Source organism: Castanea sativa, chromosome 3 (genome assembly GCF_040712315.1).
Source record: "Castanea sativa cultivar Marrone di Chiusa Pesio chromosome 3, ASM4071231v1".
Classification (NCBI taxonomy): domain Eukaryota; kingdom Viridiplantae; phylum Streptophyta; class Magnoliopsida; order Fagales; family Fagaceae; genus Castanea; species Castanea sativa.
In genome coordinates, this window is record NC_134015.1 from 20,875,130 (window position 1) to 20,947,218 (window position 72,089).

The following is a 72,089-nucleotide window of genomic DNA, read 5'->3' on the forward strand; positions in this document are numbered from 1 at the left end:
TACCTAGGTTCCTAAGCAATCACACTTAGGTAGGAGAAGGCAATCACACCCTCAAACAATAAAATAAGCTGCTGAGATTTTATTAGAATAATCTTACTATCAATAACCTATTCATAGATTGAACAGGTTTACTAATAACTTTCAAAAAGGACTTAAGAATTTCTAAACCGAATTGGAAAATGACTCAAAGCATAAAGTAAGAGTCATGGGCCTTGGGTACAGCCAAGGACAGACAGCCCATTGCAGTTTTTTGGAAATTACCAAATTTCCCTAATTCTAGTGAAACTGAGTTAAAATTGATCCAACATCTTTCTATCCTAAGAAACTCAATAACAACTAAAGTAACCTATGAAAGGTGCCAAAAGTCCCACATCGAGACTAGACCACAAATCTTGAATCTTTTTGTATTTAATATTTTTTTTCCTTGAAATCTTTCTTGTCTGCATCAACATGTTCCAATAAAACAAAAACCAAACATTCCAAACACCTTTTATGTAACCAAGCACTTAACTACTTAATTTCATGCAGCCAAGGAGATCTTCTCCTCTTTTTTTTTTCTTTTTTTTTTTCAATGCCCAAGGCGTTTGTTAAATTCGCCACATAAATCTAAGTAAAAAATCTCAAAAAAACAAGATTGGGTGAACTATCATCGAAAATGCTTTAACATTCAAATTAAAAAAAATTTTAAAATTGATTGGAATTGGATGATCAAGGACAAATCCTTTGCTCCAGTATGTTAAGAATCAGTAGAAGACGATCACAGCTATATTGTCGTTTCATCATCATCATTGGAAAATTACAGCTATATTTTTTATTAGAAGATTTCAAAGTTTAAATTAAAGCAAATTACAAACTTGGTCTATAGCTTGAGAATTGTTCAATCTATTCAGGGTAAAAATAAAACACTAGTGGTGAATTAATCATTTAAAGATTTCCTTCAAAAGGATGAAACAAGATAAAGAAATATAAAGAATTTCATAAAATTAAAGACAAAACTCAGCTGACCTAGGAACCAAACATTCCTAGAACAACAACAACCAATTACATCATCAAGCATACAAAATCTTCAAACCCCCAAATGAACCACAACCTGCTGCCGCCAAATTTTGTTGCCATTTACCATTAGATATCTAACATTTTCGTTAGTTGTCACTGTGCAAAAGAGTGTAGGAAACTAGCATCTCGAGTTTTATAAACTCGAGATCCAAGAAAAAATTGAGCTTTTAAAACTCGATTTGAGTGTTTCGCAATACCATTACGTGGACAAATTTTCCACGTGTAGCCATGTAGAAATCGAGTTTATAAGACTCGAAATCTACACACGCCCATTTCAAACCCCTCGCTGAAACAATCACACTCTCTCAACCTCACTCAAACACTCACACTCTCTCAATCTCTCAAACGCTCTCTCCGAAACACTCTCACTCAAAATTCAAACACTTTCACCCTCAACCCCTCGGCGTTCAACGGAAAAATCCCTCACCCTCAAACGGTCTCCTCTTTCCTCACAACCGGCTTCAGGCGATCCTTCAAGAGTATGTTTTTGAGCTTTTTAAATAATTATTCCATTTGGGTTTTGCCAAGTGTTTGTGTTTGATAATGTCTGTTGTTAGTGCTTTAGTTTTTCTTGTTAGTGTAAGATTTAAGTTAGACGAATTTGGTTTGTTACTTGTTGTATGATTTGGGTTGCTGGCATATTCATCAAAAGAGATGCTGAGTCAGATGAAGAATGCGGATTAAGAATATGGAATGGAGTAGAAAGGTTGTCTTTGTGGGATTATAGTATAGATGATTTGACCAATATTTTAGAACCCAACACAGTTGGTTTTCTGCGGACGATCTATAAACTGCTATAATAGGACTTGCAGTCATTCTCCAGAAAATAAACGGGCCGAGAAAATCATTGGCATGAAGCACCAAAGACTAATGCTTTCAAGTGTAGAACTAATTCCATACTGTATAAAAAAATTCCCTACTTTCAAGTGATATGGATGCAAATTTTTTCACAAAAATTTCAGAAATGCTGAAATTTTTTTTGTCTTTAGCATTGTTGTTACTTTTATGGTACACCCATCACAACTTGCCATCTTAGAAGCTGTGAAATTTGTTTTGTCATTAGACTTGCTCATTCTGTATCATCTCAACCAATTTCAAGAGCTCACAAATGCCAAACCTTTGCCTCAAAGATTCCTTTTTTTCAATAGATTTAGAATTTGTGCATTTCCCATCTCCATCCCACTCAATTTTGTGAAATGATCTTGTATATGTGTGGGGTACAATGGGTCATGCCTAGATGGGGTGGCAGATATGTTCAATTGCTGGAAGGGACGTTTTGGCAGGCATTGTCATGCAGGCATATGGAATGTCATCCCTTTATGCATTATGCGGTGTATTTGGAGAGTACGGCACATAGTTTCATCTTTGTGAGGAAACAGTTGTAGAGTAGAAGATATTGCCATTGAAGAACTTATTAGACTGCTTAGCAGCTCGTCACTGTCTTTCTTTTTCTAACCTGTTTGAATTTCTTGATATTTTTATTAACTTGATTTTGGCATATCTTTTGTATGGTTCTGACTACATGGGTTGTGCCCCTTTATGCTTTTAAAGAATTTCGTTTACTTATTAAACAAAAAAAAAAAAAGCAGCATCAAGCTCAAACTGTCAACAGTGAGGCAAGAATCACTTAGTTCACGAGATTAACTATCCCATCAAGAAAGTTTAGGAGAAGGATTGATATGTATCATTATTAAAAACAAACTTTCTATTCTAGTTACATCTTTATGGACAATGTCATAGAAAATATACAGATATTACATAGACTTGGAAAAGCCTCATGCTTAAGGCAGAAAGAAAAAAGTACCTCACTCAATGCTTCACTTGGGTGTGGAGCATATGCTTCCCTGTCAGAAACGGCTTTTCGCTGGCGCTTCCCTCTACCAAGAGCTGCTTCCTCCTCCATTTGATATTTTTCCCACCTACAAAACACATTAAAATATATCAGACTTTTCAAGATAACAGTCTATTACTTCTAGTCACTATTTGAAAATCCAATGTCTTCCATGAGTAGAAGCTAAATTGTAGACAGATTAGGGTTAATGGCACATTCAGGCACAACTACATGACTTCAAATTACAGCTGCAAACTAACCACCCCAATCATGAATAACACTTCAAAACAGAACTCCCACTACTAAGCTAATGCCAAACCTTATTTTGTTCTACGGAAAATTTAAAGAAAAAAAATTGTGAATTATTTTGTGCTTTTGAGTTTTGATACCTTATGAGGACATCGCTTTGTTTTGCATCAATATCAGAGTGACTACCCTGCAAGCAAATAAGAGATGCTATAAGCCATATAGAACATGTTTTTGGAAGCACCAATTTATATGAAACTTATGGGGAAAAAATCATAGAAAATGCACATATGGTAGCTTGATTTTCAAGTCTAGCACTTTGCTCTGAAAACATTTCATTTCAGAAATGTGACTGTAATGATCTTAAGCTAATTTCATCTTGGGCATCTAGAAACAAATGGTAAGACGACCATTCTTGGTCAACTTATTTCCAAGATATGATAGTGATACTATAAGCATTGTCTATAATTTTATAACACATTTAGCATCTTCAACCTACCCAAATTGACATTAAAAATATTAAAATGACATTAAAACTCAACTTCCCCCTATCCACAAAATCAAATTGGTGTATTTGTATCAATTATATACTAGGCAAGATAATTCTAACTACTCTTTAAGTTTAACAGACAACATCTGTTAGACTGTCACACTGCTGTCTTCAGAAGATTAAACAAATCTTTTTGGATTTAAACTTTACCTTAACAATTTGACAATCACCTTAATCTATTTAGTTCATCATGTTGAGCTTGGTTTTCCGGTATACAGATGGGTGCATTGGTGTCATAAAACAGAGTTTGAGTTTCAAGGGCATCATAACATCAAAACATATTTCAATTATAAGTATCCAAAAACTCTTGTTTTAGCATTCCCATTTAAATCATTCCTCCCTTTGTCCCAACTAGTTTTTTCTGTATTCCATTTTGAGATGTTGCAATATATAGTCTTATTTTGAATGGGGATCTATCTCATGTTTAGTCACATTTTGAGTATCTAAATGTTTGCAGTATGGAGCCTCGGATTGATGACGAGCCACAGATCTTGCACCCTGGTCCACTTGACGAGTCATTGTTGACGCGACAACGATATCATCGATCAGAGGACATTTGGAATGGCGAGGTAAAATATCTAGTTCTAACAATCGCTTTAATTTTTACGTTGTCTTTGACTTTTAGTTAGCAAGTTCTTTCAAAACACAATTTGTAGTTGTAACAACCGCTATAATTTTTATGGATTTTGCAGGACCCGGGCCCACTTACGTGCCGTGGTCGCACTAAGGAGATGGCAAGCATTCAGATGGGAGATAATCGGGTGATTGACATTATCAAGTTGCTAAGGCTGGAAGGATTGTTTAGGGCCCCTTCCAGAGAGATAGATCATTGCCTAATTTCGGCCCTAGTTGAGCGATGGCGGTCGGAGACGCATGCGTTCCATCTTCCACATGGTGAGATGTCAATCACCCTACAAGATGTGGAGGTCATTTTCGAACTTCCTATAGACGGTGAGGTCTTGGTTGGGCCGACTGCTGTGGTGGATGGGGATTGGCGAGATCTGTGCATGGAGTTGCTTGGTTTTACTCCGGCGAATGACAACAAAACTTTGGTGGGGCAAAGAATTCTCATCAGCCGCCTTGTTCACGCCATTGCAGTGCCACTGCCTCATGACGCAACGGAGATGCAGATACACCAGTATGCTCGGTGCTATATTTTAGCGCTGCTAGGGGATAAGCTTTTCATGGACAAGTCGAGAGATAGGGTGCATTTGATGTTCTTGGCGTTCCTGCGTGACCTTCGTGATCCGCCACAGTATAGTTGGGGTAGTGGTTGCTTGGCCTGGTTGTACAGAGAGTTGTGTCGGGCAAGTGAGAAAGGGGCATCGCAGATTGGTGGGGCATGCACATTGGTCCAGTATTGGGCATGGGCGAGGTTGCCATTCTTGTGCTCGAGGATAGAGCCCCCACCTAGATGTGATTATGGCCCATGGCCATATGCTCCACTTGCATTTAAGTAAGTATTTTTCTAATATTGTGTGTGCAATGTACTCTTCTTAGTAACTATAACATGGGTATTATCTTATCTTATGTCATTCGCTTCTAACTGTAGGTGGGTGCGGGTGCCAAGCTCGAAGAGTAGGCCATCCGGCATGGCCTTGATCCACTATCGCGAGCAATTAGTTAGAATTCAGCCGGACCAAGTATGGCAAACAAAAATTCTGTTTGGTTATGTTAATTTTCCTTAAGAATATGATTGTTTCATCCTTTAACACATCTTCTGTTTTAATTTTTGTTTTTCCCTTTATCTATGTATTCTCCCTTGTTTTAATAAACTTGATGTTATGATAATTGTTTTTTGTTTCTATTATAGATTGTGTGGTAGCCATACGAGGCAGACTTCGGCCACCTTCCTGACTTTTGCGTTGTAGGGAGAGATACGTGGACGGCAAGGGTGCTACTTGTGTGTTTTTGCATAGTAGAGATACACCACCCAGATCGTGTCCTTCGTCAGTTTGAGTTGGCGCAAGAGCGGCCCGACCATGTTGTGTACGATGAAAGACTGCATAGAATAGACTTGCGTGGGAAGGTGGAGAAGAATTGGAGGGAGGAGCATGGACCGTATATCCTTACATGGGATGAGAGACGACAACAACTTTGCCATGCACCTCCTCAGACTGGTGAGATGCTTCGCGATCATGACTATTACCGCTGGTACCGTCCAGTCACTCGAAAGTATGTAGACCACAACAGCGCAAAATTAGATATATCGGTAATGTGTTCTAATTAGATATATCTTAGTTGAGTATTTGGGTAGATTAATAAGTACTATATTATCCATTCTACAATTGATACGTAAATGTCTCAAATCTAATTGTACTGGTTCTTTCTCGGTTTCAGATTGAAAGCCATTTAGCGCTGTTGGAGATGCTTCTTGTAGGCAGCCGAGCCCACAACCATGTCCGACGCGTCTTAAATGATCTGGCTGGGCTTGGTGGTGGTCCTGCACGAAATGGAGAGGCAAACAATGGGCATGAGACTGAATCAGCAGATATTGCAACCCCAAGCACAAGCGCAGCACCTGTACGTACACCGACCTGTGCTACTGCAGCTAGGGGCCATGGTAGGCCTGCTACAGCAAGCCCAAGCACAAGCGCAACTAGGGGCCATGGTCGGCCTGCTACAACAAGCCGAAGGACAAGTGCAGCTAGGGGCCGTGGTCGGTGTGCAATAACCGCTCGGGTTGTAAGTAGTCCTGAGATACCTGCACCCATCCCGCACGCATCTCTCCAGCCTGAGGTCCCTCCACCCATGGTAGATGCATCTCCTCAGCCCGAGGTCCCTTCACCCACCCCACCTTCATAGCCCAGTTTCGATCTCGGTATTCATTCTCAGTTGACCCCTCCTATGCACCCCGAGACACCCTCAAACCCATCCACCAGCTCCAGTGCACCCACTTTGCCCATAGACCCACCCCGTACTGAACCCATGACAATGATCCCCACTCCTGGCCTATACACAGAGCATCATTACCCACCTACCTCATCCTCATCTGACCCTCTAGGACCTCCAGTTGGGATTGATACTCTTCAGCCAGATACTGATGTATTGGACGAGCATCTCCTTCATCAGCCCTCACCCCCACGAGGTCGACCGCAACGTGCTAGAAGAGCTCCCACTTGTGGGACAGGTGGACACAAAATAGGACACAAAGGCAGCTCTATGGTACGATACCATTAATTACGATGTATAGGCCTATTTTGCAGTTCACACACCTTATCATTTCACCAAATATTGATTGTATGCATCTAATGTCTTTGCAGCACGATGATGAGCCTAAGGATGATGCCCCGTAGCCTCCTCCCCCGCCCAAACATTACACGAGGTTTAAAAAATGCAAAATTGGTGAACCTTGAAAAAGAGGTTTGTTACAGAAGTAATGTCTAAGTCTCGGGATGTAAAGCCCCTTTCATTGGTAATATTTTGAGCCCCTTTCATTGGTTTAAATTTATTATAAAATAATAATGTCTCTTTATGGTATAGGAAATCATGATCATGATGTGTGTTTAGTGGTCATTGGCTGGTTTCTCAGTAAATATATGGTTGCAGTTGATTTCTAAACCAGTGTTTATGATGAGTAATGTGCCCATTTTGATTTTGTGGGGTGTGTGTGTGTGTGACAGCCAAGATTGATGTAAATGTTGACCTCACTCACAAGCTATGTGCTTCTTTGATGCTTACTCCTTTCAGGTTCTTGCTCAATTCATGCTTTGTTTATCTTTTTCTTCCTTACCCAGTAATTGATTTCTCTCTCTCTCTCTCTCTCTCTCTCTCTCTCTCACTCTAATTCCTTCTAACAGGAGCACTGGCAGTCCTCTTTCTCTGGTAATTGGAAGGTAAGGTTCTGATTTTTGTTATTTTGGGTCAACATTCTCTAGATGGTGCTTTCTTGTTTTTTGGATTTATATGGGTTCATTAAATTTTAAAAGAGATGATAAATGAAGGGAAAGAGAAGATATATAAAAGTTGAAACTTTTTTTTTCCTCACTTGTTTGGCGTAAGGGAATAAAAAGCTTCACTCAACTTTGTTGAAATCAAAATTTGGCTTTGTTTTTAGCTGGTTTTCTTTTTATGTTTTTCTGGTAATCAAAAAAATGTGAAATTTGAAATTAGGAATTTAACTTCTTTTACTTAGCTCTCTAACCATATTGAGAACTATGGCATTGTCGAAATAAAGGGTTCAGTTTGTTTATTGCAGTCTTTACATCAAACATCCGAACTTATTTGGTGGAAGTGAGAAGCTTGATGTATCATTAGACAAGGGGCTCTATGATTCAAATGTCTTAATAGCTTATAGGAGGCCGAGACCAAAATGGCTTGCTCAGCAGTCCTTTGTTATTCAGGTTTATTTCTTCTTCATTACTATTATTTGTTGGTGAGAAAGATGGAAAAACATATTGCAAATTGGAATTGATCTTTATGGGGACTTTCCGAACCACTTTGACCTACATTTAGAAAAACCAATCAATAAATTTAAAACAAAGATATTAGTTTGAGTGGAAATTTGCAGCATACATTTTGAGATTTCTAATTTCTTTTACTTATCAGCATTCCATTGCACCTGAGATCGGGGTCCATGGTGTCCCCATGGACAACTTCTCCCGTTCAGGGAGCGGAGGTGTGAATTTGTCTCGATTAGCAAATGGATTAGATCTGAATGAGCCAGCAAGTACCAAATGGAGCAGCACAACCAGCATAAAATTTGAGGTCTGCTGTTCTCTAATTAACTAATCAGTATCCTTTAGGCATCTATTTTCATGTATTACATTCATTTGCAGTTTTCTGTCTGAAGTTCATGGATGGTAACTAATTACTACAAACCATGCAACATATTCGTCCTTTAAGTGATGATGGCCGCTCGATAAGCAGAGATTTTGATGGTACTAAACCCAACTTTCCTATTCACTAGATGGAAGGTTCCTGGATAAACTAAGCATATAGGGGCAGCTAGGGGAATGCCCTAGTCTTAAATTTATAAACCAACTAGTACTCGTCTATTACAGGTCCTATTGGGATAAGGCGCCAAATTCACTAAATCAAACTTAATGCTACCTGTCATATTGGATATGTTCTTGTTTTAACTGAGGGAGTAGTATTATAAACAACTCTAAAGAGAACATATTCAATTGGATTTGTGTCAAGTTACATTAAACCGTCCCAAAAGTTCTCCTACTACATCTCAGAAGCACTTGGGTTTGCCTGAGAAATGTGATAAAGAAAACACCAATCTTAAAAAAAAATTTAAAAATAGAGAACATATTCCGGGCCTCAGGTTCATGTACTTGTATTAGTATAGTGAGTAGATCCCCACATAAGAGATTGTCAACTATCAGCTCTATAAATGCAGCTAGTTGTTTTTTTTTACTCCAGATGGACATTAACAATGTACTTGCGTCAGAGGCTGATTGGTCCGCATTAAGATTCACATGCTTAAATATGGAACTCTACCACACTGGCTTTTCTTCTTCTCCTTCTCCCTTCTTTTCAGTGATCTTTAATAGAATTATCATTATTCTTTTTTAATGATTCAATTGTTACAAGGAGTGGGGGAGGTGGGACTTGAACCCTGGTTTTACTCATAAAGGAGACCAAGCAATGCTTTTGAGCTACAAGGCTCTTGGTATCTTTATTCTTTGGTCTTGTGAAAAGTTCTCTGCTTTTAATTTTCATTCTGAACCAACTATTACTTTTTTTTTAAAAATAAAATCTTATTCTTTCTGTAGGTGGAAGTTCGAAAACTTTGATGATTGTTAACATAAGTCCCAATGTAAAGAATTTGTCTGAGACATTATCATCTCTGAATTTCTCTAGCAGAGCCCGAAATGCTGTGCTAAGCCTTGGCAATCGAGATACGATTAAGAAATGGAGAGATGTTGTAAGTTCCTATTCTTAAAGAGTAGGTGATAATGCTTATGCCTTGCTTTCATAAACTTGTTCATTCTGTAGAGAGAAACTTTGTGGCACTAGTTTTGATTTGATAATTTTAACCTGCCTTTGGGTGATAACAACGAGGTATGAACAGTAGGGTGCCATGAACTCCCATATGACCACTGAATGAAAACTTAAGAATGCTGCTGGGTGGCAAGGACCCCATGCCTAGAGAAAAATGTTCCAAAGAGATTTTTGTTTATAAAAAAATAAAAAAATAAAAGGAGAAGCTACTCCCTTACGGTTGTAAGTGAGGAGTTGATTGGAGGACCTGATTTCTCCCAAAATAAATGTTGAGTCTAACAAAGTTAATTTACTACTTTATGGTTTTTGGGGGGAAGGACCCTATATCTTAGAGAAAAAAGTGCCACAGAAAAAATTTATGTAAAGATAGTTATGTAGAAGAAGCTCTTGTACAGTTAAAGCTAGGGGTTGATTAGAGGATTCATTTTCTCTCCCAAATAAAGATTCCAAGTCCACAAAATATAATCAATGCATTTTGGTGCACTGTACTTCCCAAAGAAATCACAGTTTTGACAGATTTTCTTCCTAACATTTAGTTTGTAATGAATCTTGTAGGCAAATGGTGCACGTAAAGAGTTGTATGAAAAGGGGAAAGAAATCCAAGATCTGACACAAGAGGTTTTGGGACTAAAACAGGCTCTTAAAGATGCAAATGATCAGTCTGTCCTACTCTTCAATGAAGTTCAAAAGGCGTGGAAAGTTTCTCTCACACTGCAATCGGATTTAAAGGTTTTGTAACTACATGATTTTGGTATAGTTTTCCATTTCCATAATGAGTTATATGTTCACATGAAGTTTTTACATTGTCCCCCATGTTAGCTTATTGAATCTTATTTGGTGATTAGCCTCATATATCCCCTTCACTCTATTTTGATGAAAAGTGTTAGTAATTTGTGGAAGGTCTGCGTACCAGTTGGATCAGGTTTTCAGGAGTGGAAATACTCTTTTTTGATTTAGCCATGTATGTTTGCTTAAATGGATCCCAAGTTGGATATGGCTTACTGATTAGTGCGCACACAACACACGTTTATGAATAGGTAAGCAATTTTACTAAAATGCACTGAAGCAGATGCGACCAATGTACGTGGGGAGTGTACAAATGGCACAAAAACCTAAGTAGCTAGCACTTACAGAAAAGAAAATAGGAAAAATTTGATTAAGTAATGGAAGTGGAATAGGGAATGACAAATCCCAAAAGCAAATAAAAAACTCTCTTCAGGAAAGTGAGCTTGGTAAGGTGAGTGAACCATGCTATACTTTTGTAGGTTTATCTTATTCCAGCATAATACTCCACATAAACACATTCCAGGCTAACCTCTTTCATCAAACTTTGCATGCTAAATCTCAGAAACCTCAGGCTAACCTCATGTAGTAAGACATGATCTACATACTCCTCATTCCTTTTACACTAGGTATCATTAATCCCAATTTCTTTTAATAATCCCCCTTGAGGATTTTCTGGAGGGCTTCTATACAAACAATGAAAAGCTCCTCAGTGGAAGTGTGAGTTCACCAAATTTCATTCCAAGCAACATGTCTGCGGCAGCCAACAAAGGCCTTATTTTAAAAAGCTAACTGCAAATAATTAGTACTACTGTGCTGCCAACCTCATGTATCTTCTCAAACCCCCCGCACCTTAGCTCCCTGCAAGAGCTCAAAATAAATTAACATGGTGTGCACCTCTCAATCTTGTAGAGGCATTTCAAAAATTAGGACACCTATGCAAAACCCCTGCAGACAAGCTATCTTGTTTACCACTGTAGTGTCCTTGTCTGCCAAGGAGAAGGATTGGTAAACTAAACTCTTCAGTATGTCTCTGTGCACCACATCTCATGGCAGAAATGAACCCTACTGCCATCCTTCCCACTGTACAAAAAAAGGTGCAACTAAAAAACCCTCCCACCCTGTTCACTGATTAGCATCAAGACTCTTACTGGGAACTATATTACTATGGGGCAATCTTTTTCATGTTTTCTGCTGGTACAGGATGGTTAAGATGCTGTATACTCTTGCTTTTTATTTCTTAATGTATGTCATGTAGATATGAGTGAACTTCTTACGTTTGAGTGGTACTTATATGGTATTTGAATGGTAATTTTACACTTTTTACTAGCTCTGAAGCGACGTTTACTATATTTATTTGCCCAATAGTTTGCAGTTAAATTTATCTCTAGCTTGTCACAACGTTTGAAATTATATTTTATTTGTTAATTATGTTGTTTCACTGGGGTTATGTAATTGGTGTTTTAATTAGCTCAACAGAAAAGTCTGTGTTCTAAATTGGTCTTTTACTGTCCTTATAAAAAAAAAAAAAGGTCTTTTACTGTCAGGATAGATCATATTGCTTGTTCAGTTAAGCATGTCAGTGAACCGTTTCATTATCTTATTTGATGCAGTCAGAGAATATTATGCTGGTGGATAAACTTAAAATTGAGAAGGAGCAAAATGCTCAGCTCAGAAATCAAGTTGCTCAACTATTACAGTTGGAGCAAGATCAAAAAATGCAGATACAGCAGCAAGATTTGACAATTCAGACTTTGCAGGTTGGTCTCCCCCCCCTCCCCCCTTTTTTGATTTTTTAAAGTACACAGCTGACATGCTTGAATAGGACCGAACCTATGATCTTATCCTCAATCCGTTACTTGTGGGGGAAGGAGATTGACACAGGACAGAAGCTTTAGTAGGCTCTAATATTGGTTTTGATGTAGGATCTTTTAAATACAGCACTAAATTGGGATTGTTGAATGGGGTTTGATGCTTGATGGATTATGTAGGATCAGGTAATAAAAAGAATGGATTTGAGTGAATCTTGAGGGAATTTGTTGGCTGTTTCGAGTTAAAACAGTAAATTGAACAAGAAGAAAAGAAAGATAAACCCTAGGCAATCACACCTAGGTTTCCTAAGCAATCAACACTTAGGAAAAAGAAGGTATTTACACTATTGTAATATTGTTAATTCCAATCTCTCTATATGTGTTACTAATTACATGAAGCCTTTATATAGGCTATTACCAATCCCTTTCCTAGAAAGACCAGGGCTTCTAATTTTTTAAATGACCTTTTTTTGTAGAAAGATTAGGATTCCTAATAACAAAGAAAAGTAATTAAGGACTTATAAACGGAATAGAAAAAGGACCCAAAACATAAAATAAGATTCATGGGCCTTTGGTATGCACATTACAGCCTATTCTAGAAAATCCGGAAATTACTGAACTTACCCCTATTTTAGGAAAGCTTAATCAAAACTGAACTAACAACTTCCAAAAGTAAAGAAGCTAAATACAAAGATTCAATAATAACTAAATTTGGTCCAGGGACCATTGGCATATTGTTAATCTTAGGTTGATATATGGGTTACTAAATATAAGGCTTTTCTCATGTATGATAGATTAAACAGGTTCTCTTGGAAGTTTTCATGCACTGCATTGGAGTATATTTTCAAAATGTTAATCTAATATTGATTTATACATCACAATTATATCGTTATTTATCTACTTATCAAAAAAAAAAAAAATTATATGGTTATTCATCTAGTGAATGATGGTAATGACTTATGATTGATGTCACTTGACAATTCCTTTAACAATTTTTTTTATTGGTCAATTACATATGCACCTAGTGGGTCTTGAACCATTGACCTCACCTTCCATCCATTATTATGAGAGAAGGAAGTGCCAGTTGAGCCATAGCTCATTGGCACAATTCCTTGAACAGTGTTGCTACATCTTCCTTATGATGGAACTATATTAGGAAACCAGAGATCTTAACTTACAACCCATTGAAAACATTAATGAATTGCAAGAAATGCTAACTGGAAAAACTCAATTCACTTATTTTTTTATTTCAAGTTAACTCAAAGTGTGATGAATTGTTATTGCTGGACAATAGTTTTTGTCAGAGAATAGGAGTTTGAAATCTGTCTATAAAGATCTTCAAGTGAAAGGGAATTTAATAAGACCTCTAACATCAGTAATGGACCAATCCATCAGAGGCCTTTGCTCTCATCCTTCACAGGTGAAGGAGCAGTCAAATGACGTGATTTTTTTTTTTTTTCTGTGACCAGTTTTTTGATGGTCCTTGTTTGCATAGAGAACCATGTTTCTTTTTGGTTGTTTTTGGCTTAAGAACTCAGGGGCCTTGGTTTTTCTTGTATGACTGTTGATCTTTATATTTTCTATTCTCATAAGGTAAGCATTTTCTTTTTGGCTGTGTTCAGCCTAATTTGGTTTAAAGAATAAAGAGAAAAAAAAAAAAAAGAGCAGAGAGATGACAATTTCCCTAGCTACAGGAAAACAAATTTAGAAATTTCTTTTCCTGAGGTAATGAGGGGTACTGTCATTGTAGACTGGATCTGTCACCAAATGTCTTGGTTGAATTAGTTAATCATGATATCTGCTGTAAGATTGATGCATGGGGTAAAAATCTGTCTATTTGATAGATTTGTATACTTTTTTTCTTGTTTTCTTGTGCATCCATTTTTCATTTATGTTATTGCTGGTCCAGAGTCTGCAATGATGGTTAGAAAACTTAGGAAGGTCATATGCTAACTTCACATCTTTTAATAGAAAAGCTATTTCTAAATACTTTCAGTTGAATCACCTACAATTAATTTTAAAACTTCTTCATATTTTTACCAGGTGAGTTACCATTCTTTCACTCTGTTTCAAAATGTGAGTTGCAGATTTGCATTCCCTTAGGGATTTAAGTTTAAACACACTTCCTTAATGTTAAAAATGTGCCATGAATTGTAATACTGGGAACACTGTTCCTGGGTTGGTGTTCGGCTTGGGCCAGTACAATATATGGATCTATAGAGCTAGCTGGTTGAGATAAGAAGCTTTCACAGGGAAGGAAGCCCCATTAGCACAAAGTCAACTCAAAAATATAAGCCATGGATTAAAAGATCAAGTATCTAGTGTGAGCACAACCTTATTATATCATTGAAAAGATAGATGGAAACGAAGGCCAGATATAAACTTGTCATTTATTGATTTCTCTTCACTCTTGTTCCAATTTTTCCATAATCCCCAGCATTTCATGAAGGAATTATATTATGTTTTTAGTCTATTTTGCTGGATCAAGAACTCAAATCAGCTGCAGGTTTCTAAAAATAAGAGCAACCCAGTCCTGATGAGCTCCGTTGTGAAACAGTGTTTAGATTTCATGAAAACTATTTTGCCAATTGGAGCAATGAAATTGCTGATTCCTCACCACACATCTGCTCTAATGTGATCAGGGCCTCATGAGGCAGCTAAAGATGTGGGTTCTGTGCATGCACCACTTGGTGAAACATGTGTGCTACCTTATTTAATAAAATCACTTTTTACTTATATATAAAATAATATATATATACACGGTGTGCTACCTTTTGAAAGACCAAAGGACTAGAATTCTTTTGAGTACAAATAAAGCTTGTTCTCCTATATCTTCTTCTTCTTCCTCTCCTTTTTTTTAAAGAAAAAAAAAATCAATCATCCATTTTGATCTAGGGTTTCGTGGTTTTCAAGCCAAGGTATTATGTCTTTATATTGTCAGCCCAACGAAGTCTCGACATTTTCACTTTGTCTTCCTGACTCATATCTCTTTATCAGCCTAGCTTGCTTTTTAACATGATTGGCAATCTACTTGTCTCATCTATTATGGTGTATTTCTTTAGACTCATTCTCATGTGATTATCTCATCAATAACTCAATTTTGTATGAGAGTTTCAGGAAATCCAGCACTGAGGCAGGGCAAACCAGGATGTGGGTTGGGGCTTGGATATGGTCTTCGGTTTAAATCTCAGTTTGGTCATTTTCAGGTTGATTATGCAATCAATGCATTTCAACAGAAGACTGTCTACTTTGGCATCAGCAACCTTGCTTCCTCAATAGATGCCTCATTGCAAATTTTATCCTTTCTTCAATCACTGAGATTTTTATTGCAGTGCCAGTACATTACTGTTCTCTATCATTGATAAAGTTGCATATTCCATGAATTGTTCAAGCTGCAGATATCCAAGTTTCACTCCCCATTTGACCATTAACTTGAGAAACTGAAGAGCATCGGAATTATTTGCTTCTGCTTTTTATTCTAATTTTTCGCGTGATGTTAAAAGTCCAATGATTTTTACAAGAGATGATCTAAAATTTTCTTTGACTACATATTTGTTCAGGGGGAGAGGAAAAATGTACAGATATTTCTTCCTATAATAAAGAAAATCTAATGCATTCCTTTTCTGCTTGCGGATTTTAAATTTGTGAACATAGATGGTATAATCTAAAACTTGCTTTTGTATTTCTTGATGTACTAGGTAATATTTTGTTCATCCCAAAAGAGTTCAAATGTGAGTCTCATTCCATCATAACATTATTCTCCACTGCATTAGTGGGAATGATTTCAAACCTAATTAACTAAAATCTTGTTCAGAATATCCTCAAATGTTGGGTCCTTTTCTTTTTGTGTTTCTAAAATTTATTTTATTTTGTGGAATAAATGTTAGTCATGAAAAATCGACAGTCTTATCATGAAGCAAATAAATTTTGTGGGGAGCAGCATTTTCCTAGGTCTATAACTCTTTCTTATCTAGTTCTTTATTCTATTGTATATGTCTGTATTCCACTTTCACCTTCACTTATCTGACTATAGGTCTTTTCGGAAGTTCCATATCTTTTTTTCGAATATTTGGAATCCTACTTTGAGCTTTGAATTTTATTAGCAATTGACTTTGAGCCAGGAGTAAAAACTTGCTAAATCAGCTTCAGTTTTTAACACTACTATTGCTACATAATGATTAGTGAGATTTTCACACTTCAAGATACAGTGAACTCTCTTATTTGTATGCTTAATAGGGACATTTCCCAGACAGAGGTCAGATAGTGAAGATGTCAGTGGATTGGTCGAACAATGGCCTTCTAAGAAAGACATAGGCCATATGTTTGAGTTTATAGCATGTTATGTTGCATGTGAAAGAGCTAATGTCTCAAAAAGTGTCCTGAGTCAGATTTTAGAATACTTGACATCACAAAATAATTTTCCAACTAGTGTTTCCTCTCATCACATAACTTCAACAAGAAGGGAGAAGCAGGTGCTTGCCCTTCTAGAAGTAGTGCCTGAGATTGACTGGAATGCTTCTTATGTATTAGGCCTATGTGAGAAAGCACAATTTTACCAAGTACATTTAAATATATTTCTTATGATGTTTACCTAGGAATCATATTGTTGCAATCTAGAAATCCTCTATTTTTCTTAGCTGTAATAATAATTATATGAATGAGATATTTCCTAAAATAAATCATAAGCTTTATTCTAATATTACAACTCACAACCAAATTAATGAATAAATTTAATTATTTCATTATAAAACATTTATTCACAGTAATTAAAGTTCAGTCCGGTTAATGTGTATTCTTAGGACACAGGTTAACCCATTTATTTTTGAAAATTTTTTCTCGATAATTGAAAAAGCTGTTAAAACTTTTTCAATTTGTCAAAATTTTTTTTTTCTAAAATTGATAAATTATTGTATGTTTAAGGCATACATCAACAAAATCTATAATATATTCAGTGTACCAGCTTAGATTGCATTGTCTCTTGAAAGTCGAGTACAATACGTCGGTAGATAAAATTAATTAATTACAAGAAAAAGAAAAAGAAAAAAAAAGAAACAAAAGCAGAGAGTTAAGGTGTGACGTGTAGGAAATTATTTGATTTGAGAAAAAAAGCTCGGTGGTTTAGTTGTTTCAAATGTTAGATCTGTTCAGTGGGGCTCATGGAACCTTTGGAAGTGGAATGCCAAAGGATGATTAGAGTCTTTGATGACAATGGAGATGGACGAATTGATTTCAAAGAATTTGTCAAACTTGTGGAGCACAGCTTCTGCTAAATGACCATAATTTTCACCAAGCACTTATGATTCTTGCAAACACTAATACAACTACACCTTTTCATAACATACCAACAACTCACAACGGGGAAAATATGAGCAAGTGATTTCCTATAAACTTAGCCAAAAGTAATGAACAATTCATCTTTAGATTTGCAAAAGGTGCACGTACAATAGGATCATTTGCCCTCACGATCAACAACATTTTGTATTGCACAAAACGTGTAGACATCAACAACAACGTTGAATGTTCGTAGGTAGAAATTTTTGGAAGTCATCATTGCTTGAATCTGAGAAGTCTGAAATGTCACTTTCATCATCTAACGCAGTAATTTCATTAATAGACTTCATGGCTCGCTCTTGCGCCTTCCCCTTTAGATGCTTCCTAGCTTTTTGGACTGCATGAAAACGGTCTAGCCGCCTTTGCATTTGATTGTTCTCTTGTTCAAGGCGAGCAAGTATGTTGGCAGGCTCATCTCTAGGTAACTCGGCTAAGCGTGCCTTAGGAACTCGTAACCCGTGCCATCGACAATACACCTCCAACTCACACCTCTTCTCGTATAGGGTTGACCATGGTGGTTCTGCTACGATGAACTCTATTGCGGTGGTATCTGTACTTAGTTTTGTAGGTTTGCCGACCATGATGTGGCCAACGCTTCCACGACTCTCGTACGTGTTTATTGGCATATTAACGAAATCTCTCTTCTTTCCAACCCATTTCCCTCCATAGTGGTCTGTGTATGTTTGTAGTTGTTGATCTGCTGGAACTTGTGATAATTCATTTGTTGAAGTAGATTGAAACTTGTTTCTACGTGTACGAGATGATGTTGAGGCGTTGCGACTCATAGCTTACTCAACCTACAAAGTTAGTGGTGTAGGAATAAGAAAAGAATTGTGGTACATTTATAACCTCATTCCACTGTGTATTCAATAATAAAATTTAACATATTCAGGCTTGTCATGTCAATGCAGGCTGGAAAACCACGATACGAATTTTTTGTTCAAATGTTCCCAATGTCATACTGAGATTCTCTTATTCTGGGCAGTAGTTGCAGTGTACTGCCATGACTATTCAGCTGAACAGTATTCATTTGAAGAGTATTTAGCATGCTTGTGTTTCATCTGACATGAACTTGACAAGACAATACCGAGTTGTGTTAAATGCATCATAAACTTTAGCAGGGGTCTTCTGCATCCTTGAAAACAGTGCATTGCAAAAGGATGTAGATCTGTGTATTGACGTGAGTGTGAATGATATGACTAGATAGGGTTCAACAGTGCCGAGCTATTGAGCAGCACATGTAGCACTGCGAATATCAGTGTAGCAATGGTGGACAGCTGACCCCCAAAACTCGATTATTTGTTTTAATAAATTTAGATTTAGAATAAGGGCTCTCAACCTAAACTTGTTGTCTCCAATTATATATGTAAGTACACAAAGATGGATCGAAACTGACCAAAATGGAACAAAGTGGACTGAATGGACCAAATTAGACCAAATCAGACCAAATGGACCGATTTTATTTTCCACTACAACTCGAGTATTAAAGAATCGAGATTCCCAAGGAACTCGAGTCTCTAAAACTCGATTTTAACTGGGCAAATTTTTTTTTCCCAGCAGGAGCATGCTCTGTTTTAGGCAGAGAGCAATGCTCTGTTTCAAAAAAATTTGCCCAGTGGAACTCGAGTCTCTAAAACTCGATTTCCACTAGGCAAATTTTTTTTTCCCCAGTAGGAGCATGCTCTGTTTCAGGCAGAGAGGCATGCCCTGTTTCAAAAAAATTTGTCCAGTGGAACTCGAGTCTCTAAAACTCGATTTCCACTGGGCAAATTTTTTTTTCCCCATTAGGAGCATGCTCTGTTTCAGGCAGAGAGGCATGCCCTGTTTCAAAAAAATTTGCCCAGTGGAACTCGAGTCTCTAAAACTCGATTTCCACTGGGCAAATTTTTTTTCCCCAGTAGGAGCATGCTCTGTTTCAGGCAAAGAGGCATGCCCTGTTTCAAAAAAATTTGCCCAGTGGAACTCGAGTCTCTAAAACTCGATTTTCACTAGGCAAATTTTTTTTTCCCAGCAGGAGCATGCTCTGTTTCTGGCAGAGAGCAATGCTCTGTTTCAAAAAAATTTGCCCAGTGGAACTCGAGTCTCTAAAACTCGATTTCCACTGGGCAATTTTTTTTCCCCCAGCAGGAGCATGCTCTGTTTCAGGCAGAGAGGCATGCCCTATTTCAAAAAAATTTGCCCAGTGGAACTCGAGTCTCTAAAACTCGATTTTCACTAGGCAAATTTTTTTTTTCTCAGCAGAAAATGCTCTGTTTCAGGCATAGTTTTACAATGTAAATGCACTCAAATCACAACAAAAGTCATTCTCAATATATCACCATTCTAAACATGTCCAACCACGCTTAATTTGCAATTCTAACCATACTACTCAAATCACAATCTTCATAGAGGTACATTGGATAGAGAATTACAAGTACATTCAACAACAATCAAAAAGTTCACATAGAGCCAATACAATGTAGTCACTTTTCCTAAGATCAGCGGTCCGCATGACAAAAATGTCGTCCATGGAAGGATGCCTGAAAAACGTAGAGTATTTACGTTAGGAGACAAGATAGTAAACATTAGGTAAACATCGAATGAACAATAATTATTTAACCGATGCATAACTTTTTGCCAACCTACCTAGTGTGGAACATGGCCGCTTGTGGAAGCACCACGGGACTGCGGACATTTTCTGCGGTTATGCCCGGAAGCATGACACAGTCCACATGTCTGCTTGGGTTGACTCTCTATCAAATCTGCGTCCTCCCTCCGCCATCCCGGTTCTTGATCCTTATTCCTCACTCCATCCATCTCATTCCTTATTCGTGACTTCACCGGTCGACCTTTGGCCCGCAACAATGCCGGATTAGGCAACCACTTTGGCCCCATGGGATCCCTCCATAATGACTGTGACTTAGGAACCATAAATGCATGCTCATAAGTGTTAAGGGCATGGTTCAAACCATAACATGGGTGAATATACATGGTCGAATCAATATGTAAATAGTCACATACTCTAATTGCATGTGAACACGGGATCCCTATATTTTGTCATTTCCCACAACTGCATGTTTTTTCCCGTAACCGAACTTCGTAACTGTGGTTTCCCCCTCCTGCGCTACACATGTTGAGTTGGGTAACTACTTGAAATATCAGCTCTTCATTGCTAAATGGCTTGAGATAGTGTTTCTCAGATTTACGCTTATTTCCATCCCACGTGGATAAGGCATATTCACTCCATTTCTTACCCTCTGACAACTCATAATGGTATTCTTTGTGCCGGTCGTGGAAATATTGAACAAGTTTGTTCCAAGTGAACTCAACCAACGTGGCAATAAGAAGGCCCCGTGCACCTTTCAGCACACCATTGAAACACTCTGATATATTGGTTGTCATTGCTCCAAAACGTCTCCCACCATCGTATGACTGGGTCCACATGTCCACATCCTCGCTCATTAGGTATGTGTATGGAAGATAATCTTGATTCTTTTCCTTACCATCCCTCCCCGTCACCTTCTTCTTCTTCCTAATGGCCTCAATTTCCACCTGCTTAATGGAGTCCATTATGGTAGCAAATTTAACTACCTGACTAGCATATCCCGCTTTCAACGCCGCTGACTTTAGAGTTGAGTTCTGAAAATGGGTGTTGAAGTTGCTAGCAACATGTCGAAGACAATATCTATGAAATACCCCTGCTTTTCCATCATCCCTTCTAGGCCAGTTTGCAATGGCGTTTTTGATACCGAGATGTCGGTAAGAAATTATGCAAATGCCGTCGTCGAGTATCGTGTGGCAAATCGTTTCTCTGAGGCATCGTAAAAACCACCTCCAACTGGACCCTGACTCACAATCCACAACAGCAAAGGCGAGAGGGAATACCTTGTTGTTAGCATCGGTTGCCATTGCGACCAACAACTTTCCCTGATATTTACCATACAGATGGGTCCTATCAATACTGATAACCGGCTTGCAGTATTTGAATCCTGATATGCATGGACCGAAAGACCAAAACACATAATGCAACAATACGGTGTGATCTTCATCGGTGGGTGTGACACGATAGCAAAACTGGGTAGTCGGGTCCTGATCAATATACGCCATTAGCAACTTTTGCAGCCTTTGGTAAGATTCTTCCCAATCTCCAAACATAAGCGCAATCGTCTTTTGTTTCGCATCCCATACCTTGTAGTAAGAAGGCTTATGGCCATTATATTTCACCTCTATCAGAGATCTGAGATGCTTAATTTGAGTGGTGTGATCCTCATGTAACTTGTTATGGATTTCTGCTGCAATAAAATTACAATTCATCATTCTACCATCATTTCGCACCCCAGTCGGTATACACGTGTGAGGACCCACATACACGGTGACCATCCATAGATTTTGGAGCTCGGGCTTCATAACTGCGTAGACATACCACTTGCATGACTCATGCACGCATTTCGCACAAAAATTTTTCCTCGTCGACCTAGTGATCTTAAAGTGTTTGTTTTCCTTGAGGGTACAAATTGTTAATACGCGCTTCACCTCCACTTTACTGGCAAAAGTCAACCCTTTGCACAAATTCATCCCCTCTCTCCAAGTAGACACAAATGGCATCTCAATATGCGAAGGATCAACCATATTTTCCCAAGTATTTGCAGAGAATGACAACGCAGGAGGTGCGTAGGCAGGGATTGTGTTTGTAATGTTTTGGACACTAATAACATTGTCTGCATCAGGTTTACCATCGTCCAATGTCTCATCGTCATCAATGTCCCTCTCAAAGTCCCCAAAGTCCTGAAAGTCCCCTCTCTCAATCATGTCTTCATAGTCATCTTTATCGGCAAAATCTTCACCGTTAATGGCAAGATTCTCATAAACATAGTCGTCATCGTCATCATCATCGTCATCATCATTGTTAACGACAGTAGTCTCATCAACATAGTCGTCGTCATCATCATCATCATCATCTCCATCGGCATGAACATCATCATCCTCTACAGGTGTAGAATACTCATATTGAGCATCTGGAATCACAACTTGTAAGCTTGTGGTTGTTTGTTGGATATCCTCTTGCCATACTGCACGCGGCTCCAACTGTATGTATAACTCAATGTTACTTACTTCAGCTATACTCTCCAACTTGTCAAACATGATCTTCACATGTTTGTCTTTTTCTATTAGCATATACTTGTAATTAATCCGGTGCTTCATGATTTCATTTGGCATACGATAAGTAATTTGCATGTTGTACGCATCAGGATTCTTACACAACTCTTCCATGACAAATATCTTCAATTCATCAAGGGTTTTCAACCTACGATCAACTTCGGCATAATAGGTTTTCATACCCGGCCCCTCAAATGGCAATCCCTTGTTCGCATTGGGATTCTTAAGCGGATCACCATGGTATATGATTATAACAATATCAGGCATTGTGAACCTGTTCAAGTCAAGTCCTATGTTAGTTAAATCACATAGTCATAAAGTGAGGGAAAAAAGTAATGCAATCTTACCAATGAACATATTCAAGCCAGGTTATAGAGTGCCCATTAATATCTAAAGGCCAAGACGTAAAACTTCTAATCCTAGTGGATGGAGAGACAGAATTATCTCTTACTCCATTGTGTGGTGACTTATAATGCCTAAAAGGGTTCTGAAAGAACTAGGTGGGTAGAGGAGCATGATTACATACCCATTCACTATATTCATTCACTACCCATTTCATACCCAAACCAATGATAAATAAAGTAAAAAAAACTTGAAAGATCATGATAAAAATAAAAGCCTAGAAATGATGAATAAAATTTTGATAATTACATACCCATTCCCATTCATTACATTCATTCACTACCCATTTCATACCCAAACTAATGATAAATAAAGTCAAAGAAATTTGTAAGATCATGATAAAAATAAAAACCTAGAAATGATGAATAAAATTTTGATAATTACATACCCATTCTCATTCATTACATTCATTCACTACCCATTTCATACCCAAACAATGATAAATAAAGTCAAAGAAATTTGTAAGATCATGATAAAAATAAAATGATGCATAAAATTTTGATAACAAAAACTATACAAATAAATACTCAAAAAATTAACACTAACAAAACAAAGTTCTATAATTCACAATATTGATAAATTAACTAAGTTATGTTAACTATCTACAAAATAAATGGTAAAACTCTTTAACCCACACCCATAGACAACATACCCAACTACAATGACAATCAAATTATGCAAACCCTTACCTTAGATATGAATTTGCTGAGAGGGAAGAGCAGTGAGAGTGGATAATATGGTTTTGTGAGAGTGAGTGGTGTGAGAGAGTTATGGTGTGAGAGAGTTATGGGTGAGTGAGAGTTAGTGAGGGTGAGTGAGAGTTAGTGAGGCTGAGAGCTCTGTTTTAGGTTTTCTCTGTGTGTTACTGAGGGTGAGTGAGTCTCTATGAGAGTTAATGCCACGGGCTGAGTTTTAAATAAACAGTCCAGAGGAAATCGAGTCTATAAGACTCGAGTTACTTTCATAAAACTCGAGTCTCTAAGACTCGAGTTCCATGCGTATAAAAAACATAATTTAAAATAAGATATAGTAAAACTCGAGTTTTATAAACTCGAGTTTTATCTAAAGTAAAACGAGTTTTAGAAACTCGAGATCCAGGTGGCATTTTGTCCACCTCAGCAAGCCCAAAGCGAGCATAAAGCGAGTTTTTGAGACTCGATTTATTATGTAAATCTCGAGTTTCAAAAACTCGAGTTGTTATTTTCCTTTATAGTTTCAAACAATGCCTAACTTACTATATTCATGCCATCCACACCGCTAATCTACACATTCCCCCTGCTGCCGCCGCTAATAACCCAAGCCAAATCCCCAACTTTTAATTTGTCAAACCTCCACATGTGGTTGTTGATGAAAACCTAGCCACCACTGTCGCCGTAAGTCTCTGTTGCAACCCACAATAGCGGCCCCACAACCCTATTGAGCCCACTCCCACAACTGTTGGCTCTCTTGAAGGTTTATTCATTCTATTCATTTTAATTTTTTTGCTTTGTTTGGTTGTTGAGAAAGAAGAGAAGAAAAGTAAATAAATGGTGGAATGTTTAATTAAAAATGATGTTTCTGATTTTTTTTTTTTTGATAGGTAGGTAGTGGGGGAGGGAGAGATTGGCTTTGAACACATATATGGGGCACCACAAAAAATGCCATTACCTTTGGGCTATTACTTGAACCCCAAGATGATGTTTGGGATTTTGAATTTAGTTTAATTGGGAATAAACTTTAACCCTCTGTTTAAGTTCGAAGGAGTTTCAATCATTTTTAGAATTTGGGGGAACAGTATGGCATTTAAAGTCTTTTTTCACTATACCTCAGGAATGTCAGTGTAATTTACTTTTGTTTTGTTTTGTTTTTAACTAATCTTCATGAACTACTAAATATGGTGGTTAGAATAACACTGGAAGTATCAGCTGATGTTTTAATTCTGTAGTAAACTATTCCAGCTTGCTCAAAATTGGCATAGTTGTTTGCTTATAAACTTTGGCTTACATGGCACTTCCTCCTCCCACAAGAGTGGCTGGAGACTGAGGTTGTGGGTTAAAACTCATTTAATGTGTGTGTTACAATAACTTAACAATTAGATAACAAAATTGACCTAGTTTTTTTTAGTTACAGATTTTGCAACAGACTGATTACATTTGTTTCTATTATTTAGGCTACTTGTGGCATACCTGAAATTGCCTTTGCAACGTTTGAGAACATGAATATGGAGAAGGTTCGCAACAACTTTTTCCTTTTTTTTGTGCTTTTACATGAAGATATTATGCGCTACGAATTTGTTTTTTTGTTTTTGTTTTTAAATATTTATAAGTACTGAGTTGTATTGGAAAAACAAGAATTCAACAATTACAAACAATGTATTATAGATGTTCATCACAACTAAGCTCTAAGAGTACGATATTCTATAAACTCTAATAAGTTTGAGAAAGAGAAGCTTTCTGATGCTGACAAGTATTCTAATATAGTTTTCAAAGAAATGCAATTTCTAGATGTGTCCTCGGCTCCTCACACACCCTTCAAAGTTTCTTACATTTCTTTCCCTATAGATGCATTGCATCAGGCAATGAGGAGTGGCCTTCCATATCTCACTGTTCCGATGTTGCCCAAAACAGCCTTTGCTAATAAGCTAGTAAATCTACATCATCCTTTGAACCTCAAAAAGAGCAAATACCATATCCCACAACTCTCTACAAGTGATTTAATGTTTCCCACCCCCCTTGCACATACAAAACCAGCTCACTAAAATAATATTATGCTTTCTCAAATTATCTGTTGCTAGGATTTTTTCCAAAGAAGCAACCTAGAGAAAGAAAAAGCTGCCTTTGTTGGGACTTTAGGCTTCCAAATGCATTTCCAAGGGAACTTTTCAACTTTTGTAGGGGCTAAGGCTATTATAGGATCTAATCTTGAACCCTCCTGAATAGATGACCATCAGCACAACGTATCCTCTCCTCTGACTTCAATTTCCAGTCATGGACTGCTTGTGTAAAATTCTGGGAAGCATGGACACGGCAAATTGGGTGCTATATCCATGTCGTACGTGACACGGGATACTCCTGGGACACGGCTGTACGCGTGTCTCAGCTAGGAGTGGCAAAATCTGACATGACCCACGAACCCGACATGACTAACCCGTTTATAAACAGCTCATGGGTTGAGGCTAAACGGAGTCGGGTCATATTTGGGTTGACATGGCTAACCCATTTAATAAATGGGTCGTGTTTATGTTCAATATGTGAACCCGTCTGACTTATTTGACCCATTTAGCTTACAAAATTATTAGTTATTTTAATATTATTGCTTAATCAATAGTTGTTTTTATATGTTTATTATTATATTTATAGTTGTAATTGTATTTTAATTTTAGATATATGGGAATTAATAAAAATTATATAGGTTTGGTATGACCTATTATTCAAATAGATTATGAAATCAGTCATTTGTATTGATCTTAATATGACTTGATTATTAAACAAGTTAAACGTGTTAGGTCGGGTCGACCTGTTTAATAAACATGTTGTGTTTGGGTTGAGGATTTCTGACATGTTTACTGAACTGGTTGGCTTCTGGTCAACCCATATAGCCGAATACACGTGGCTTGACATGACATGAACCCGACCTGTGAACATGAATTGCCACCCTAGGTCGCAGTTGCTTTTTTTTTTTTAATTAAAAATTTTTATTTTAAATAATTGGGTACGGCCTGGACACAGCTCAGACACTTTTGAGACACGGTCGGGACATGCTTTGTAAAAAAAAATTGACTAACTAACCCAACCCATCGCAGATCTTCTTCTTCTTCTTTGCAGATGTTCTTGTTCTTCTTCATCATAGATCTCTTCTTCTTTGTCTTTGTCTTCTTCTTCTTCTCACACAGGAGGGACTGAAGGACAGACCCAAATTCATATTCCCCATTTTGCCTTTTTTTGTGACTTTTGTTCGTGCGTGCTTAGGTTACTGATTTCCCCCTTTTGCCCTTTTGTTTTGTTTGTGTGTCCTAAGCCAACTTCTTTTTAAAATTTTCTTTTATAAGTTAACTTTTTATTATTCTTTTATTATTATTTAGGTAGACAATAGATACAAGTATATATATATAGGCTAGGCTTTAATATACTTACAAAAGAATTATTAACAATTATTTAAAAACAAATAAAATTTTTGTTATAAAACAAATTTTGTAAAATTTGAAAAAAAAAAAATAATATACGTATCCCAGCTGACTAGTGTCCTAATTTTTCAAAAATTGCCGTGTCATTGTACTGTATCTGTACTTGTACCTGTGTCCGTATCCATGCATGTGCTTCCCTGGTAAATTTTTGACTCCTAGTGAATGGATTGTGTGATTGCATACGACCACTAGTAGTTCTCTTATTCTGTGCAATACGATGCAACTCAAGGAAAGACTCCTTAATCACCGCCCTTGAAGTTGATGAAGGTAGAGATTCCACCTTCCCTGTATATTTTTCCAAAGGCTAACCCCATACAGCCCATTCGCGGCATTGGCGGACCAACCTCCTCCCATAGAGCCATACTTCAGTTCATTTATTCAGAATTAGTTACAGGGCAATTGCTTTGTTTCATAAATGTTTGGGAAGCTTATGCCTTTTTCGGTAGTGCACTATCATTAATGGTAAGATGATTGCCCAGTTGCTAACTGACTTTGATAAGATTTTTTCCATGGGAACTGGTGTGATCATTTTAGTGTATGTGTTGCACTAAAGATGTACTTTGGTTATTTTACAATATATATGAATTAGTAGTTTTTAGTTGTTTTTATTCTACTTTACCCCCTTTTTGAATGGATCCACTACAGAAAACCACGTTTTTGATAAGGAACATGAGTTTTGACGTAAAGGAAACAAGAGAAGAGAAGAGATAGAGGATAAATCCTTGGGGTTGTTCTCTTTTGTTACTTTTCCTGAGATGTTTGATTGATTTACTTTTAGTGTTTAATATTGGTATTCCTGTTGTATATATCCTGTATACATCCTGTATACATGGGTGGCACCTCTTTTATGTATTATTAAATGAAATATTTACTTATAGAGAAAAGGGTAGAGATAGAAGAAATTCCTCAACAAATACAATTGAAGAGGAAATAAAGTGGAAAGGGAAACAAAAACTATGTCAAGACAAATCAATGTCACTAGTTAAAATAGTTCTGGCCAATGCCTTCTTCTGCCAGGAGGTTTCTCCTTTGCATTGGCCTAGTGCGGGTTTAGTGAATGTTCTTGTTTTTTGAGAGTTGCAATGCTTTCTTGTATTAGTCCAATTTTTATCAAATTAATTGGACTTATTGTACATGCAAAAATTGGTCAACAGGCACCTTGATTTAAACTGTTTGCTACATATTTGATACTTGTTAATTGAAAAATAAAACTAAATTGTACTCTTATTTTTTGGTTTGCCAAAGGTTTTTAAGCTCTCTTGGTTGACTTTTGCTTCTTTTCACACTGTTTTTCTTTCCTTTGGTGCTTCATAGTATCCGATTTCTATCTATGTTATTTCCGTTGGAAGTTGGAAATGTTTATGACTTTGAAACTTTACAATATCCATAATTTGAAACCAATTAGTTTAACAGAATAATATGTAATCCTCTATTTAACCTCCGCAATATTAACTTTATTGATTCAATTGTCAAAATAGACTCCTGATTACATTATGTAGGTTTAATTTAGTTAAATGAACTCTCCAGCCTGTTTTCAACTGTTCAAGGTTTGTACTTAATTATCTTTTTTTCCCCCTGGGTGTTAAATACTTGTAATTATTTTTGCATAACAGATTATATGAAACCTGATACTGAGACTTATAATTGGCTGATCCAAGCGTATACAAGAGCTGAATCTTATGACAGGTACTTCAGTAGCATATCAGCAAGACCAGATTTGGTTTATTTATGAGCAACAATGTTTTGATTCTTCAAAGTATTTAGGGTCAAATCCCTAGCCGAGTGCTTTGACAGCCCTAATTTTTTGATAAAACCAAGAAATGAAAACTTAATAATATGTTGCCCTTAAATTTTACTAGCTTTAGTCGAGTAAAAAGGGTCATGTTTAGAAAGGTTCCTACGTTATCATTTGTCAAAGAAGAAAATGAGATAAAATAAAATAATTGATCCCTATTTTTGGGGTTAAGTTCCCAAGAACATGGAACTCCTACCAATGTGCCAAGTTTCAGTTAATTACTTATTGTCACGATCAAGTTTTTTAGATTCCTTCTTTTTTTTGGATCAATAAGTGTATTGGAGTTCCCTCTAGACTTACTGTTATATACTGATTGTTTTACAATGCCAATTTACTCCATCTTGACTGTGCTCAGGGGTGGACCCACTTAGAAGAGAGCCCCCCAAACTTTTCTAATATTATAAAATTACACCTAAAATTTCCTAAATTCTTCAAAAAATATATGGTTGGCACCTCCCCCTCCAAACTTCTCAAATATTAGATTTTTACCCCTGAATTTTCCTAAAATTTCAAAAGAAATATGGTTAGCCCCTCAAGCTCTTCATATTTCATGTATGACACCATTAAATTGGTTCAATTTTATATTGTTATTATTATTTTGGCCCCCCATTCACAAAATTCTAGTTCCGCTCCTGACCTTGCTCATTCCTCAGGGTTCATTCTATTCATTTTATCAATTGCTTATTCCTCTCTAGGATTTTAAAATTTGAATATTCTTAGAGAAAGGTAAATCAGTTGAAGGTCATATAATTTACCACGTTAAACAAATTTCTTCTCTTTTTCCCGTTATCAATGGCACAAATACTCAGTGGTTTGCCTACTACCCTTCCCTTGTTGCAGAATCCTCCTACCTTCCATTTTCTCCCTAAATCCCTTCCAATTTAAAGGGTAGAAGTATCACTTGGTTAGAAATGTTTTTTCTTTCTTACGTCATATTTGAATTTAGAGGGGGAGAGTTGCTGAATTTATTACATGTACGAATTTACTGGTAAGCAATAAGTGCTATTGGTTTTGAGCAACGTGGGGCTATCTAACACATAGTTCATGATTTAAAATTGGATTGGACAAAAGTTCATAGATAGGCACGGCATTGGGCACTGCACAATCCCTTACTGCATAATAGTTTACCCCACCAATTTTGCAGGTCATAGACTGTTACAACAGTCTTGTCTACCAAGAAGAATGCTTGGTTTTCGTGAATGGATATGAATACAGGTAAATTATTATTGTCAAAAAGTGAACACTAAGACGAATCAAATTATCAGGTGGGTCCCATCTCGTTTTTATGTTGAGTCAAAACTCAGAACTAGTTTTATTTTGTTTTACATATGTAATGGTAATTAAAAGTTGCCATCATAGCAAGTAATTAAGATAAGCCATCGTACAAAATAATTATGTGACCACTATGAATGTTCTAAATTGTAATTGCCTTTAAGAATATCCTTCCATTAAGAAAAGTAACTTGATAATATCCACAATAAAAATGTTGATTGATGATCCTGTTGCAACAATGCTTGGTGCTAGCTGCTGCTAGTTGAAATTACAAGGCCTTTGGAGCACTCCTCTTATTGCTAATACGAAATCAGACACCGAGATTCAAGATTAGCAGATGAAAACAATCGTTGTTATTGAAGAATGAAAATTCTTAAACAAAGATCTCCACAATCCTTTTACATGAAAGGGAAAAAAAAAGAAAAAAAAAAGAAAACAAAGAGAGAGTGAGAAAACTACCTGCAAATTAAATAATCTTGTTGTATTATCTAATTGACAATTAATGACGTCTATGCATTAGTTTTGCATGAAAAAGCACAGTTCAGGAGTATTTTCTCTAGAAAGTTATACTTTTCCAAGAAAAAAAAAAAAAAAAAAATTCTCTAGAAAGTTATCTTTATTGGCTTGCTTTAGTTTCTATGTTTTGAACTTGAAAATTTCAAGTTAATGTATAACATACATTATCTTGTGGTTTCGTTGTAATGTACTTGTAGGGTGCAAGATGTTGCTGAGTTACTAGGAATGATGGTTGAAGACCACAAGCGTTTGCAGCCTAATGTGAAGACCCATGTGTAAGCAAGCCTCTTTCTATGAATCTTAATCTTAAGGAAACCTTTTTCAGTTGAAACTTAGGTAAATCGTTTACGTGAAATTTATATTATCTTGTATCTTTCCTATCTTAGTGATCATGTTTAATATATATATATATTAAATGAGATCATTTAATAAATTTTTATTGTTGTTCTTGTTATTTTTGAAATAGGTTAACTCTTGTTACCTGAGACATAAACATTGAGTAGGGTTTTTGTTGCCATTGATTATGTGTCTCTTTGAACAAACTGCAACTGAGTTGTTGCAATAACAGTTAGTCGATGAGCTTTGACTATAATAATAGTCAATATCATGCAATTAAAAATGAGTCCATATCACTTTATATTGGTTATGGATGAGCTTGCTTGCTCCATAAAAATGGTTATTGTTCATTAATTAGGTTTAGAATTATTGAGTTCAATAATATAAGTTGTCAAGGTGTTACCCTGTTTCTGTTGGTATAACAGTTGACTCTTTTCCTTCAATAATCACTGATTGACTCTTGGAGTATAGGATTCCTAAATTAATATCTGACTTTCTTTAAATACATCAAATCCTTTCGGGAAGGGATCCTAGTTTCCTTTCCTAGTTCCTTTTCTAGCAATACCTGTGGGGCATTTTTGAATTCAGATACAAGAATGGTCAAATTATTTGCCTGTGATTAGTGGTCTGTTATTAGAATTGCATGTAACCTGGTATAGCATGATTGTTCTTTGGTTAGGTGAGAGGTGGCAATGAAGCTTCTCTGTCTACCTTGGACAAAGTAAAAAAAAGTATAAGCAACAAGCACAATGCATAGTGTTGTTTATTCAAAGTGATCTTGGAAAGCATAAGCTGTGACTCTAACCACTGTCATAAAATTCTTGGCAGGAGATGCATATATAGTTTACCTTAATTTAAGGTGGTTTCTTCATCTTTCCTGGTGCTCTTGAGACCAAATATGCATTTACACAACTGGTTTTTCTGAAATCATTTTTCTTTGCTCTCTGCCTTTTGCTACATGGAGCCAAATTTTCTTTTTGTCTGCCTAGAAATACATCAATATAGAACTAAAAGCTGTATGCGTTTTAGATTTTTTGATAATATCTTAAATTCAACTCTTGTTCTTTTCTAATTCCAATAATCGGTAGATAACATTATGCATTCATGTTCAGGCTGTTGGTGGAGTGCTTTACCAAGTATTGTGTTGTAAGAGAAGCTATTCGGCATTTTCATGCCCTTAAACGCTTTGAAGGCGGAACTAGAATTTTACATAATGAAGGATGTTAAGTATTAGATAGGTTATACATATCTTTGTTGTTTGTATTTTGTACATATAGGAGTAAACTACAGTAGCTTAGTATAGTTGATGATATATTTCTGTCGTTTAATACTGTACAGTTGATGAGTTAGCTAGGTTAGTTATAAATTTAATACACATGTACAGCAGTTTGTATTGGGTGAATATTTCTGTTACTGTTCACACCTCTGTTCTCACTATATAAGAGAACAGAGTCTGATAATTTAATACAAGAAATTCATTTTACAAGTTTACATTTCTCTCTCTCTCTGGTTCGTATTTCCTCTATTGATAGAACCTTCGAAGCTTGTATGTGATTCAATATGGTATTAGAGCTGAACTAACTCAGAGATCTTTCAAGTCAGGTAATCTCTGATTCTTCCTAGTTCAATTACATTCTTTCTTGATTTCTTAATGCTTCTTTCAAATCAACTAGAAATTTTCTTCATCATGTTTCTGTTGATTCTTGCATTAAGATCATCATCTTCTTGATTATGTTTTTCTTGTTCATAATTGAAATTGAAATCTTCGATCTTAGGGTTTCAATTTCCAATTTACAATTTTATGTTGTGAACTCATCAAGATTGCGAATTGCATCTTGATTTCTTAGGGTTTCAATTCCCAATTCATACCTTTCTGTTGTGATCTTATCAAGATTGTCAATTGCATCTTTATTTGACCTAGTTTCAGTGTTTGTTTCTTGAAGAACTCTCTAGAAAATCAATTCTTGATTTTTCGTTTTTCCTAATTCTAGCTTGAGACTCTAAATCATCATCAATTTTGCACTAAGTATGTCTGAAAGCACCTCTAGTACTACTGCTCCTACTGTCCAGCCTTGGGAAAACACCTCTAGTCTCTATTTCCTGTCTAGTGGAGATAACCCAGGTGTTTCTTTGGTAGTTCAACCTCTCGTTGAAGAAAATTATAGCACTTGAAGTAGGGCAATTCTCATTTCTTTGGATGCCAAGACCAAATTGGGTTTCATTGATGGCTCTATTCCTAAGCCCCAATCTGTTGATCATCCATATCACAGAGCTTGGTGTAAGTGTAACAGCACAGTCTTAGCTTGGTTATTTAATTCTGTTTCTAAGGATTTACAACCAAGTATAGTTTATTTCAAGACTGCCAGAGATGTATGGGTTGACTTACAGTACAGATATGGCCAAGGAAATGGACCTAGAATCTATGAATTAAGGAAAGAGATTAGTACCCTGACCCAAGAAGATTTAACTATCAATGCATACTACACCAAATTCAAGGGACTTTGGGATGAATTTTCAAATTACAGGACATGTACATGTGGTCATCAAATTGAGGACTGCACTATGTCTTTTCTGATGGGGTTGAATGAGACATATGCAGCTATCAAAGGACAGATTCTCCTTATGGAACCTGTGCCTCCTTTGAGCAAAGTGTTCTCTCTTTTGAGCAAAGTGTTCTCTCTTTTGCTTCAAGATGAGAAGCAGAGAAAGATGGGTGCTAGGAAGAGAGTCTTGGTTGATACATCAGCAACTTTAGCAGCTCTAGGATCAAAGTCCGGTAACACCAAGAATTTTACTAAGCCTAAGAGTGGTAGACCACAATGCACTCATTGTGGAGCCATGGGACATGTTGTTGACAAGTGTTATAAACTGCATGGCTACCCTCCTAGGTACAAGTTCAAGAACAAGGGTGGTCAGCCTTTGGCAAACAATGTCATTGCTGCTGAAGATCATGCTAGTGAACCTATCACACTCACCAAGACTGAATATCAGCAATTGATTGGATTATTGAACTCTCAATGTCATTTTGGCACTCAAGCTCCACCAGAGGCATGTTTGAACAACACTCCTCAGGTTGCTACTGTCATTACTCAGCCTTCAGTGACTGTTCCAGCCCAAGAGTTATCAGGTAGTTGCCTTTCACCTTCCCTTGAGCATTCTGTCTTCCCTTCAAGTGTCAATATTTGCTTTTCTCCTTCTCTTGAGCAATCTATTTTTTCTTCAACTGTCAATACCTCTCATATTAGTTCCTATGATTGGATTCTTGATAGTGGTGCAACTGACCACATGGTGCATTCCATTCATTTTTTTTACTTCTATTACTTCTTCTGTTCAGATTTCAGTTAGACTTCCTAATGGTGACATGGTTCAAGTGACTCACATTGGAACTGTTAAAATTTCAGCAACTCTAACTCTAGACCATGTCCTTTGCATTCCTAGTTTTTCTTTCAACCTTATTTCCATAAGTAAACTGACTCAAAATTCCTTTTGCTGCTGTGTTTTTCTTTCTCATTATTGTTTTCTTCAGGACTTACAGCACTGAAAGATGATTGGGTTGGGTAAGAGACATGGAGGACTGTATACTTTGCAGAGTACTAATTCCATCACCTTACCCTCTTCTGTTTTAGAGGTTTTATCTAGATTACCATCTTTTCTTTGTAATAAAAGTGTCAATGCATGTGATCTTGTCTCTTCTCATGCTGTTGTTACTTCCAATAATGTTGTTAGATTGTGGCATTACAGATTGGGACACCCCTCTTCACAAAGATTAGCTTTGTTGAATTCTATTGTACCTGATTTGACTTCTTGTAATAATAACAATTCTTTTGATTGTTATATCTGTCGTTTGGCCAAGCAACACAAATTACCTTTTCCCAAATCTACAAGTGTTTCTCTATCTTGTTTTGATTTGATCCATGCTGATATTTGGGGACCTTATTTTACCCCTTCATTGAATGGCTCAAGATACTTTCTTACTTTGGTTGATGATCATAGTAGATGTACTTGGGTTTATTTAATGAAACATAAATCTGATGCTTCTTCCTTAATTCAGAATTTCTTCCAAATGATTCTAACTCAATTCAAGGTTCCAATTAAGGTGCTTAGGACTGACAATGGTCCTGAATTTGCCCTTTCTTCATTTTATGCTTCCAAAAGTATTTTACACTAGCTATCTTGTGTTGAAACACCACAGCAAAATGCTGTTGTTGAAAGAAAACATCAGCATTTGTTGAATGTTGCAAGAGCCTTGAGATTTCATGCCAATTTACCTTTAAAATTCTGGGGGGATTGTGTTCTTACAGCCATATATCTTATCAATAGACTTCCTAGTCCTCTTCTAGGTAATCTCACACCTTATCAAAAACTTTTGGGTCATTCTCCATCTTATCATCATCTTAGATCTTTTGGCTGCCTATGTTATGCCTCTACTTTGGCTAGAAATAGATCCAAGTTTGATCCTAGGGCTAAGGCATGCATATTTCTTGGCTATCCTTTTGGAACCAAAGGGTATAAGTTGTATGATTTGTCCACCAAATGTGTCTTTCTCTCTAGAGATGTCATTTTCAAAGAGTCTATCTTTCCTTTCAAACATTGGTTGTCTAAATCTGCCCCTAGTCTTTCTTCCACTTCTCCCAATATTTTTCCCTGTCAACCTTCACTTCCTAAGTCCATTTCTCCTCTTTCTGCTGAGTTTTCTCTTCCTTTCAGTTCTAATGACCTTGCTGTGCCTCCTGATGAGTTTCCAGATCTTGTTCATCCTAATCTGGATTCTTCTCAAGATGTTATTGTTGTTCCACCTGACCCTCCTGTTCTTGCTGCTCCCTTACCTGATTTACCTGTTGTTAGAAGGTCTAATAGGTCTCATAAACCTCCCTCATACCTTCATGATTATCACTGCAATTTAGCTTCTACAAATATTTCTAGTCTTCACTGCAATATGGCCTCACTCATACCTTCCCATGATTCCATGTTTACTGACAGTCCAGGTATCCTTTATCCGCTTTCCTCTACTCTTTCTTATACTAAGTTGTCTACTACACATAGAGTTTTTTCTGTTGCCTTGTCTGTTGCCAAGGAACCTACTTCCTATGCTGAAGCTTTACCTGATCCCTTGTGGCAAACTGCCATGAAGGCTGAGATTGATGCACTTCAGGCCAATCAGACTTGGGTAATGACCAAACTGCCTCCTGGTAAGGTGCCTATTGGGTGCAAGTGGGTGTACAAAATTAAGCTTCAAGCTGATGGTTCTATTGAAAGGTACAAGGCTAGACTTGTTGCTAAGGGCTTCACTCAGACTGAGGGAATTGATTACTATGAAACTTTATCTCCTGTGGTAAAATTTGTAACTGTTAGAACTCTTTTGGCTATGGCTGCTGTGTATGGTTGACATCTCTCTCAATTGGATGTTAATAATGCGTTCTTGCATGGGGATTTAAATGAGGAAGTGTATATGGTTCCTCCTCCAGGATTTGGCAGCAAGGGGGAGGTGTGCAGACTCACCAAGTCTCTTTATGGCTTGAAGCAAGCAAGCAAGCAGGCAGTGGTTTGCTAAGCTCTCATTCACTCTTCTTGATCATGGTTTTACTCAATCTAAGTCAGACTATTCTGTCTTCACTAAGGTCAGCAAGGGTTCAATTCTCATCTTACTAGTCTATGTGGATGATATTCTAATAGCTAGCAATAATGTGGAGGCAGTCAATGCTTTCAAGGTTTTTCTAGATGACAAGTTCAAACTGAAAGATCTTGGTACCTTGAAGTATTTCTTAGGCCTTGAGGTTGCAAGGACTATGAAAGGTATTAGTTTGTGTCAAAGGAAGTTTACTTTAGAACTGCTTTCTGATACGGGTCTACTAGCAAGTAAACCAACTAATGTGCCTATGGATCAAACAACCAAGTTTAGGAGCTCAATGGGAGAGGATGTTCCAGACCCATCCTTATATAGAAAAATTATAGGGAAGCTACTCTATTTGACTCTCACCAGACCTAACATCTGTTACTCAGTGCATAAACTGAGTCAGTTTATGAGTTCTCCTAAAATTCCACACCTACAAGCAGCCTATAAAGTGCTTAAGTATCTAAAGAAGACACCAGGAAAAGGCTTATTTCTCTCTGTGAGTTCAGAATTAAGACTCAAAGCCTACTGTGATGCTGACTGGGCAGCCTGTCCAGACACCAGAAGGTCAGTTTTAGGATTCTATGTTTTCCTTGGTGATTCTCTCATATCTTGGAAATGTAAAAAACAGCAAGTGGTGTCTAGATCATCAGCAGAATCAGAGTATCGAGAAATGGCTACTGCCACAAGTGAGATTGTTTGGTTGTTGACCTTGCTTAGAACTTTTGGTTTAGATCACAATCAGCCAGCCGCTTTGTACTGTGATAGTAAGGCAGCTTTATATATTGCTGCAAATCCTGTGTTCCACGAAAGAACGAAGCATATAGAGGTTGACTGCCACTTTATTCGAGACAAAATTTATGGAATCATTAAGACATTCCATGTTCCTACTCGACATCAAATTGCTGATTTCTTCACAAAGGCACTTGGATATAAACAGTTCTACTTCCTTCTGTCCAAGATGAACTTAATCAACATTTATAGTTCATCTTGAGGGGGAGTGTTAAGTATTAGATAGGTTGTACATATCTTTGTTATTTGTATTTTGTACATATAGGAGTAAACTACAGTAGCTTAGTATAGTTGATGACATATTGTTGTCGTTTAATACTGTACAGTTGATGAGTTAGCTAGGTTAGTTATAGATTTAATACACGTGTACAACAGTTTGTATTAGGTGAATATTTCTGTTACTGTTCACACCTCTGTTCTCACTATATAAGAGAACAGAGTCTGATAATTTAATACAAGAAATTCATTTTACAAGTTTACTTTTCTCTCTCTCTATGGTTCGTATTTCCTCCATTGATAGAACCTTCGAAGCTTGTATGTGATTCAATAAAGGAAACTTTGGGGATCCACTATCCTTGTATCTTCGGGCTTTATGTCGAGAAGGTGTGCATATACTATATTATGTTGTAACAGTAATACATATTTCTAATCATTTGATTTCTTCCTTTCTTTCAATACATATTTGCTAGAGATTTTGAACCATGCAATCTAAAATCATGCTTGAATAAATTGTAGCCTAAAATTTATGCAATAGTGGTGGCTAGAAGTTATGCCAATCTGTTAATTTGTATAAGCTAGGTAGCATGGGAACCAAACTGTCATGCAAGATACTTCCTCAAAGACTTATGACATTTTGCAATAGTGAGAGTGTCAATGCCTAAAATTGTTTGTAGATGTTGAAATAGTGTCTAACTGTTTGTCAAGTCTTTTCTATCATCTCTTACGTGATAGTTGTTAGATCATACATGAAATAAATCAAGTCGAAAAGTGTTTCATTGCCCTGAGTGGTTGATGGAGGATATAAGCTTTAATGGGCTCTGATACCAATTTTGATGTTGGATCTTTAGAAATTTGACACTATATTAGGATTCCTATATGACCTTGAAGGATTCTTGAATGAGGTTTATTGTTGAAGGGTTCAAATATGGTTAGGTGAATAAAGATTAGATCTTGAGGGAATTCGATGGTTGTTTGGCGTTGAAACAGTAAATTGAACTAGAAACAAATAATATGAAGGCAATTACACCCTTAAAGCTCTATCCTAATTTTATTGACTAAATTGCCAAATTGTTTTCTAGAAAGTTTAGGACTTCTAAAGAATATTTTCGTAGAAAGAATCAGACTCCTAATAAGAAATAAAATTAATTAAGAGCTTCTAAACCAAATAGAAAAAGAACTCAAAACATAAAATATGACTTATGGGTCTCTTGTGCAGCTCACTCTACAAAATATGGACTAACCTAACAACCCCTGTTTTGGTAAAACTTCATGAATATTGAACCAACAACTTTCTTACGTGCAGCCTGCAATGGAGATTAGGCTTATTAGGATTAAGTTTAGTCTAGGGTTTCTAGTAGTTTCTCTTAGCCTTGTATGTGCTTGCTTGTGTTTAAACTAAGGATTTATAAGATAGATTTTTTTTTTTTGATAAATAACAGAATTATATTTTTTTTTTGATAGGTAACATAAAATTTTATTAAGAAAAAATAGCTAACTCGAGTACATTGGCGATGTATAGTGGGGGCATAAATCAAGAACCAAAATTATAATGATCAAGTACAAAAGGAAGGGAAAAACAAGAAAAATGCAGCAATGCCGCACTTCAAACAAGGAGAGTATGTTAGAAAAATGACTTAATCTCTAGCAAAGACCGTTCACATCCCTCAAAGCATCTAGCCTTTCGTTCGCTCCAAATACACCACATCAAGCAATGCGGCACAATTCTCCAAAATTCTATATTGTGATGTCATTCGAATTTACCTTGCCAAGACTCAAACACCTCAATTACATTATGAGGGATTACCCAATGAAGACCAAACAAACAAAACACCAAAGACCACAGCTCAAAAGCTATGGGGAAATGAAACAGAAGATGATCCACCGCCTCCCCACACCTCTTACACATGTAATACCAATAAAGAACAATAATATGTCTTTTGCGAAAGTTATCAGTTGTAAGAATCTTACCTAAAGAAGCTGACCATGAAAAGAAAGCCACCCTTGGAGGAACCTTCGATTGCCACACCAACCTCCAAGGGAAAGAAAGAGTAGGAGGATAGAAAGAAAGATAAAAACCTCTAACCTCAATACTCCTTACTGGCATCCAAATAACCTTATCAGGGCCAACTCCATGCACTTTCGAAGATTAAACAGTGTCCATAAATCTGTCAAAAGAATCTTCCTCCCAATCCTGCGGTGAATGACTAAAATGAAGATTCCAATGAATTCTCTCACCAAACCAACACATGACCTCTGCCATTGAAGAGTCCCTTGCCTTACTAAGATAGTAAAGTTTTGGAAAAGCCTCTTTGAGAGTACAATCCCCACACTACACAAGCTTCCAAAACTTCACTCTATTACCATTACCCACATCATACTGTAGAGAAAATTAACCAGCTGCTTCTAATAAATTTTCAGAGGCTAACACCATATGCACTTGTCACTTTTTTTGTGCAACAACCACCCCAAACATTCCCTTATTTCGTCTCTATAACCCTCCTCCGTAATGTATCTATCTCTAAATCATACCTCCATAACCATTTGCCTAACAAGGCAGGGTTAAAACTTCTCAATTGTCTTATACCTAGCCCCACACCTGCATTGGCTTACAAACCTTAGCCCATTTCACCAGGTGTAATTTAGCATCCCCACTACTACCACTCCAAAGAAAATCTCTCTGTAACTTCTCCATGCGATTAGCAACCTTCCCAAGTAAAGGAAGAATGGAAAGGAAATAAGTAGGTAAGGAGGAGAGGGTACTTTTAATAAGAGTTACCTTACCCCCCTTAGATAAATAAAGCCTCTTCCATCTTGCTAGTCTTTGCTCCATCTTCTCTAATATAGGACTCCAGATTGATAGCTCCTTGAATTTAGCGCCCAAGGGAAGTCCCAAATATTTCAAAGGAAGGGAAGAATGCCTACAACCCAATAGCCCCACCAACACATCCAGATTATGTATCTCTCCAACTGCCGACTGGTACCAATTCTGATTTTCCCAAGTTAATTTCTAAACCTAAAGCTTCCTCAAATCTAGTCAGAATCTCCCTCAAAGTAACTAACTGATTAGGGTCAGCATTACAAAAAATTAGAGTGTCATTTGCAAATAAAAGATGAGACATTCTCATCGAAGTACTAGGGGTAGAACCTACATAGAAACTCAAAAGCTATCCAGTAGCTACTGCCACATCCAACATACAGCTCAAAGCCTCCATGACAACATCAAAGAGCAACAGAGATAGAGGATCTCCTTGCCTAATTCCCCTAGTGCGTCCAAAAAAATCCGAAGGACTCCCATTAATCAAGATGGAAAATTTAACAATCGAAATGCAACATATAATTTATTTTCTCCACATATCCAAAAATCCACAAAGCTACAACAAATACATTAAAAAATTCCAATTCACGTAATCGTATGCTTTCTCCACATCCAACTCACACCACCCTAGGAATCCGTGTCTTCAATCTACTATCAATACATTCATAAGCAATTAACACAGAAATTAAAATTTGCTTACCTTTCAAGAATGCATTCTGAGAATTTGAAATAGGCCCATGAGCCACCCTTTGGAACTGATTAGCCAACACCTTCGAAATAAGCTTGTAAATCCTACCAATTAAACTGATAGGTCGAAAATCCTTGATTTCCACAGCATCTACCTTTTTAGGGGAAAAAAAGAAGTATTAAGACTCTTCTAAAAAACAGCTTGAGTATGGAAGTTTTAAAAGACTTCCATAATCTCTTTCTTCAAAACACTCTAACAAGACTGGAAGAATGCCATGGAAAACCCATCTGGGCTAGGAGCCTTATCACCATTAAAGCCATTAAGCACCCCATACACCTCTTCCTCGTTAAACAACCTATATAACCAAATAGCATTTTCTTCAGAAATTCTAGTTTATTCCACGTCATTAAGGACGTGTCTATTAACCACATTCTCTTAATAAAGCTGCCTATAGAAATGAGAAATGCAAATGCACTCTGCTATGTCCTCCGGATTCAAGGACAGTTCTCCATCCACCATAAGCCTATCTATGGAATTTAACCTCCTAGGAGAATTGGCTATATGATGGAAAAATTTAGTATTCTTGTCTTCTTCTAATACAAAGCACTCTAGATTTTTGCCTCCAACAAATTTCTTCCAAAAGAGAAGTTTTTTCTAGCTCACCATAGATTCTTTCCAAATCCAGCTTTTCCCTGTCCGTTAGTCCACGACCCTCCTCAATAGTTCTCTGGTCCACTAAGATCCCTTCACAACTGTTTCCCCCATTCTTCTACATTTCCAAACACCTCCACATTCTATTTTTTCAAAAGCTTTAGTTTGTTTGCCCAAAAAAAACTCGGAGCACATTGAAAATGATAAGATTCCTACCAAGAATGCGCCCTATCCGCAAAACCGTCATCCTTAAGCCACATGTTCTCAAATTTAAAAGGCCTCTTGCTCGGATGAAAAGAACCACCCTCTAGGACAGTCGGAAAGTGATCCGATAATAACCTAGACATTCTTTGCTGGCAAACCATAGGAAACTTATCCTCCCAATCTGCTGAGAACAAAAATGTATCCAGCCTAGCCTTCAAAGCAACTTATCGAGAATTAGACCAAGTAAAAGTTCCTCCTTCCAAGGGGAGATCAATAGACCAAATAACGGAATTATATTAATAGAAAATCCAAGTCCACCGGGGGTGTACATAAGATTGAAATTAAGTATGTTTATGTTTCTTTATTGGTTTGACTTCTGTGTAGGAGAGATTTTTTTTGCCAAGCAAATCTATTCAAGTCTATAAACATAGGTAGCGTTAATGTTGGTGAATCTAATCTACTCTTTTGGTCCATTTTGTAATAATTTCTTCTTTTTAGGATTAATGGTTAATAATATGGTTTTATAGCGGAGGGTTTTTATCCAAAATTTGTCTTTTCTCATTTAAGTTCAAAAACCCATGTGTTCAGGAGTGTCAGAATTATTATTGATGATTAAATCTGTCACTTCACATACTTATTTTGTAGGACAAGTGACCTCTCAAGCCAAAGTTTGACACCATATTAGGACTCATCTATTCCAAATTTTTATGCTTTAAGTTAACCGACAATGTTTATAAAGCACCCCCTACACTAACATGATTATTTGTAATAACAAAAATTAAATGTTAATGATGGAGTTTCATGTTTATTTTGAGGCATGGTTTCTAGTTTCTCTGCAGTCTTCTTTTTCTTTCTCAGTGTGCATTGGAATAGCTCTCTATTTTGCTGTTTCAACATGTGCTACTAACTTACAAAATAATTTAAACCTTTGTCTGTATGTTGAATTGTTGATAACAATATTATTTTGACTAATAATTTTTATGTAATGAGGGCTTGACTATTTGAGTTGAGCCATGTATGAGGCTGGCCATTGTTGTTTAGGTTTTTACTTTAGGATCTAGCATAGTAGCTTGGAAGATTTCTGTTTAGAAAATAATTAATTCTTAGTCTACAATGGAATCACAAGTTATGTCACCAGATGTTGTATTAGGACCTTCTAGTAGTCATTATCTTTGTTCAAATTCTATCATTAATTAAAACTCAGTATACATTTTTTCAGGTTAGTTTGTAGTGCTTCTACCCATAGTTTATTGTTCTAGCTTTTAGGTTTATTACAGCTGTGGATTACTACCTCTTTAATAATCTAGTAGGTTCAAAGAATACATATTTATTCACTGTGTTTTTTACTTACGTTTTGGATTTTTCTTCATTCGACGTCACTAAGAAATGTTTCTGAGCTCGTACTCATGTTCAAATCCAGGCAGGATTGTTGAGTTGCTAGAAGCTTTAGAAGCTATGGCAAAAGATAACCAACCAATTCCACCACGAGCCATGATCTTGAGCAGGAAGTACCGGTCTTTAGTGAGCTCATGGATTGAACCTCTACAAGAAGAAGCTGAACTTGGATATGAGATTGATTACATTGCTAGGTTTGCTTTATAATCAATATATTACTACAGTGCTGCGAGTCTATTCATTGACATTCATTATTTTAGTTATTTCATTGAGTGTAAATTGCAAGCTAAAAAGTGTACGTTCCTGTGTACTAGAGCTAAGCAACATTTTCACTGATGAAAATACCAAGTACACAGGGAGTATACATGGAACAACATATCAAACTCTCTAAGTAAAAGATCAAGCATATTCAGGAATGAACACAATGAAAAAAGAGACCTTCATGTCTTTTTTATACAATTTTGTATTATGTTATAAGTTTTAGCCCTCCATTCTATAATTTCTTATTTTTAGATTTGCCGAATGCTCTGTTCCCCTATTGTGCACAGCAGCATTGTTTCTAATCTATATCTGTATTATATTAAGAAATTTTGTCTCTCTGCCACTTAGATGTAGACAAATGTAAGAATATTGTATAGACAAATATGTTCTCAATATTTCATCGTTAGTCTTCTAAATAGCAAAATAGCTTTCATGGTAGACCATCTTGGCATGAAACTAAATTGATTCTTCAATATTGTTATTTTGTGTGTTAATCTATGTTCTATCACTTTTTCCCAGTGTTTCATCATGTGACTGAAACTTAATTCCATGGCAATTTGTACAGTTTAAAACATCTCCTTTGTTCAAGCTCCACCACCTAATTCTTGGGTTCTCTGTCTACTGTATCTTCTTTCCATCTTCTAATACAAATATCTAGCACTAGCAGCTGATGTTGTGGTTACATTCTTTCTTTGTCTCACCTTTGCAATCTATACAACATTTACTATCAAATTTTGGATTAAGGATGAAATCTGTTTGGCTAATGATTGTCTAACTTTTGATGTTAATTTGTGTGTGAATCTCTTCTTGAATCAAAGTGTTCATCAATATCAATTCACTTATGGTTGTGAAGTCTAAAATGGCATTTCTTGATTCTTTCTTACTGCATTCAAATCCCCCTCTCTTTTCCAGCATTATCCTTCAGGTCTCCTCCAATTAAAATATCCAAGTTGGTAACACATGCATCAATTCATTTATTTAAAATTTATTTCTTAATGTTTTCTTCCAACTCTATTTGAGGAACATACACTGTAACTATATTAATTGTCTCTTCTCTTAAATCAAGTTATTTATCAATAAAATTTTATCCTCTATCATCATAACCTCAACAATTCTTCAAGAATTTTATCTACGATTATCCTTTCCCCATTTTTATTTTTATCTTTTTATGGATATTGTAATTTATATCTTGTATGTTCAACTTCCCTAGATTTCTCACCTAGCCACTTAAGTGTGAATTTGTTTATTCTCCTTCTGGTCATTGTATCTATTATTTTTCCCAGTTTCCCAATTAAAGACCCTTTATTCCATGACTATATGAGTCCTATTATCATGAAATAGCATCTTTACCTTTTGCTTGTGGAATCAAAACTCAAATATTGAATAGCAATTGATGGGTCTTTTGACGTTTTATTTTGCTTCAAATATTTTATTTGATCATTTATTTCTTCATTTTTTTCCAGGCATGTTTTACCATTGGTCTAGTGTGTTAGAAGTTAAACTTGTTTGTAATTAATCGTTCATAAATAAGTGAGTTTCATAAGTTAATGTAGTGGGAAGTTTATTGAAGTTATGTGTGAGATTTATGAATGTAAGAGTTAGAAAATAAATGTAGTGAGAGTTAAAGGTTGGATGGTGTACTATATAAACCGATTCATCCGTCAAGTTCTAAGCAAGAGTTGTAGAGAAATACAAGACCTTATAGAGTTCTAACTCTTCCCTCTCCACTCTCTCTCTCTTTATTTAATTTGTGAGTGTGAGTCTCTTCTACACACTAAGTAGTGTGTGGATATTTGTGAGAGTAAGTGAGGAAAGGCCCATCAGTATTTTGTTTTATTTCCAACAAAGTGGTATCAGAGCCAATCGATTCGTGGTGAGAATGACTATTGCTAATGGGATGGTGTCATTCCAATTTCATCGACTTACCAAACAAAACTTTGAAAATTGGAGTATCCGAATGAAGGCGTTGCTCGGATCCCAAGATGCGTGAGAGATTGTGGAGAAAGGTTATGTGGAGTCACAAGATGAAGAATCTTTAATCCCAAACCAAAAGGAAGCCTTGCAAAAAGCTCGAAAGAAAGATCAACAAGCACTTACGTTGATCTATCAAGGCTTGGATGAAACTATGTTCGAGAAAGTTGCAAATGCAACTTCATCCAAGCAAGTATAGGAGATTCTTAAAAACTCTCTAACGGGAGTTGATAAAGTGAAGAAAGTTCGCCTTCAAACGTTGAGAGGCGAGTTTGAAGGTTTGCACATGAAAGAATCTGAATCTATTTCAGATTATTTTTCAAGGGTGTCGGCAATTGTAAATCAATTGAAGAGATATGGTGAGAACTTGGATGATTTTCGTGTAGTAGAAAAAATTCTACTGTCATTAACTTCAAAGTTTGACTTTATTGTTGTAGCAATTGAGGAATCAAAAGACTTAGAGTCAGTGACCATTGACCAACTCATGGGATCATTACAAGCCCATGAAGAAAGGCTCAATAAGAAGAAGCAAGAGCCTTTGGAGCAAATCCTACAAGCAAAGCTCACCTTGAATGAGAAAGGTTGGCGTTAAAGTAGCCAAAGAGGCCAAGGACATGGACGTGGTAGAGGGAGAGGATTTGGAGGAAGAAATTATCAAAACTCTCCCAATTATGAAGAGAGGGGTCAAAGTTCAAAATCCACAAGAGATCATGGAAGAGGAAGTTTTTCAATACCATATAAAAGAAGGTATGATAAGTCTAATATCAAATGTTATAATTGTCAGAAGTATGGGCATTATGCTTCTGAATGTAAAAATGCCGCTAACACTATTGAGGAGAAAGCTAACTATGTTGAAGATAAAAATGAAGAAGTGGAGCCGACTTTGTTGTTGGCATACAAAGGAGAAGGCAAAGAAGAAAATGGTGCGTGGTATCTTGACTCTGGTGCTAGCAACCATATGTGTGGGAATAAAAGGATGTTTATGGAGATTGATGAATCGGTGGTCGGGAGTGTTACCTTTGGTGACTCATCCAAAGTTTCAGTGAAGGGGATAGGTAAAATTCTTATCCGTTTAAAGAATGGAGATCATCAATTTATTTCTGATGTATATTATGTGCCAAGCATGAAAACTAATATTTTGAGCTTGGGACAACTTCTTGAGAAAGACTATGATATCCAGTTGAAAGATCGTAGTTGCTTAATAAGGGATCATCGAAATAATGTGATAGCTAATGTTCCTATGACAAGAAATAGAATGTTCTTGTTAAATATTCAAACTGATGCTATTAGATGTCTAAAGGCTTGTTTTAAAGATTCTTCTTGGCATTGGCATCTAAGATTTGGGCACTTAAACTTTGGAGGACTACAGTTGTTGACAAAGATGAAGATGGTGAGAGGATTGCCTTCCATTGAGCATCCTAACTAGCTTTGTGAAGGATGTCTCCTTGGCAAGCAATCAAGGAAAAGCTTTCTAAAAGAAGCTAGTACAAGAGCAACCAAGCCATTGCAACTTGTTCATACTGATGTGTGTGGACGTATCAAGCCATCATCACTTGGTAAAAGTAACTACTTTCTTCTCTTTATTGATGACTTTAGTAGAAAAACATGGGTTTATTTTTTGAAGCAGAAATCTGAAGCATTTGGTGCATTTAAGAAATTTATGGCATTTGTAGAAAAGCAGAGCGGTCATGAAATTAAGGCCTTAAGATCTGATAGAGGAGGCGAATTCACATCAAATGAATTCAAAAAATTTTGTGAAGCAAATGGGATTCGCCGCCCTCTAACAGTTCCAAGGTCACCACAACAGAATGGTGTAGCAGAAAGAAAGAATCGCTCAATTCTTAATATGGCCAGAAGCATGTTGAAGAGCAAGAAAATGCCTAAAGAATTTTGGGCTGAAGCTATAGATTGTGCAATCTATTTGTCCAATCGTTGCCCCACAAGCAGTGTACAAAGAAAAACCCCACAACAAGCTTGGAGTAGGAAGAAGCCTACAGTTTCCCATCTTCGTGTATTTGGGAGCATTGCATATGCACATGTACCAGATCAAGAGAGATCCAAGTTAGATGATAAAAGCAAGAAGTATGTGTTCATTGGCTATGATCCAAGCTCTAAGGGATATAAGCTCTATAATCCGAGCACTGGAAAAGTCATTGTTAGTCGAGATGTGGAATTCGACGAAGAAGGCACATGGGATTGGAGTACCCAAGAAGAGGAGAAGTATGATTTCTTTCCTCTATCTGAAGAGGTAGATCAAGGGAATGAAGTTTAGGAAGAGCCTACCACTCCACCTCCATCACCAGCAGCATCATCTCCCATTCATGAAAGTCCATCATCATCATCTTTACTAGAAGGAAGTTCTAGTGAAAGACCAAGAAAAATGAGAAGTATCCAGGATCTTTATGATTCAATAGAGATTACTGATGATGTAACACTTTTTTGTCTGTTTGCTGATTGTGAACCTACAGGATTTGAAGAAGCAGTGCGAGACAAAAAAATGGAGAAATGTTACGGATGAAGAGATCAAGGCAATAAAGAAGAATGATACATGGGAGCTTGCAACTCTTCCAACTGGAAAGAAGACAATTGGTATAAAATGGTTGTACAAGTTGAAAAAGAATGCAAAAGGAGAGGTAGAGAGATACAAAGCAAGATTGGTGGTGAAAGGGTATAGTCAACAGCAAGGTGTTGATTATGATGAGGTATTTGCCCCAGTTGCTCGTTTGGAAACTATACGATTGCTAATTTCTTTAGCAGCTCAGAATCAATGGAGAATTTTCCAAATGGATGTAAAATCCGCATTTTTGAATGGCTACATTGATGAAGAACTTTATGTTGAGCAGCCTATAGGCTATGTTGTAGAGGGGCAGGAAGATAAAGTTTTGAAGTTAAAGAAAACTCTATATGGCCTAAAACATGCACCAAGAGCTTGGAATAGTAGAATTGACAAATACTTCTAGGTTAATGGGTTTTTTAAATGCCCACATGAACATGCGCTTTATTATAAGGTGCATACAAATGGAGATATCTTAATTGTTTGTCTGTATGTAGATGATTTGATTTTTACAGGCAACAATCCAAGTATGTTTGAAGACTTCAAGAAAGCAATGACTAAGGAGTTTGAAATGACAGATATTGGACTTATGGCCTATTATCTTGGCATTGAAGTGAAGCAGATGGAGGATGGGATTTTTATTTCCCAAGAAGGTTATGCGAAGGATATTCTCGAGAAGTTTAAGATGTTAAATTCCAATCCAGTTAGCACCCCTGTAGAATGTGGAGTGAAGTTGTCAAAGCATGTTGATGAAGAGAAGGTTAATCCAACATTCTTCAAAAGTTTGATCAGAAGTCTGAGGTATCAAACATGCACAAGGCCAGACATTCTTTTTGGTGTTAGACTAGTTAGTCGTTACATTGAAGTACCGAAGATGACTCATTTGAAGACTGCCAAGAGAATTCTTCGCTATTTAAAAGTTATACTGGATTATGGACTGTTGTATTCACCCTCTAAAGATTTTAAACTTGTTGGCTACAGTGATAGTGATTGGGCTAGAGATACGGATGATAGAAAGAGTACTACTAGTTTTGTATTCTATATGGGTAATACTGCATTTACATGGACGTCCAAAAAGCAGCCAATCGTGACGCTTTCCACTTGTAAAGCTGAGTACGTTGCTGCTACCTCCAGTGTTTGTCATGCAAAGTGGCTTAGAAGTTTATTGAAAGAGTTGCAAATGTTTCAAGAAGAAGCTACGAAGATATTTGTGGACAATAAGTCAGCACTAGCTCTTGCAAAGAATCCAGTTTTTCATGACCGAAGCAAGCACATCGACACAAGGTATCATTTTATTCGAGAATGTATTGCAAGAAAAGAAGTTCATCTTGAGTTCGTGAAGTCATATGATGAGGTTGCAGATATACTCACTAAACCACTCAAGTATGACACATTCAACAAGCTGCGAGCCTTACTTGTAGTAATCAAGAAAACAAGTTTAAGGGGGGATGTTAGAAGTTAAACTTGTTTGTAATTAATCGTTCATAAATAAGTGAGTTTCATAAGTTAATGTAGTGGGAAGTTTATTGCAGTTATGTGTGAGATTTATGAATGTGAGAGTTAGAAAATAAATGTAATGAGAGTTAAAGGTTGGATGGTGTACTATATAAACCGATTCATCCGTCAAGTTCTAAGCAAGAGTTGAAGAAAAATACAAAACCTTATAGAGTTCTAACTCTTTCCTCTCCACTCTCTCTCTTTATTTAATTTGTGAGTGTGAGTCTATTCTACACACTAAGTAGTGTGTGGATATTTGTGAGAGTAAGTGAAGAAAGACCCATCAGTATTTTGTTTTATTTCCAACATAGTGCATGCTCTGATCATAACTTTACTGTAAGGTATTGAGTGTCTTTGCACATGAATCAGGTATATTGAAGAGGGTGGGCTTACTGGTGACCGCAAGCGATGGGTACCTAGAAGGGGGAAAACTCCTCTAGATCCAGATGTTGCTGGGTTTATATACTCTAATCCTATTGAAACCTCCTTTAAACAAAGATGTATTGAGGATTTGAGGGAACACCACCGAAAGCTTTTGAAAACCTTACAGAATGAAGGACCTTCAGCTCTAGGGGATGCAACAGAATCTGATTATATCAGAGTGGAGGAATGGTTAAAGAAAATCATAAAAGGTCCCGATCAGAATGTTTTAAAACCCAAGGCTGCTAGTAAGATGATAGTATCTGAACTGAAGGAAGAACTAGAAGCACAAGGTCTGCCAACTGATGGAACTAGAAATGTTCTTTACCAGCGTGTGCAAAAAGCAAGGAGAATAAACCGCTCTCGTGGTCAGCCTCTATGGGTTCCTCCCATTGAGGAGGAAGAAGAAGAGGTTAATCTCCTCTTATTAATTTACTCTTAAATCATATACATATTTCCTGAATACTCATATATCAATCTGTATTTTTTTCATCTGGCAGGTTGATGAAGAGCTTGATGAACTAATATCTCGGATCAAGCTTGAAGAAGGAAATACAGAGTTCTGGAAACGGCGCTTCCTTGGAGAAGGATTTAGTGATGATCATGAGAAGCCTCTGGACATGAGCAAATTAGAACCTCCAGATGTGTTGGATGATGCTGATGTAGAAGATGCTGCAAAAGAGGTGGAGGACGATGAGACTGATGAGGAGGAGGTCGTAGACCAGACTGAGAGCCAAGATGGAGACAGGGTAAAGGATAAGGGGGTCGAAGCCAAGAAGCCACTTCAAATGATTGGAGTTCAATTGTTGAAAGATTCTGATCAAACAACTACTTCATCCAAAAAGTCGAGGAGAAGGTCCTCTCGAATATCAGTGGAGGTATTAAAGTCTGTAATGGTTTCATTTCTTACTATTCCTTTTTTTTGGGGGGTGGCTGTTTAAGTTTCTGATATCAACTCAGTAGGTTAATTTTTTAACCTGATGCCACTGTTTCGGTTCCACAACAAGATAAAAAAGTCAGGAAGAGTTGCTTGTTTTTTTTTTTTTTTTTCTTCGGATAAGTAACGTAAGAATTTTTATTAACAAAAAAAACCAAGTATACTGTAATTGTACTACAGCGGCACAAATCAAGAACTCAGATTCCAACGATCAATAAGAGTTGCATTTTTTTTTTTTGGATAAGTAATGTAAGAATTTTTATTAAGAAAAACAAGCCTAAAATGTGAGAATACAATATCTTCAGGCATGTGGAGTATTTGGGTAGAGAGATGCTAGGACTTTTGAAGGAACTGTGTTTTATTATGTTAGACTAAAATTACTATTATTTATATCACATTTCAAATAGATAATGATTTGAGAGTTTTCTTCCAGGGCTTTTTTATATTTGTAAATATCTGTAATTTGGATGTTCTTTTTTTCCTTTTTTATTTACTTTTGCGTATCTCTTGTATATGTCTCATGTACTAGGTTTGATGCCCTTCCAATTTAATTTTTTTGAAATATATTTATGTTAAAGAAAAAAGAATATAGACCTGAAGTTTGTTTGTTTGTTTTTTTTTTTTTTTTTTTTTTCTGAGAATCAATATAGGCCTGAAATTTGTATAGCAGAATTAATGGTCACTGTCCAAAAATACAACTTAACTTAGAAATTTTTAGTGATTTGTCACATATAATATGAATCTTTTTGAACTTATCAATAAAATAAATGCTAGTCTTTTTTTTTTTTTTTTTTTTTCAATAAGTAGAAATGCTAGTCTTTTTGGCTTTATAATTTCTATGAATATGAATATCCGCTGAAGATTGGATGTATTAGTGGAATATTTGAGTTTTTTAAGTTGTAAGTCATATTAGACTTAGTGTCTTTCTTTCTTCTTTTATTAGTTCATTCTATTCCTTTTGAAGCCAAAACCCTAAAATTTTCCACCCTTCCAGATAGCAAATCATCCCTCTTAACATCATTAAAAGCAAAACCTTTTATTTTTGCCAGAAAATTCTAGCAAGTAGTTTTCCATGTTTCAAATTTCTTTCATCCATCAAAATTCAATTTTTTTCAAATCATAAGTCAAACCATAAATCCTAATACTTCCCTTTGGATAATCCTGTATCCACAGATCTCCTTAGCCTTACTGCAAGTACACTTAGATAGGTTTCCTCAATCTAAGCAATGTCACTAATATGTTTAAATTATTATAATAATAGTCTTTTTCATATCTGGTTTCTTGGTCGGATGTGCTTTGATTCTTTAATTGAAAAATTTAAGAGCATATGCTAGGTGTGGAATTCTGTATATTGGTTTTTTGCTTTTGTTATTAGGGTTCCACTAACTGTGGAATAGGACCACAATCTGTCTTTGGACCTATAATCTTACCTCAGAATATGGATGCAGGACGATGATGATGAGGACTGGTTTCCTGAGGATATATTTGAGGCATTTAAGGAGCTGAGAAAAAGGAAGGTGTTTGATGTGTCAGACATGTATACATTAGCTGACGATTGGGGTTGGACATGGGAGAGAGAACTAAAAATGTTACTCCTCGAAGATGGTCGCAAGAATGGGAAGTTGAGTTGGCTATTAAAGTTATGCTGAAGGCAAGTCCTATACCTTTTTCTCCCTTCTTTCTTTGCATGTGACATTAGTAATCCTTATTTTTGATGAGTACAATATTTCTTCCACAACCTTTATCCTTTGTCTCCCCCCCCCCCCCCTTCCCCTCCTCTTTTTTTTTTTTTTTTTTTGGATAAGTAAGAAAAAAGTATATTCAATAAACTATTTTATGCAAAGAAGCACAAAGCATATCAAAGATTACAATAAATAGAGAAAAACAAGAACAAAGAAAAGAAACTAATTACAAAGAATAGAGAGTTAAGAATCAAAGGGAGAGATTTCACTAGATGTGAGTTCCCATGCCCTAGACCAATAAAAAAGTGTACCAGTAAAAAAGGCAAGCAACTGGTCACCAGATCTATCTAAATCTTCAAAAGTCCACCGATTATGTTCCCTTCAAATACACCACATCAAACACAACGGAACTAAATTCCGAATGTTAGATGAATGCTTCCCCAACCAATTCCACCAACCTAAAATGAAATCTGCAACCGATCTTGAGAGGACCCATGAAATCCCAAAAGTTCTAAAGACAAAACTCCTCAAATGATGAGCCTTGTCACAATGTAGCAACAAATGATCCACTGTCTCGCCACAGCAATGACACATGATGCACCAATCAATGAAATCAAAACCCCTACTCTGCAAATAATGGCGTCTCTTTTTTGTGCGCCTGACTGCTTGTCATGTGGTTCCTTGAATTCACTTTTCTTTTGCCCTATCTTTGAGTAGTTGTTAAAAATTGAAGCTGCAACTAGTGCTGCCAAGGAGCCAAGCGGCATTCAGCCTTGAGCTACTTGAAGTTATTCTTGATGAAGAAACTATATCTCTTGCCTTCTATCTTGAATTGAGCTTTGACTACCAAACTTGAGCTTGGATTGTCAAAAAACTATCGGCTTGAGCTTGGCTTAGTTTGGTTTGTTAAATTTGTCAAGTTGACCCATGCTTGAATAGAGATTGAGCCTCACTTCAATTGAAGTCTTGAATGTGTGCTGGATTTGTCAACCAGTTAACCTTATAATGGCTTAAAATTGCAATCCTGATTGCCATACAGTAGTTCTTAAGGCAACAAATATGTTTGAATTCAATCGATTCCAATTGAATTCTTAATTCAGCAAATAAACTGATATTTTTCTGAGTATTTGAATTTTTAATCAACATGAAAGCCAAAAGTTTGCCTTCTTGTTGCTCACTGCATGGAAAACGTAGAAAAAAAGTACTTATAAAAAAACAAAAGAAAACGTAGAAAAAAGGTGTCTTGAGTCAAAGGGTTCCCTCAAATAAGTGAAAGATTGGAGAATAGATACCTGTCTCTTTCTCTCTCTACCCCCACAACTCACTTTATTGCTTTAAAACTCCCTAAAAATTGCTCAACTTTACGTCAAAATGCTGTCACAATCACTCTTCCATCTTCAAGATAAACGAGAGAGAGAGAGAGAGAGAGAGAGAGAGAGAGAGAGAGAGAGAGAGTCCATGGTGGTTTGGCTATTTGGATTCTTTAGGTTTTGGGTGTTGAGGAATCATGCTCCAATCGTAACATTGCAAATTCGAAGGCACCTGCTAGTAGCTCTACCAGTTTTCAGCCTTAGCTACTGTATGCATTTATAAATGGATACTTTTTCTATGCAATTAGTTGAAGTTTTAATCAAATTGGATAACTTTTTTACTGCGCTAGTTTATATGGAGAAGACCTTTCCTCTTCTCTGAAATGTTGAGGCCAAAATTTACCGGCTAAAAAGAGGGAAAGAAGCCTGTTGAAATAAGGAAAGTGGTGGCAAGCATTTGTTGGAAGAAGAGAGCAGGGTTCACATAGCAATCCAAACAATCACTGATTTGATATCCACTTCATGTTATGCTTTACACTAATGAGACGAACAGTGATCAACCAACTTAATGCCTTCCCTAACCAAAGCGGACTCGAGGGCTCTTGGTATTGATGGGAATGAACCCTATCAAAGTGAAAAGCAGCAAACGGAGATTGAAGAAGCAAGCCCATATCAGAGAAAGCCATTGCTCGCTAGCCCCTTTCTATTAGTAAGGTTGTCAAAAGGCTAAACTTGAGTTCCTTAATGAAAAAACTAAGAAAATAGGGGTAAGTGGGCACAACAAGCAAGAAAAGGCCCCTTAAATACATGGCCGTTGTGTAACTCCTTGAGAATCATGTCATTTGCCTGTCACGTGTTGCCACTAGAGTTATGAAAACTTGAAGTAAGCTCATGACTCGCCCCAATCTCTAAAGGGGCTTATATGAGCGGAGTGCTTAAGCCCCAATAGAGATTGGGGCAAGGGTGGCTTTTTCAATTTTTTTTCTCGTATTGGTCTTAGTGATCTTTCAAAAGTCCCCTCCTTGTTTGTTCTGGATTTTTTATTTTGATAAATAATTAGTTAAGCCTTCTTAGTAAAAAAAGAAGCGATATTCTTCCTTGACTCTATATCAAAAAATGTAGTCTACCCTTTTGTCAATGACAAACCTCAAATGTAGCTTGTTAATTTCACAAATATCAAATGTATGACAAATATTTTAGATGTATAATTAGTTACAGGAACACTTGCAATTTTGTCTTTTGTCCTTTTTGGCTGCATTGGATTTTATGTTGGACAAGCTTCATCACTGTAGGTGATCACTAGGTCACACTTCTTGTACCCGTATCAGATAGAAAAGCATATTGAAATCTAGAATTTGTTGATTTAACTGAACCTTTGAATTGTGAATGCATGATGGTGATGGCGTTTTGGGGAAGAGACTCATTTGTGGGGACTGGTCATTGCATTAAATCATGGGGTGGATGGGGGGTGGATGGAGAATGAAAGCCACTGTAGAAATCATAGATGATTTGATGTAGCTAATGGAAAGAGTGTCATTGTAGGGTAGGATGAATTTATGCATTTTGAGGTGGTGAATAGAGAATGTGTACGATTTTGGCATGATAACTGATAAGTGGTGTGGTGATCTACCCTTGTACTGTTTGGTAGTTGACTGGAACAGTTTAGTGGCTTCATACTTGGAATGCAATACTGAGGGAGAGAGAAATACTAAGATGTTTGCTTTATAAACAATTTTAATGACTGGGAGTTGGATTTGGTTGTTTCCTGGATTGGATTATTGCATTCAAATATAAGGAGGATAGGTGAAAAATTTGTTACTTTATTGTGATTTTGCCTATGCGATATGGGGCCACGTGCTTAGTATTTTTTGCAGTTAATTGGGTGCAGCCACATATAGTATTTTTTGCAGTTAATTGGCTTTTGTGGTGGGAGTGGAATCCCTGTACTTTTTTGAACATGTGGAAGGCTCAGAAGTGTAGTTGAGGCTTTCATCTCTCTTTGTTTTTTTTTTTTTTTTTTTATTTTTTTTTTTTATATTTTAATGATAGGTAGTTGAGGCTTTCATCTCTTACTTGTTGAATGATTGACTGTTCTGGATCTCAGTAACGGTACTGCCACCGAGTTTGCTAATTCAATCTGTTAATTGTAATTATTTAGACATTCTTGTGCTTTGTATCGTTCATGAGGTAGTTTTTTTTTTTTTTAACAAAGAATATGATAAATTTACTTATATATAAAAAAAAGAAGTGTCATGTTCCTAAACCGCAGGTGGTAACTGCCACTTCTCAAATTCTCTCGTGTGAAAATGTTATTTTTCTAGATGCACATAATCTTTTTATTACAGATTTTGAACTCACTATGTCAACATCTACACATTCTTGTGAGAAGAGGAAATGCTATTTGAGTTTGATCTCATTAGCAACATATTTGTTTACTTAATACTCCCTCTATTTCAATTTATTAACTTTTAAATTGAATATTAATATACCCCTGAAACTTTTGGTTTTTTATTTTTTGAATTTTCCTGCATTGTTTTGCAATTTGAGGACTAAAATAATACATTCTAAACATCTATAATGGCTATTTAGTGGATTTTTCATATTTTATATATATGTTGAACATTTTTGGTTTAACTACATATTCAAGTGGCCGATAGTAGTTGGGCATCAAGAATTTGTAAGGACCATCAAAATGGGATGAAGAGTGTGTTTTACTAACATAGCTTAATTTTTTTTTTTTTTAATGCTATATGAACTTCTTGTATATATTAAGCGCATGTGCATATTTGTATCTGTGCTTTCTAATGACTAGAGCTGGGATGAACCTAATTAGTAAATATCTATTTCTGTTGAGATGCATCCATGGAAGTCAAAGGTGAGCCAGATGCTAGACTAGGCACCCAGGCGAGGCAAGGTGCTAGGGCTAGAGCCTAATTCCCCTCCCTTCCTCATTTATTTTTTAAATTTATAATTGCATTTATTCTAATCTTGTTGTAAAACCTAAACTATATTGAGAATTTGGCTCCTCTCTCTAGTCAGTCTAGCGCCTTTTTGTCACCTCACGTCTTGGGCAATACAAGGCCTTTGTGCCTTAAGGTTGCCTTTGACTATGTTGAAAACATCGTTCAACCCAAGAGATGGAAAAATTTACTTGTTTTTCTAAATACTTTTACAGTCCAGAAAACGCATTGGCTGCATTGAAACTTACCTGAGAGTTTGCCTATGAGCTCTAGCTCAAATGGTACCTCATTCCCTTAAAAGTTCTTGGTGGAGGGTGAAGTTGTGGTTCAAGATCCATTGGGTGCATGTGTAACTTACCAATAATAAAAAAAAAGAAAAAAAAAATCAATCGTTGATCAAAGAGTTACTACCTAGAGGCTAGCATTGATCCTGAGTTACTGCATCAATTCCTATTTGATAATACCCCTAAGTATCACATTTATTTTTAGTAAGCAAAACTAAGGTAGGAAGGGGGCTGTTGAGGGTGGGAAGGTCTTGGTTTAAATTCTGCTGCTGAACAGAAAATGAAATATTGATGTTATGTTGTTAACACTTTCCAAGTGATTTAAAAGGGCTTTATGAGTCCTCCCTTGTCAGGACAGTGGTTGAGCAAAAGTGTAGTAAAAAACTTTAGTAAGTTAATGTTTTGATTAACACTAAATTTATCAAAGCAAGTGTGTTTTGACACTTGTTTTGTCAAGAGCCTTGTAACTCAATTGGCGTCTCTTGGTGTTTTTAATGGAGACATCCAGGGGCCAAATCCACCCCCTCCCTCCCCGCCCCAATTCTAACTATCGAATCAAAAAAAGTTTGTTATATTTGAATATATGATTTCTCTTAACTTGACACGTATAGCATGTATTAATAGTATATTAAAACCTAGGCCTGAAGGATTAACTTGTGATTTCATTGATGTGGAAACTTTACCACTTCCTTACAAGCATCTTCTGTAATTATCTTTTTTTTTTTTTAAAAAAAAAAAAATTATATAATTCAGGTAATAGAATTGGGTGGAAATCCCACTATTGGCGATTGTGCCCTGATATTGCGCGCAGCAATAAAGGCTCCGTTGCCATCGGCTTTCTTGAAGATCCTGCAGACAACGCACAGTCTTGGCTACGTATTTGGGAGGTAAGATCCAGGTCTTAACTGATAAAGAAAGATCATATTTTTTGATTTGATTGTAAAGAAAGATAGATTATGAGAGATGCGATTTTCTAGATTCAGTTTGACCACTTTCCATGTGTTGGGCATCGATCTGTATGTTGTTTGCATTATCAATTTTGGAAGTTTGCTTATATGCCCATTAAGTAAAGGTGGAAAATCTTGCATGGATAAACTTGATCTCTTTATAGAGCAATATCAACAAAAGAACGCAATTTAAGAGTTGCATGATTAGTGGGACAGCATGGATGGACTTTTTCTAATGGTTTGTTTGGATTGAGGGAGAGGGAAAATGAGTAAAGTAGAGTAGAAATAACCCAAAATTAGTCTATTTTCAACCAACTCTATTCTATTCCCCTTCACTCCTCCCTCAATCCAAACGGGCCCTAAATTGTTGATGCATTAGATTGATGTAACAATGTGATTCTTTTTTTTTAGCATTTTAGTAGTTTTCTTGCATTCGGATACGATGCATATATATATATATATATATATATATATTTATATATATATATTTCTTTGAGCATGGAAAGTTAGAAACTTCATCGTGGTTATGTAATTCATCAGAAAAAGTCCAATCCAAAAAAGCCTTAAAATTGTCTATCTTTTTTGGCTTTATGAAATTATTACCATAAAACTTATCTTATTGTGTTTCCTCTATTGCAGTCAGCTTTATGATGAAATCATCTTGTTATGTCTCGATCTTGGGGAACTAGATGGAACAAAATTTTTAAATAACTATAAAATGTAAACAATATTATTAGTTGGGCAACGTTTCAAACTAATTTGGTTTCTAACAAATCGAGTTCATTGAACTCAATTTTGGGCTTATAAATCGAGTACAATGTACTTGATTTCTCCGTCGCGGCACCGGCTGATGTGGACAAAATGTCCACGTAGATTTAAAAATCGAGTCTAGTAAACTCGTTTTAAGAACTCGAGTCTAAGAGACTCGATTTGTGTTCAGTGTCCCATATCTCTCCTACACTCAGTCTCGCTCTCACTCTCACCAAAACACTCTCAAACACCTCACACACTCAGTCTCTCGCTCTCACTCTCAAAGCCACAGATCACACTCATCTCTCACTCTCAAAATCACAAAAATTCAAACACTCACTCTCTCTCTCATAGTCTCTCACTCTCAAACACCCAAACGCTCAACTCATCGGCGGCTCTCCCTCTCTCTGTCATTCAAACGCTCAACTCATCGGCGGCTCTCCCTCTCTCTGTCATTCTCCTCTCAACTCATCGGCGGCTCGGGCTCATCGGTGGCTGGTTCTGTCGTCGGTGGCTTCTCTCAACTCATCAGTGGCTGATTTTGTCGTCGGTGGCTCCTCTCAACTCATCGATGGCTCGTTCTGTCGTCGGTGGCTCCTCTCCTCGTCGGACTGTGACCATCTCTCTGACCCACCGTCTCTCTCTCACTCTCAGGTAATTGATTCTTAAATTCCTTGCTTTAAGAGGTTTCTGTTTCTTCTTTTCCTTGATTTAAGACTGATTGTGTACAACTATGCAGTGAAACATGCGCAATTGTATATAACAATTATTTAAATTAATTAAACATTTATAAAATTATAACGAATATATAGCTATCCTAGCAATTATTTCAGAGAGAGAGAAAGAGAAAACAAAAAAAGGATTTTATTTTTGGTTCCCTACTCATAAAAAATCCCCTGGTGCTTATTTTATTTTTTCTCTTTTTCAAGTTTGAAAAAATAGTGGAATTTTCATCTTGATGTGCTGCTGTCCATTGTCTATTCTAATTGGATATGTTGTAGCAAAGAGCTGCAAAATTTTATCTTGGTGTGCAGTAGTCTATTAAATGGATAAATCACACATCAGTTATCACTGTTAGTTGTTGGCTAGTTGCCGAGTTTAAACATCATTAAAGCATGAAGAATTACTGTTTAGAAATGGAACCACGCAATTAGTGTCTTTTGCTGCAATTGAATTTCATCTGATTTGGAAAGTCTTATTATTCTAGCGAACTTTACCATTTCAAGTTAGTTAATTGAAGTATACCGACTGATTTAGGAAGTGAATTTCCATGTTACCAAGTTCTGATGCGCCATGCATAGGTTTAATAATAGGGAAATAGCCTTCTCCAGCTCCAACTGATTGACATTATCACATGGTAGGGAACACCCACTTAGCTTGCAAGTGCAGTATCTTAAGATCATGACTGACATGAAATTACTTGGTAGCCTAGTTGCATGTCACTCAAAAAGCTAGGAAAGTTATTTATTTAACTGTCTGCTTATTTGGGTAAGACAGAAATTTTCTGTTTTGCACATATGGAAGTATTTTTTTTAGAAATCTGAAGAGAATTTTTCTTTTAGTTGTTGAGCGTGAAACAAGCACAAGTACTTCCTTTGTTCCCAACATATATGAGATAATACACAAACTTTGTCTTGTGTCAGCGTTTCCATGTGTTGGAAATGCTGATTGCCTAAGTATTGGAGTATCAGATGGCTTATTTCATAAGTTGAATCAAAGAGTTCTGCAACATTGCAAATGTTACATGGACGTTTATTTTTGGATGGAGTTTTGCATGTACTGTTTGTTGTTGTTATTGTGGTCAGCTGTATAAAAAGTATACTGAAAGTGAGTGTTATGTGATAGCATATACATGTAACTAAGTGACCCCAATGCTCTTCTCAAAAAAAAAGAAAAAAAAAAAAAGAAAAGTGATCCCAATGCATACTTGTAGCCATAGGCAGGTGAAGCTTAGGTGGGAGACATGTTTTATTGGTGCTGAGCATGGCCAATTGAACAACATTTTTATTTTAGAATGAAACACACACACACACATACACAAGGGAGATGGAATGAGGATCTAACACAAAGACAGGTTCTGCTTCTTCTGTCTAGTACACACACTAAAAAACCTATGCACGTTTGTTTTCTGCAATTCTTGCATCACAATTAAGTTTGACAGGTGTTCTTCAAACATTTAGCCATCATATAGGATTTTCCATAAGCCCCAATTTGAATATCATACGACTGTATGCCTACTTGACATGTGTTTTTTCTTTTAATTTCTTAGTGAAGTTTTCCGGTTCAGGAAAAAAAAAAAAAAAAAAAAAAAAAAAGCCAGGTAGTTGAAAAACGTTTCCTAGTGCAAAAAATTTAAAACAAGAAGATTTGGAGTTAAAGAATCTTGTGGTTCATTGACATTCTCTAAATTACATTTCAGTTAAACATGTTGTTTCTCAATACTTGCCAATAAACCAAGCTAGATTCTGGTTGGTGGGGTTAAGAATCTTAACACTAACTGTTTGCCTATTTGACATGTATTTTTCGTTTGTTAGTGAAGTTTTCTTGCTGCACTGATTTTAAAGGGTCTCTTCGTGGCCATATGTGAGAAAATGTTGGAAAAGGCTAAAAAGCGCATTTGCATTTGTTTAATTTGAAACATTCATATGTTGAGCACCTCATTTATAAATTCATTTAAAGAAAAAGTTAATCCTTCTATTTATGGTGATTTCTCTGCCATTTGAGGGCTATCATGAGTTTCTTAACGATGATGTCAAATTTCTACATGCAGAGTTTGATGCATTAACAGGAAGCAAGATCTCTTCTATTGACATTGGTGCACCTGTTGTCCGCATGTCTTATAGTCCTACAAGTGGGCATGCTGTGATTGCCATCCTTGAGGCTTGTCTCCAAATAGCCTCCTGTTTAGGATGTTTGAATTGTGTTGAATACTCAAACACTTCAGGTGTCTGATGGTTAAATTTTTTTTAATGATTATTGTTTTATCGGAAGCACTAGAACTGTGTTAGGTTAGCTGTTTTCTTGGTCTAAAGTCATTTTCTTGGAATTGAAAATTATATCTTCCTACTCTTTAGGGCAATGCATGGAAACATATGACAAAGCTTGTGTTTATGCATGTTATATACTTGCAATTTGTTCTGTTCAGTCCCCAAATATTGACTGTACTGAAAAAACAAAGCAGGAAAGACAGAAGAAAAGAAATCCATCTCCCCCCCCCCCTTAGCGGAGAAGCATTGTAAATTTTATTCAACTAAGAAAAAAAAAAAGTCATCCAATTAAGTACACAAATTACATCCTGTATACAACTGGGGACCAATACAATCAAGTACACAAATTACAAGCATCCATCAAAGCATAAACTGAGAAAAGAGAATGATTTCCTACAACTAAAATCTATTCCGATAACGTTTTATAGAGGAAAAGAATTCCAGCTTTACTTGCCAACTTTACTACAATCATAAACTTTGGGTTGGTTCTATCTTCTATTTAAAAAAATAAAAATAAAAGAACAAACTATGGGCTGAATTAATCATGCCATTTTGGAAGAGTAGGCATAATTTAATGGGACACATTTCAGATCTTTAGAAACAGCAGAATACTACCAACAAATTTGGTCATGCCAAAAAAATATCCTGGTAATATCTGCTAGAAATTCCTTGTATGTATTTGTTTGTGGGAAATGAGACTTAGGGACGGATTTACTTTAAAGAAATCATGCTAACTTCAAAGATATAAAGCTTTAGGCAATTGATGCATTTTCTTCTAATTTAATATGTAGTATGGCTGCCGTTGCTGGGGTGGATGATGAGTTCGGTCCTGGTCCCAGGGTTCCTTCGGTGTTAAGGTTTCTAACAGAACATCGATCATCTGCTGTTTGGGAAGGCCAGGTAAAATTAAAATCGACGACCTGCTAAATTTCTATATTCTTTTCTTATCCTTTCACATTATGTTGATTTTTTTTTTTTTCATTTCTAAAATCCTAAGTTTGTCAATGGTATCACTAGCTTTGAATGCATAGTAATGCTCTTGCAAAATGGTCTCTAAATAATTATCTACCTCTTATCATTTTCATTTTAGGTTATACTCCTGATTTTGTTGATGTAATTCTTCTTGAGCATAACCTTAATCTTGATATATAGCTTTTGTATTTTTGGTTTTTGTATAAAAAAAATAAGAAGACTACAAACCCTTCATTAAATAAGTTGTCATAAACTCATGGAAATTCCAATTGAAGAACTTATAGTCTATTTTCCCAACAATAGCTACAATCATTTATACAAAGGTTATGGCATATTACATCTCATCACCATGGTTCTATCATGTGTAGGATCCGGGGGTATTGAAATGTCGTGGTCGTAATGAGGAGTTTCGAAAACGAAGCCCGATGGTGGATGATCGTGTCCTCGACATTGTCAAGAGAATTGGATTAGAGGGGTTGTATAGGACTCCATTTAGAGAGCTTGACCATAATTTGATAACGGCCTTTGTTGAGCGATGACGGCCTGAAACCTACACCTTCCACCTTCCACATGGTGAGATGACGATCACATTACAAGACGTGGAGGTTCTGTTGGGGATTCCAATCGATGGTGAGGCAATTGTTGGAACTTGTGCCTTGAAATGGGCTATTGAATGTCAAGAAATGCTTGGAATTGTTACTAATTTCGTGGTGCTTAAAGGACAGAGGATCCAAATCAAGAAGCTACTTGAAAAAATTGACCAAGGGTTGCCCGATGGTGCAGAAGAGGTTGTTGTGCATTAGTATGCACGGTGTTATATTCTAGCACTCCTAGGGGACACAATTTTCGTTGACAAGTCTGGCGATAGGGTGCATACGATGTGGTTGCAGATGTTGAGGGACCTTCACAATCCACCTCGGTACAGTTGGGGGAGCGCTTGCCTTGCATGGTTGTACAGAGAGTTATGCAGGGCAACCGACAAAAACGCTAGTCAGATTGGTGGGGCCTTCATACTCGTTCAATATTGGGCATGGTCCAGATTCCCTTTTTTGTGCCCAAGGATGGACCTCCCACCAGATGGTGCATATGGCCCACTATTACCATCTTCGCCATTGTCTATTAAGTAAGTCTCTTCCTTGACCGATTCTCTCTATTTTTTTTGGATCCATCATTTTAAACGATATGACACATTGAACTTAGCATTATTCAACATACATATCCTTTTTCTTTTTTATTACATTGCATATTTGGTAGATATTGATTTCCTCCTTCTTCATTGTAGGTTGGTTTGGGTCGTGAGCACGAAGAATAGCCCCGCCGAAATCTGTTTGGTTCGGTACCGTCAGCTTCTAGATTCTATGTATCCCAACCAGGTATCCAAATTGTGTTTCTTGTAATGTTATCTTAGTCTATACTGTTATAACTGTAAAATATGTCAATTCAAAATAATGGAACATTGCATAATGTGCTGCGCTTTTTTTTTACTACAACAGGTGGTGTGGCAATCATATGAAGCCGAATTAGGCCACCTGCTTGCGTTCTGTGTAGCAGGACGGGACATGTGGACGGCGAGGGTGCCGCTTGTATGTTTCTGGCTAGTAGAGAAACATACATCGGATCGTGTTCTTCGTCAGTTTGGGATGGTGCAAGAAATTCCCGAAGATGTTGATACTGACGATGCCCTTCATAAGATAGACTTGAGGGGGAAGATTGAAGTGGATTGGAGGGTCAGACATTTTAGCCACATCCAAGTATGGAATATGAGAGCACAGAAACTATGTCATGGAGCACGACTAGAGGGTGCTATGTCGAGTGTTCATCCATACTTTGACTGGTATGGTAAAGTCACATGGAGGTTTGTCGACCACACTAGCGCCTCTCTTCTTATTACGGTAATCGCTTTGACCTTTCTTTCCAAATTTTGTTGCGTATTACCATTTTTGCGTTAGGTGTACTAATTGTATTACAAAAATTGTAGGTCGCCATGCATAAGCAGATGTTGATGCGTTATGTAGTAGACAGTCCTGAGCACAAGCTGATTACAGCTATGCTGAAGGAAGTGGATCGCCTTCACCGTCTAGCTGCCCATCTTCCCTTGGAAGATGCGGATACAGCAAATCTAGAACTGCCAGAACATAATGCACGACCAAGCACGAGCTCAACTCCTACCAGCCATAGCCATGGCCAGTGTGTTGCACCCCATCAAGGCCAAAATCAACCCCCTCCACCCCCACATGCTTATCCTGCCCCAGAGTTCCCTCCACCCCCACATGCATCACCTGCCCCACAGTTCCCTCCACCCCTACATGCATCACCTGCCCCAGAGTTCCCTCCACCCCCACATGCATCTCCTTCCCCAGAGATCCCTCCTCGTACTACTCCCGCATTTCCTGACCTACAGATCCCTGTACCCACTGCACATGCATCTTCTCACCCCGAGATCCCTTCACCCACCCTATGTACATTTTCTGACCCCGCGCATCTATCCCGTACTCCACCATCCTTTGATCTCGGCATTGATTTCAATGACACCCCTCGTGTCATGCACACTCAATCTCCCTCGTACGGCATTGGTCATATACACCATGTACCACCCCATAGTGACTCCATGTCATTCATGCCCACTCTGGACCGTATACGGCTCCTATGACTATGAGCCTCACTCACATTTCGTCCGCTACACCATCCTCCCCCGCGGTTGTAGTATCTTCGGTTGTTGGGAGTCAAGCAAATCAACCGGTGTGCATGTCGAGAATGAGCAAGTTGATGAGCTACAGTCACCCTCACAAGGTCGGCCTAAACGTACAAGAAAAGCACCTCCTTGTGGGACAGGTGGTCACAAAGCAGGACACAAGGCTGGCCCCACGGTATGCATTGGTCATTTACTAGCTTTGAATACTTTCGTGATTCTTGTTATAGTTGGTATTAAAATTCATTTGATCCATTGTTTCTTTGTAACTTCGTCTTTGCAGCAACGCAAGGAGCCTGACCAAGGAGATGCGGTACCCCCTCCCCCACATACCAGACATTATACAAGACAGCGTAAGCGTCAAGTGCCATAGGGTTAGCACCCCATCTGCCCATAACCCTATGCTTTTCAAGTGCCATAAGGTTAGCACCCCATCTTCCTCTCTTAACCCTTGATTGTTTATTGTTCCTTAACCCTAACAGGATTGTTTATTGTGCTCATATGCTCATATGCCCATATGCCATTCTTTCTTTTTTTGATATCATAGTCGTGAGTTTGGATTTTATACATAATGTTTATGTGCTTAATAATGAGTTTTATTTATTTTGATGAATATGAATGTTCTTCATAGGTGAACATACTTGTTGTAGCAAGAGAGAGTGACCAGTATTTGCAGTGGCAAAATTTCATCCCCATGAAGTTTGTGAGTTTCTTACTTTCTTTCTGCATAATCAAAGAATATGAGTTAGTGTTCTACAAATCTGTCATGTGAATCTTGACAAATTTTCTTATATTTTGAAAGTCTGCAGGTAAATTTTATCATCCCTGAATACTAATCCCTGGTGCCTTTAACAAGGGTTGAGGTATCTAAACATTGGTTCTAGTAATATAGTACATGTCCATAATGGATCTGAATCATAAAGGTATAACCTGGGTTGGAAATTTTTTCCAGAAGCTTGAAGCTGTGTGCCAAGAGGTGGATGATATTGTGAGCAAGGTAGCTTTGATTCTATTTTACCTTTTTCCACAAGCTCTTCCATATATATATATATATATATATATATATATATATATATATATATATATATATATATATATATATATCCGTGTGTGTGTGTGTGTGTGTATATTTTTGGTGCTCTTTAACTAATCCTCTCATGAGATCGGCATTTTCACCGTTTTCACCGGATGTTATTTGGTTGTTGTGTGTTTAAACAAATAACTTTGTTAGATGCATCGATGTAATCTGGTCCAACCCATCTTCAATTTAGTTGCAATTAAGCTTTTGATCGGCAGCGAGATTTTCCTCTCATAATTTTGAATTGCTTTCATGTATAGGATACGGTTAAATATGTTGAAAACCAATTGCAAAATATTGGTGGAAATGTGAAAAAGTTCTATTCGATGTTGTCCAAGATGCAATAGTGGATTACGTAAAGCGTGAAGCTCAAGCCGTGGCTTTGAAAAGTAATGCAGCTATTGGCACCTATTTGAAGTCAATGATGGGTGATGAAAAAAGCGGGAAGTTCTTGTCATAATGCAATCAAATGTGCAGCCCGAAGCGATTGATCTTGTGACAAAACAAACTGCCGGATGCATTAAATGGGTCTCACCTTAAAAGTCAAACTCCTCCAACTTCGTAAACTCTCTTGAGGAGGCGGTGATTGACAAAACTCTCCAAAAGTTTGATGATGTTCCAACAAGTGAATCCAAATGAGAGCATTGAAGAAAATGCAATAGAGGAGCACACTTTGAGGTGTTGGAATTAATTTCTCCAGGTGATGAAGAATCCTCTGAAGCTTTATATTCTGGTTAGTTTAATGTTGATAATCATGAAAATGCAATAGAGGAGTCTCGCACTGAGGTGTTGGAGTTAATTTCTCCAAGTGATGAAGAATCCTCTCGAAAATTTATTTTCTCGGTGAGTTAAATGATGATAATCATGAAAATACATTTGGAGTTCTAGCCGAGGTTTCACCGGCATCTTCATTTCATTGTGTGGAGTTCCAATCTCCCCCCAAAATGGGAACGGTTGTGATAGCCTTGTAGATGTCACCGAGGTTGTTTCGATGTTTCAAGTGTTCTTACTTATTCGAAACATCCTTTTCGGTTCTATATGGTGAAAAAATAATACAAGAGATGAGGCCTTTATCCGCCCTGCGGTTCCTGTTAGCAGAATCTTTTAGTCTGTAAGGAAATCACCTGACAACTCCCCGAGTGCATTATCTTGTAATTATTCTGGTGATTGTGTTTGTGATAATTCCGGTAAGCTCCCCTCTTCTCTGCCGGCTCCAATTATCTCCTGTAAGAATAAGTCGGTCGAGTCCGGACTTGGTTCCTCCAAGCAGCATGCTATCATTGAAATCCATTGGTTGGTACTTTTTCTTTTTAAATTATAAAACTTTTCTATGTTTCCAATACAACCGTTGTAATTAACTAATATTTTGGCGAGAAGAAGACAATTCCGGAATTAAGGAAATTTTGTCTCCGAATGAATCATCCGAATCGCTCTAGGTGAGACTTCCATGAGCTTTCTTTCTTACCTTGCCCCTACCCCTCCGTGGGCTCTTTTTTATTTTTTATTTTTATGTTTTAAATGGTAAGTAACACACACATCCAGTGGTTCCCATGACCTTACCCTCCATTCAATCCTTATGGGAAAAGGAAGTGTGTGAGCAAAAGCTCACCGGCCTTTTCTCTCGATTTCTTTTTGGTAGTTATAAATAAATGGTGATGATGATGGTTATGATTATTGCTTATGTTTTTAGCCTTGAAGAATCTTAACCATAGTTTTGTAATCTAGCATTTTACTTGCTCCATTCCTTAGGCAATCGTTTTATCATTTTACCGATTGCATTTAGGTTGATTCCAAAATCTTTGTGGGGGTATCAAAGGCATGAATTTAGAATTACCATAATACACCACATTCCGGATTACTCAATCCCAAACGAGGTGACAATTTTATTACCAATGCACGAATTTTGGCGATCAAGATTCGATCTTTTTCGTAGATGATAAAGAAATATTTGAATCTTATATACATTACAGATTTTCTGCAAGACTAGGTTAAAATTTGAAACATTTTAACTTGAAGACCACTTTATTTAACGTCTAATAAGCCTATTCTAAGCATTTCACTTTCTTGGACATGTATTATACAATGTTCATGTGCCTGTACCATGTACCACAATGGTCTTTCTTCTGGGTAATGTGGGCTTGATTGTTCTTTGACAGCATGGCTTCTGATGATGCAGAGCTTCCTTGATATTCAGGAGCTCAAATTATGTTATTTTTTCACATTTACTACATCATTCTAGCAGAACCTTGTGTTCTAGCCTTCTATTTGTTTCAGTGAAGTGCCTTTAAATGGTTAATTGTGTCTTTAAAATCAATGTAGTAGGAAGAGGTGTTTGCTTGCATTGTTAGTATGAAAAAAACAGTGTTTATATAGGATCAGCTGCTGTAAATTAATAAAGCTTCCAACTTTTAACAGTTTACGTTACTTGGATTTGAAATAGGTTTCTTCATCTTGTGCTTTACACGGCAGAGAGAGCTTGGAGCCATGCCATGGAGAAGAGGCAGCTTCCGGATGGTCCAAATTCGTGTCAGCGTATCTATTTGATTGGAAGGCTGAGGAAAGCAGTTAAATGGGCTACACTGTTTGCTCAGTTGTGCGCAATCAAGGGAGATTCCAGAACATCGTTAGAAGCTGAGGTGTGTCTATAATATATCATTTCACCGTCAAGTTTTCACAGGATTTTGAAATGCTTGAGGGAGTATGAATGATCTGTGGGTCTTGTTCAAAACTATAGGCTATTTAATCAGTGTATCACTTTTTACCATTAACACATTGAATCATATGTTGATTATTGAATTGCTGCCTAATTTTTTTGGATAGTGAATGTTTTGATACTTATCTTTTGATTACTCTATTTTGAGAACTATCTTTTACTTAATCTAGTTTTACATAACTTCTTCCATTTTCATTTTGCTAACTTTCAATTTCCAATATGTAGGCTTATGCCTCCTATATGAAAGGGAACTTGTTGTTTGAACAAGATCATAACTGGGACACAGCATTAATGAATTTCAAAAGTGCCAGGTGCATTCTTGTCTCCTTAAATATACTGATTTTTACTCTTGATACTCTGCCATTGGAAATGAATTTGATCATCAAATCTCACCTCAAAAATAAAATAATAATGAATTAATTGATTTAGGCGTAAATTAATTTTGAGTGGAAATTTATCTCAGAAATCCCTTTGAGATGTTCCTTGTTTGGTCTATAAATGAAAGTGAATTTCTTTAAAATTGCAGCTTAGCCGAGATCTACACACGTCAATAATTGAGGGAAGGTTTCCAGAGTATGTTTTTCTTTTGCTCCCCCCCCCCCCCACCCAATCATTTTCTCTTCCTCTTTTCTCTTTCACGTCCTTCTGAAGTAGCCATTCTCCATTCTTGTTCGGTAAATAACTTTATGCCGCTAAATTCCTCACTTCTATCTTTTGGGTAATGACTATTTTAACATTCTTCTCAATCTTATCTTATTGTAGGTTTGTATGTAATTTTTTGCGGATAATGGTATATTTCTTCACTTCTTTCAGTCCCATGAGTTAAACCACACTAAAAGTCTTCTGATGGTTTCCAGCCACAACTGGATATTTGGCGATGATTATATTTTATGCAACTATCCCGTTTGTGAAAAATATACCTTTTTCTCTTGCTTAACTAGTGCACTTGTAACTTCTCTGAATTTATTCAAGTATGGTTGTGTCTGCTGGTTTTTTTTCTCCCCTTCTTTACTTTTATAGTCCAAAAAGTCTCAAGTTTTGCTTTATGTCTCAAGTTTTGTTTTATGTGACAAATTTGTTCAGCTCAAGAATTGGAAAAAGATTTACATGGTCCAGCCGCAGATTCACTGCTAGCAGAGAAAAGATTGGCCATCTTTGACAAAATTTTTACTGCATATCATGAAGCCAGGAGCTGCATTCGTAGTGACTTGGTATGGAAAGTTACTTCATAATGTCATTGTTTTATTTCTATTAGAAGTGAGGTCCATTTAACCCCTAGATATAACATGGTTGGGAGCAATGAATCATGTTACGGAGGTTGGTCAATGTGAGTTCAAATGTTGTTTTGTTATTTTCTCTGATTTCTCTATTCACATGAGAGAAAAGTAGAAGTTTAATTGGCTGAATATTGACTTTTTTTTTCTTTTTTTTTTTTCTAGTTTCAGTTTGATGGATTCCAAAAAGAGGCTATACAGATGGTGAAGCCAGCAAAGGGAACCACCACACTTGTGTTCATATTCAAAGAGGGTGTCATGGTTGCTACTGATTCTCGAGCTAGCATGGGAGGCTATATCTGTATGTTATTTCTGTTATTTCTTTTTTCCTATCTTGCATATAATTATATATGGGTTTTGGATGCTGATTTTGTACATATCAATATCTTTATAGAAACTAGACTTGTTGTTGATGATCATGCTTATGTCTGTAGTTACACAAACATGCTCACAGTTAGCTTGGTATTATAAATTATCCTTTGTTAGTTAACTGGAATAGCATGTATTAGTTCCTTTTCGAGATAATTGACTAATTAATGTTGCAAGTAACATTAATCGTAGTGTTCAATTGCATTGTCTAAAGTGGATGGGAAATGTCATGTTGCACTTACTCTTTCTTTCCTTATCTTATCAGCATCACAGTCTGTAAAGAAAATCATTGAAATCAATCCTTACATGCTTGGCACTATGGCCGGAGGAGTCGATCGTCAATTTTGGCACGAAATGCAGGCATTAAGGTAATGTATTAAAATGATTGTCTTGTTTTCCCTAGATTCGTAACATATTTTTTCGAGGCATGTTGGCTCCAAATCATTTGAGTCGGTGAGTGTATAACGATTATTATAACTTAGTATCGTTAGCTTTATGCCGTTCGCTTTGTAGTGTTGATCTTATCGGGAAAAGTCCAATTTGTTAAGCGAACCTTTTTAGTATAGTGAAGTCTTATTGCTTTGTATATACATTAGGCAGCTAGAAATTGGTGTAGTGGTGAGGGTTTCTACATACTGGATTATCTTGACTAACAAAAAAAGAACATTTATTTTCATCATAAAACTGATTCCTTAGTTCTTTTCGAAGATGGATAATGGAAATGGTAGAAATAATAATAATAATCCCTCCCAAAAAGGAAATATAATTTGATTTGTTAAATAGTCACTTCTAATTTGACTGTTTATGCAAAGTCGATTAGGCATTTTACTTGAATATTTAAGTGGTGGCTGATCCAATGCCCACTGAAGAGACCATAGCC

At 36.7% G+C, this 72,089-nt stretch overlaps 3 protein-coding genes across 3 annotated transcripts; all 3 read left to right on the top strand.

Moving 5' to 3' along the window:
- The first annotated feature begins 4,807 nt into the window (after nt 1-4,807).
- On the top strand, nt 4,808-7,033 carry LOC142628656 (serine/threonine-protein phosphatase 7 long form homolog). The gene is made up of 5 exons (XM_075802706.1): nt 4,808-5,040; nt 5,236-5,326; nt 5,509-5,895; nt 6,024-6,848; nt 6,947-7,033. Exons 1-4 carry the CDS (start codon nt 4,808-4,810, stop codon nt 6,486-6,488), a joined length of 1,176 nt encoding a protein of 391 aa, XP_075658821.1. The 3' UTR covers nt 6,489-6,848; nt 6,947-7,033.
- Nucleotides 7,034-33,207: 26,174 nt separating this feature from the next.
- Nucleotides 33,208-36,565, top strand: LOC142628657 (uncharacterized). The gene is made up of 5 exons (XM_075802707.1): nt 33,208-33,312; nt 33,508-34,467; nt 34,514-34,616; nt 34,706-34,736; nt 35,887-36,565. Exons 1-5 carry the CDS (start codon nt 33,208-33,210, stop codon nt 36,563-36,565), a joined length of 1,878 nt encoding a protein of 625 aa, XP_075658822.1.
- Nucleotides 36,566-38,133: 1,568 nt separating this feature from the next.
- On the top strand, nt 38,134-59,105 carry LOC142629775 (uncharacterized). The gene is made up of 7 exons (XM_075803811.1): nt 38,134-38,185; nt 43,580-43,748; nt 50,207-50,669; nt 50,758-51,135; nt 52,643-52,845; nt 58,184-58,317; nt 59,017-59,105. Exons 2-5 carry the CDS (start codon nt 43,615-43,617, stop codon nt 52,841-52,843), a joined length of 1,176 nt encoding a protein of 391 aa, XP_075659926.1. The 5' UTR covers nt 38,134-38,185; nt 43,580-43,614; the 3' UTR covers nt 52,844-52,845; nt 58,184-58,317; nt 59,017-59,105.
- Nucleotides 59,106-72,089: the final 12,984 nt, after the last annotated feature.

Bases quoted from the DNA above. Each gene is read 5' to 3' on its own strand.
- LOC142629775 (XM_075803811.1), top strand. From the start codon at position 43,615: ATGGCAAAAGATAACCAACCAATTCCACCACGAGCCATGATCTTGAGC. The intron at 43,749-50,206 runs GTTTGCTTTATA...CACATGAATCAG, and splicing joins GAGATTGATTACATTGCTAG to GTATATTGAAGAGGGTGGGC. The intron at 51,136-52,642 runs GTATTAAAGTCT...ATATGGATGCAG, and splicing joins CCTCTCGAATATCAGTGGAG to GACGATGATGATGAGGACTG.
- LOC142628656 (XM_075802706.1), top strand. From the start codon at position 4,808: ATGCAGATACACCAGTATGCTCGGTGCTATATTTTAGCGCTGCTAGGG. The intron at 5,041-5,235 runs GTATTGGGCATG...TTCTAACTGTAG, and splicing joins GGGGCATGCACATTGGTCCA to GTGGGTGCGGGTGCCAAGCT. The intron at 5,896-6,023 runs GTAATGTGTTCT...TCTCGGTTTCAG, and splicing joins GCGCAAAATTAGATATATCG to ATTGAAAGCCATTTAGCGCT.
- LOC142628657 (XM_075802707.1), top strand. From the start codon at position 33,208: ATGTCTGAAAGCACCTCTAGTACTACTGCTCCTACTGTCCAGCCTTGG. The intron at 34,468-34,513 runs GTGCATTCCATT...TCTTCTGTTCAG, and splicing joins GTGGTGCAACTGACCACATG to ATTTCAGTTAGACTTCCTAA. The intron at 34,617-34,705 runs GTTTTTCTTTCA...TGTTTTCTTCAG, and splicing joins CCATGTCCTTTGCATTCCTA to GACTTACAGCACTGAAAGAT.